The sequence below is a fragment of the Dermacentor variabilis genome, chromosome 8 (genome assembly GCF_050947875.1).
Source record: "Dermacentor variabilis isolate Ectoservices chromosome 8, ASM5094787v1, whole genome shotgun sequence".
Taxonomy (NCBI): domain Eukaryota; kingdom Metazoa; phylum Arthropoda; class Arachnida; order Ixodida; family Ixodidae; genus Dermacentor; species Dermacentor variabilis.
In genome coordinates this window covers 81,419,881-81,491,969 of record NC_134575.1, presented here as the reverse complement: position 1 = coordinate 81,491,969, position 72,089 = coordinate 81,419,881, and the positions used below count along the sequence as shown (strand labels likewise).

Below are 72,089 nucleotides of genomic sequence, written 5' to 3'. Positions count from 1 at the left end.
TGCCACTATTATTTATTTATTTATTTTGATTACTGCTCATCTCAGCTGAGTGCATAGCAGGAGGGCAATACAATATGTGAAACGTTTACAAAATAATCAAGTATGTAAGCAAATGTAGCAAATGAGAGGTTACAGAAATGCATTACACCAACACATACTGGTTGCATGAATACAGACAGTGAAGATTCCTCTAGTGTTACTAAAGTTTACCAATATTGATACCATAAAGCCAAATTTCAAAAAAAAAGTAAAATGTATGTAAACAAATGTAGGAAATAAGAGGTTACAGTAATGCATTATAACACATACTGGTGGCATGAATGCTGACAGTGAACATCACTCTAGTGTTACTAAAGTTTAACAACATTTATACCATAAAGTAACAATTTAACAAAGAACTTTTTATTGCCTTCAATTTTATTAGTGCATTCCGAAAAGGATTTGGTTTTTGTGATAGATGGGTGCAGTTGGTTCCGTACTCTTATGTTTAAATGCTTCATTACTCTAGGAATATTCAAATATTTTCTTTGCATAGCTTTAACGTGTAGGTTGAGTGTCCGAAGAGTAAGTGTATTTGGACGCGTCTATCTTGAGAGCGTTAGGAAGTATCTGGAATAAAAATGTGAGCTGGGCTTCTTTCGCTCTATCTGCTAGCAATTTTAGATTAGATGCGGTAAGAAGGTTAAAGGATGAATTTGTGCACCTATATTTGTTATGTATAAATCTTATGGCTTTTCTTTGCACTGCTTCCAGTTTTCTTAAGTTAGTTATTGCATGCGACAACTGAACCACGTTGGTATGTTCTAAAATCGGCCTAATGAATGTCTTATAGGCGAGCAGTTTACCTGGAGTAGGTGCTAGTTTTAGGCACATTTTAAGAAAAAATCACTTACTTAGTGCTGTTGCGGTGATGTTATCGATGTGCGGGGCCACTTAAGGTCTGTGGTAAGTGTCACAACTAAACATTTATGTTTCGTAACTTTAGTCACCACGGCGTCATGACCGCATCAGCGAAGTTAGAAGGATCTTTTTTTGTAGTGATAGTAATTACGGCGGATTTTATTTGATAGCTTAGATATCAGTGAGTGTCCTCTCTGAGGGTCCTCTCTGAAGGGGGTAGGGGATATGATTGTCCCTTGTGGCGTCGCCCGAGGCGTCCCCTGAGACTCCGGCTTCATCTTGCCTGAAATCAGGTCCCCAACCTTAAGGGTCACTTCTTTGTCTGACAGGAACATTCACGAGTGGGAATTATAACTGCTTACCCAGGTCAATGTTCGAGATCGTGCCTAAACAAAACAAGTTAGGAATATTGTCAAATGCGTTTTCCAGGTCTAGACCTAGTATGGTGCTGGTGTCCCGCATATTACGGTCAATATTGCGATGCTTGATGAGCGTCATCGCTTCCTGTTTCGAAGGTCGGGCCCTTAAGCCGGCTATGTAGTGTGGATAAACGTCCTGGTCCTCCAGGTAGCGAAGAAGTCTGTTTAGGATTGAGTGGTCAGCAAGCTTTCCCGCGTGCGATGTCATCGAAACTGGGCGGAAGTTGTCGAGGCTGGGCGGCTTACCTTGCTTGGGGATAAGGATGGTGTTGGCCGATTTCCACATTTCTGGTACTTAACCACTACTATAGGCTTGGTTAATGATGTCTGTCAGGTATTCGATGGGCTTATTGTGCAGGTTCCGTAGGGATTTGTTTATGACCTTGTCGGGACCCGGAGCCGATCTGCCATTGAGGTAGTGGAGCGCCTGCCTGATCTCCTCAATCCCGAAGAATTCTGTGTCGAATACTCAGGGTTCCCAGAGCCTTCATAGTCAGGTGAAGGTGGTGTAACGCCCGATGCTACTGAAAGGTGCGCCTTCACGAGTCGGGATAAAATTTACTCGGTGGGAGACTCGGGCGTTGCTGCGTGTAGGGTGCGTGCCGTGTGTTGCATTGGTTGGATTTAGTGTGCGCCTCACGGAGGAGATGGTTTAGGAGATTCTAGGTTCTCCCGTTGCGCATGGGCTCATCGATCGAGTGGCACACCCCATCCCACTGCTATTTAGAGAGGGCTCGGCAGTGTTTCTCCATAGTTCTGTTGATTTCCGAGATCATTTTTCTGAGCCTGCGGTTGAGGCGTTGTCCGCTCCACCTAAAGAGGAAGTACTGCTTAGACTCCACTAGGTCACCTGTTAGGTGGTACGTTTGATATCCTACCCAACCTGTACCAGCTATTGATGAAAGCTAGGCTTTTCCGATTCTCCGTTTGGTTTTCCTTAATCTGGCGAAACTTGTCCCAGTTTGTGACACTGGAGCATGCGCTGTCTCTTCTCCGCGAAATGGAGGTGCGTGGCCAGAACACAATGGTCGCTACCAAAGTCGAAGCCGAGGTACATCCACTTGATTTCTGCGATCCTCCTGACAGCGATGACATTCGTTGTCGTGTCAGGGCTCGACGATATCCGGCATCAGGTGGGGTATGCCGGGTCCGTGATTAGCATCAAGTTTAGCTTCATAGCCTCGCGCTAGAGGTCCTCCCCCTTGTTGATGTTATATATTATTATGATTACCGCCAAAACCAGTGGGTGTCACTCGTTGACAATGCTGCGTTCCAGGTCCGATGGACAGTCTTTGATGTCGATGTTCCTGATAACCGCTTCGCACGTGTCGTGGGGAGCGGCCTCATAGGCAGTGGCTTCAAATAATATTTCAGCTACATGTAACGTCCTGATTCTCGTGTATCTTGCAGGATTGCCTCGGTGGGGCGTGCTGGCCACCACAATGTTACCTGTATATTAGGACAAATTATGTCCGAGCTCTTCTGCATGCGCGTAAGACCCGCTACTTCCACGGTCGCCATATGGATCAAGGCGGATCCTTTATTGGCAATATTCAGCGCTGCGCGGGGGGCGTACGATGGTTTTGGCATTTTGCTAGGCATGGGAGTTGTCCAACATGCCCTGGTGATTCTGCTCTTGAGCTTGTCTCCATATTGCCAAGTTCTCAGTGAGGCGGCGGTGTCAGGCCTATCCTCCCATATGCCGCCGACAGCGCGGTTTTCAGAGACCGCCATGGCGGACATACGCTTCGAAACTAACGACTTCCATCCAAATTCTGCCGAAAGTTCTTCCGGGCAAAGGCCTCCCCTTAATATATCATCTTCATATTCACTGAAATCTCGGAATCATTCCGTCAGCAGCACTTAGTGGCACCGATTGGCGCTACGCCGTGCTAGGTCTAGTTGTTTTAAGGTCCAGCAAGGTGGCGTCGTGCGAACACAAAAAACGTTAATAAAATGGAAAACATGCCACCCTCCAGAGAAAGTCCGACACCGCTGTAATCCTCTTCCACTTAGATGTGCGTTGGTATCAACACTTTGGAGATTAGAGGTGAAAATCTTGCCGAAATTATTCAAGACAGGAGGAGCCGAGATGGCATCCTGGCGCTTAGGTTCTTCTTTGTCTTGTCCCCGAGCCATACAGTTGTGTGCGAGAAAGCGAATGCTAAGTGTGTGGAAGGTCATTTATGTAGATCACGAAAATATGGGATACGTTCGTCCCCTAACGTGTACTCAAGGTAGCACAGAAGAGTGACAATTATCAAGAATAATTTTTTGGTTGTGTGCTTCCTCAAGCTAACCGCTTTATTTTAACGGTTGCCCGCTCTCGCCGCATGCACTGCCCGTCATTAGCGCAAGCGACTTATGCTTTTAATACTATTGTAAACCAATGCAAATACTCATTGCGCAGAGTCTCAAATCGGCGAAAAAAGGAACTGCTGGTGACGTACTCTTCCTCTAGATAATTGTTTCTAAAAATGCAGCTGAGAGGGCGAACACATATTCCGTTGCTCTTAAAAACGTTGAACGGGCTTGCGTGACTTTGTGAATCATCGAATAGGTAGTGGGGTTGCATTGTCTGCTACAGATATCATGGGTGTTGGTACCACGACCGGAGCTTCGTCGTCCATGTCTGCAAACACTTGGTTACGTACAGGTTCCTCGGTTTAATCAGCGCCAGAGCCTGGTAGCGAGCAGAGTTGTCGTGCGCTCCCCTCTGTGTTGGTGTCATTACTGAATGTATCTGGATCTATCTATGGTGACTCGGCGTGCGGAGATTCCGGTCAAGCACGCACTTCATCTCTGCGAAGGAGCGTGGTTGCTTCAGTTTTCACTTTGGAGATCCAATTTCCCGACGCCGTTGTTATCCGCCTAGATTTAAATTTACCACTTGGCCCGTTGTTACAAATATGTACATTAGAGTCTACTGACGGCAACGAATCTTCGTTTCCGTCTTTCTTCGAATTCAAGGCGTGGCCATTTCTGGTACCGCAGCTCTATCTCTGAAGGAGCCTTTTCGGTCTTGCCGGAGTTCTGCTGTAGTTGAGCAGGGGCGCTATAACATAAAGATGTTCCAAACTTTTCTATTCCAATTCTCCCATCGGCCTTCCGCGATTTATCAAAAACTTTTTTGCATCACCCCACTTCACCTGTCTGCCACGCGATGTGATGAAAACTGTGATAGATCCCCATCTGATATGACACGTAAGCACTAGTTAGGCATGATTTGACCGAACAAAAGAAAAGTAGTTATTTCTGATTTGATGGCGTTTCGCCATTAGCCTTCAGCTATTGCTCAAAAATTTTTGGGCTGCGCCCTCTTCACCTGCCGGTCATGCAACGTCACAAAACCGGAAGAACTCACCGCGTCAAGGTTACGTGTACGCGTTAAAGATTAATTAATTATCCGAGCAAAACTGAATTTTCTTCTTAATAGCCGCAGGCTGCCCCGTTCCGAAAGAAATAAAATATGGCTGCTGCCGATCGCTCAAGCACTGGCTACTCACACCTGCCGAAGAGCATGGGTTTATTTGTGTATAATAAAATGTTTGCGTGGCCGTGTAGCGTATTCAAGCACTTTCCGCACCACCTCGCTGTGCCAACTCTTCTTTGCTGAGAATCCGTTTTAGCGTCCTTCTTAAGCTTCCGTTGCATGCCGCCAGCATTTTCGACCAGCCAGCGCAAGCTAAGTAAGGGAAAGAGGACCAATCGCAGAAGCCGGCACCACCCTCTTCATCCGCTTATGGATTTTCGGTGCAGTCGCTCGTCCCCATTGAATGTCTCTACACTTGAGCGTTCTCCTCGCTTCTTGTCAGCCACCTAAATAAGTCAAGCCGCTCACTGTAGGCAATGTTATTTGTTCTTAAAGCAAGCGAAAGGGACCCCCTATAGATGAGGGGAACGTTTCACTGATCTGTTCAGACAACCCTGCGGGTTAGCACCCTATACTTGCGCCGGTGGTTACGCACATTTGACGTCGGAAGACTGGAATAAAAACATATTGTAATAGTTTTACGATATAAGACCCCAGCAAACGTATAAGGTTGTGCTCTACCTTCTCCCTTTTCAACTTCTGGAGGCCAACCTTGCTAGTTCTGACAGCCCTATGAGCCGCTCCGTTTTATTATGGGACAAACGGTGTGGTTCTCAGATGCATAATGTTCCTTTAAGTCGAAGTTGCACATTCGTGGGTCGTGTACTGCGCTTGATTATCAGATACTAGTGTCTTTAGTACTTCAAAATGCATGAATATGTTGCACATGCTCTTAGTTGCAGTTTGCGAAGTGGCATACTTCAATGGCCCCACTCAACTATTTAGTTTGGGAATCCACTACAAGAACCATTTTAACTTCTATCGGCGCAGCGATGTCGACAGGAATGTAGACCATCTCTACTGCGTATGTGGCTAATTTGGCGGCGGAACATCTCATGGCATGGGCAAAACGTGAATGCTATTGTTTCAGTGCGTTGATGTTACTTCACCATCGCGATATATACGTGGCCAGAAAAATGACGACTGTGAAACGGTTTTCACTGCCGTAAACCCATGTAGCCGAGACAAGCGCAAAGTTAGAACAATACAAAGGCGTTTATTGCATGTATATACATCTACAGTGGAAAGGAGCTTGTAAGACCAAAATCTACAGCCACGGCATACTTGGTGCATGCACACTAACAAAGATTCCATGAAGCAGCGGGTCGATACCACGTTTTGCTACAGAAGGTACATCAACTTGGTAGATCATGAAAACTGGGCATAGAATTATCTCTTGTGGTACGCCTGAAAAAGAAAACTGGAGACAGCGCAGATGAATATTTATCATGAGGAACAAGTTTTTGTTTGCCTACTGCCTGATATAAAAAATCTATTGTAACGGTTGTCCGGTAAAGCAGCCCACGCTGCCCTCCATTAGTAATGGCGAATGCTGCTTTTTAGCATCATGATAAAACAATGAAACTATACTAAGAGCACAGCCTAAAGTTAGTGAAAAAGATACTTCTAATTGTGTAGTTGTCCTCTAGATAACTGTTGTGATTATTGCATTTGATCACGCGCTATAATATTCGTCTTCGTTGTCCGAGTATAAGAACAGGTGCAACGGTCGTAGAACTTCGCGAGCCTACCACTCCAGTGCTATAAATCTTGCTGGAGCGGAAGACGTTCTGCGCTGTACGGTTACATTCACGCTTGGCCAACAAGCGAGCAAAAGTAGTAAAAACCTAAAAATTGGTGGCACTCGTCTCATGACTTCTGTCAGCAATCATGCGTTTTCATTGAATCGATATCATTATCACCATCAGACTGGCTACGCCCACTGCAGGGCAAAGGTCTCTCCCATACTTCTCCAAATTATCCAGGTCATGTGGTAATTGTGGTCATGTTGTCCATGCAAACGTCTTAATATCATCCGTCCACCTAACTTTCTCACACCCCCTGATATACTTCCCTTGTCTTGGAATCCAGCCCGTAACTCTTAATGATCTTAGGTTATTTTCCCTCCTCATTACATGCCCTGCACATGCCCATTTCTTTTTCTTGATGTCAACTAAGATGTCATGAACTCGCGTATGTTCCTTCACCCAATCTTCCAACTTCTTATCCCACAACGTTACACCCATCATTATTCTTTCCATAGCTCGTTACGTCGTCTTCAATTTAGTAGAAGCCTTTGCTGAACCCTCCAGGTTTCTGCACCGTAGGTGAGTACTGGTAAGATACAGATGTTATACACGTTACTCTTGAGGGACAAAGGCAATATGCTGTACATGATCTCAGAATAGCTGCCAAACGTATCCCAGCCCATTCTTATTCTTCTGATTATTTCAGTCTCAGGATCCGGATCCGCGGTCACTACCTGCCCTAAGTTGATCTATTCCCTTACCACTTCCAGTGTCTCGATAACCATGGTAAACTGCGGTTCTCTTCCGAGAGTGTTAAATATTACTTTTGATTTCTGCAGATTAATTTTTAGACCCAGGCTTCTGCTTTGCCTGTACAGGTGAGTGACCATGCATTGCAATTGATCCCCTGAGTTACTAAGCAAGGCAATATGATCAGCGAATCGCAAGTTACTAAGGTATTCTCCATTAACACTTATCCCCAGTTGTTCGCAATCCAGGTCTCTGAATACCTCCTATAAATGCGATATGAATAGCATTGTAGAGATCGTATCTCCCTGCCTGACGCCTTTTTTATTGAGTATTTGTTGCTTTCTGTATGCAGGAATACGGTGGCTGTGTGGCCGCTATAGTTGTTTTTTCAGTATTTTTATATATCGCTCGTCTAGACCCTGATTCCGTCATGCTTCCATGACTGCTACGGTTTCGACTGAATCAAACGTTTTCTCGTAATCAATGAAAGCTGTATATAAGGGTTGGTCATATTCCGCACATTTCTCTATCACCAGATTGACAGTGTGAATACGGTCTATTGTTGAGTAGACTTTACGAAATCCTGCCTCGTCCTTTGGTTGACCGAAGTCTAAGGTTTTCCTGATTATATTTGCGATTAGCTTTGTAAATACTTCGTAGGCAATGGGCAGCAAGCTAATCGGTTTGTAATTTTTCAAGTCTGTGGCGTCCCCTTTCTTATAGATTAAGATTGTGTTGGCGTACTTTCCAGATTCCGGTATGCTCGAGGTCATGAGGCATTGCGTATACAGGGTGGCCAGGTTTTGTAGAACAATCTGCCCACTATCCTTCAACAAATGTTCTGTTATGTGATCCTCCCCCACTGTCTACTGCTTTTGCATAGCTCCCAAGGCTTTCTTTACTGATTCCGGCGTTACTTGTGGGATGTCAAATTCCTCTAGACAATTCCCTCTTCCATTATCGTCGTGGGTGCCTCTGTTACCGTATAAATCTCTATAGAACTCCTCAGCCACTTCAACTTTCTTATATTTATTAGTAATAACATTGCCAGCTTTGTCTCCTAACGCATACATCTCATTATTGCCTATTCCTAGTTTCTTCTTCACTGCGTTTAGGCTTCGGCAGTTCCTGAGAGCGTGCGCAATTCTATCCATACTATACTTTATTATGTCAGCTATCTTACGCTTGTTGATGAACCTGGAAAGTTCTGGCACTCCTATTCTAGCTGTAGGGTTAGATGGTATCATGCACTGGCGTTTCTTCTTCCGTTAAAGGCGAATACCTGTTCTGTAGCTTGATCTGGAATCCCTCTATTATCCATCTTTCCGCAAACTCATTGATCGGCTTCTTATGTACCAGTTTCTTACGTTGCCTCCTCAAGTCTAGGCTAATTTGTGATCTTACCATCCTATGGTCACTATCGATATAGCGACGCAATTTATTGCCGCCAGCGAAACGATTTATGTATAAGGCGTGTATTGCAGTGGGATCCCTCTTTCGTGCTTCTCTTAAGAAGACTGGGCCCCAGAGAGCACCGCTACCGCCAAGGCCACTCGTGACCTCCGAAATGCATGGCCCGCCGTTGCATGATAACGCTGAGGAAGGCTTCATGTGGCGACAAAGCAGCTCTCTCCCATTTCTTTCTGGGCACTGCGCCATCTAGTGGCTCTGCCGAGATGTCTGCACGTATCCTCCGAGACGAGAACCGCGGAGAGCCGGTGCCTTCGAATGCTGAGAATTCCTCCCTCACTTGCTGCACACTCCGTGGAACATACTCAGTGTCTCTGTTGGTCTAGCGTGCTCGCCGACAAAATCGGAGCTTCTCGTCATCCGTGATAAATCAACCAAACACGCCACCGAAAGGGACGCCACCTTCCCTATACGAGTCAGTATGGAAGACGGCCCAGTTCCGCCCGTACTGACTATAAGAGTCCTGGGCATGTTAATTCAACATAACACCCATAATTCTGAGGCGATTGTCCGATTACGGACGACAGCCCGCCAAATATGTGGCCTAATCAGACGAGTAGCCACACGACACCGCGGTATGAAGGAGGCTGATATCTGCCATTTGACGCAGGCTTTCCTGATCAGTCGCGTCTTGTATTCCTTCCCTTACTACCACCTACGCCTTTCTGACAAGGAAAAGGTTAACAGCGTCATTCGCACAGCTCATAAAGCTGCCCTTGGTCTCCCGAGGTATGCGAACACTGAACGATTACTTGAGCTAGGTATATACAATACCCTAGACGAACTCGTGGGGGCCCATAAAACAGCCCAACGTGAACGACTCTCCCGCACCGCAACTGGCAGAGTTATTCTAAGTAAACTCGGGCTGAATCCGGTTATGAATTCAGCAGGAAGAACAACATTACTCGGTGCGGTCAAAAGACGTTTGGTTATAAAACCATTACCCAAGAACATGCTCTCTGGGAGACACGACAAGAGGCGGTCTGCCAGAGCCAAAGCCCTTCAGGAAAGGTACCAAAACAACCAGCACACCGCTTATGTCGATGCAGCAAAGCAAAATCACCAAACTTACGTAGTGAGCGTCGTGACCGGAGAGGGAAGTATCCTCAACGCCGCGACCATAAAAACAGCGTCCACCGTGGAAGCGGAAGAGACTGCCATTGCTTTGGCCATCATGAATCCCTCCGTGCAAACTATCATAAGCGACTCCAAAAGGGCAATAGTCAACTTTTCGAGAGGCAGCATAGGCGTATGTGCAGCGCGAGTCCTACGGGACTTTAATAATGAAAACACTGTTGAACTCGTATGGGTCCCTGCCCATTCGGGGAATCAAGGGAATGAGGAGGCGCACTGGGTAGCCCGAGGTCTAATCAACCGGGAGATGTGCCCCTCAGACTCGGATCCCATGGAAGAGGCACCGACGACATACCAGGAAATAACAAACTATTACAAGCAAAAAAGGCGAATTTACCCGCTTCCAAACGCAAGCCTCAGGCGAGCGCAAGCCTCGATCCTGCGTCGAATACAAACTAAATCGTTCCCCAACCCACATTGGCTATCCATAATTACCAACGGGCAATGGAACCCAATATGTCAAAATTGCACAAATCAAACATTGGCTACCCAAAATCACACTCTTTGGGGGTGCGAGGGCTTACCCCCTCCCAGGTCGCTCCTGCCAGCTCCCTCACAACAGACGTGGGAAGAGCTGCTCAGAACGCCGGAAGAAAAAGTACAAAAAGCCCTCGTTGCCTGGGCCGAAAGGGTCGCTCCTCGTGAGGGGCCATTCTAGGACTCGGGCCCGCCAGGTCATAACTGAGCAGAGTGTCAATAAAGTTGTTAACACCACCACCTAGTTGGCGAGAGATATCCACTGCATTCGTGATGCAGCTCGCTGTAGAGTTGGCGTTAAAGGCGCTCATTGAAAGGGTCACATTACCAGTGCATATGCGGTGCAGCCAGCTCATGCGGCCATTTCCTTTTCGTGATGTGCCCTTGTGACCTGGGTTAAATTCCGCTCTACGTCCGATAAAGTTGATTTTTTTTCATTTCAGGTCGTCAGATTCCGTGTGGCACGTACCTAGTTCCCATGCTGGTGGCACAGACGTTAATTTAGTAGCGGCAGACACCTACTGGCACATAAGCTGCCTTACAAGTCAAAGAGTTTCTTTGAAGCGAAGTGTTGGAGGGGCTTTGCCCTGCAATGGGCGTAGCCAGGCAGATGGTGATGATGATGACGACGATGAGCCTGCCTAGTATCGCATTTACAATATGCACCCATGTCGGCGTCAAAGATGCTCGCTAGGGAGCAGCACGTATGTTCAGATTGCCACACACTTGGTGGCCAAAGTCGGTTTGATGGTACGTGTCAAATCATTTTACCTCAACATTGCAACCCGATGGGGTAGTCATTCGATCAAGCACCACCCAGTGATCTTGGTAGGCGAGATAACGATTATATGCAAATATAGAAAGGTGAAAAGGTAGCCTTAGAAGGGGTGTGAAGTACTAAAAGAATGCTAACAAATTAAAATTTCTTTGTTATTCGCTTTAAGTGCACAAAAACCTGGCGGCGAGACCGACTTTGCCGCCAAGAGAGAGTGAAAAGATGTTCCGCTTTACCGGAAGCTGCACCATAACCAAATATCCGGTCGTAAATTTGGGATTGCGGCCAAAGTGGCAGCGGCGATTCTCACCGAAGGAATAAGAAATTACACTGTGCTTTACGATAAAAGCCACAAACTTTAGACGGACACAACTCACAAGAGTGAGATTAGCCTGTATATTACTAAGGAGTTCAGCAATATGAGAAGGCGCGCTAGCAATGCCTCGCCATGTCCTCAATTCTCACGTTTTCACAGAATCGGGCGAATGTACCACTGCCGTTTCAGGGTGTCTGCTTCTTGAGGTTCTCTTGGTCCACATCGATAAAAAATGGATACAATTGTTTATTTGGTTGCATACTGCCTTTGCATCTGTAATGGCTCAAAGTATCAAAGCTACTTCTTTTTCGTGTTCAACATCCATGGTTAAATTTGGCGCTGAAGAGAGGCGCAGACGAAAGGCAAAGTGATAAGCATTCACTGTTTTCATTGATGGGCGGATAATAATTACCTCTTCAAAAATGCTGTGATAGACGTCACCACGTGAGCAAGTTTTATACGCGGCGTAAGGCCCTATGCTGGTGACAAAACACAGGTGAACCTCTCTGACATCTGCAGCAAAAAATCTACGCCTGCTAGGATATTTTCGCTTTCTCTCCGCTTTGCAAGTGTGAACATAGCCTAGGATAGTGGACGCTTCTATATTAGCCGGGATCATTTTTTTACGCTGGCATCCAGCTACGGGAATTCCAGCATATCATCCGCATCCCATGGCTCTCCACCCGCGCCTTCACATTACACAGATAAACATGCGAAACCTTCGGAGGGACGGATTTTAAATTCCACTGTTCTTAATCATGATAAATGCTAAATCCAGGCTTTAACGCCAGCGTGGCTTGTCCGTGTCAATTATGAAGAGAGACAAAAATGGAATGGATGTTTGTAGCTGCAACATTTAGTCCCAGGTCGCATGAACGCCCTTGACTTTTCATGTGCAGCAATTTATCGCGGCCAAGGCTAGCATGTCCCAAAGCATCTTTTCTCTACGTACTGCCAGCGATGTAGACATATTTATTGCAGAGCATTTCACGTTGAATGCAGTCCTTCTTCATGTGATCATCTATGAAAGAAATATTGTACTTTGTATTTGAATGCAGTCTTCCCACTACTTCTACCCATAGCTTGAAGTCCTCACGAACGACGGTGGTTGGTGTTGTCTACTACCGCACATATCGCCATAAGGAAAATTCCCGTCAGAGCTGTTGTCTGAGAGTAATCAACCCTAGGTGGACAAATTCTGTGTGTCTCCATTTCAACTTTCTGTCACAACCGCTTGGCCATTTTGGAAAGTTCATCGCATCAACCAGTCAGTGAGGACGTCAAGAAGGAACGCACCCTAGTATACTTGGTCACAGTTATGCCCTTGCTCGGCACTGTAGGGCAACTTTCAGTGTGACAGGAAAGTGTAGAAGTGCATTGCGAGACAGCGCTTACATGACGCAATGGAAATATAAATATTTGGCGGCGACCTCTTTCCAATAAGTCACCCCCCCATGTTCCCCCATACCCCTACAAACGCCTTCTAAAGCTTTCTCTTAAAGTCACGGGACCGATGTAGTCACAACTTCAATTACGCCCGCACACATGTCAAGAAATGGAGCAAACATACATGACAACACTTTTAAATATTAAAAAATAAACTGCATTAGCAATCTACAATTTAGCTGTACGCCGATAATAGGAAGGAAACACCGATCAAGGAAAGGTAAACTTATTTTATTCATAACACAAACCCGTCTCCGCTGACCTACGTTTACTGCTGCTACACTAATATAGATATTTGCGCCATCGTTGGCGTTCATGGCACTTGAACTCGTTATATCTGGCTCCAGTATCCGTGAAATCCCATTATGATACTGTGTTGCACTTATCGCAGCAATAAGGGTATCCTCGGTGTGCTCCAGTGACTGGAGGTGTTCCGGGGTGTGGGTGTCGTCCACCTTCAAGTGGGCACCTGCATTTGATCACAAAGCCTGCTATTTATAAAGACAGCCAATGTATCGAACGACTACAACGATGCCATGGTGCTACATTAATACATATCATTAAAAAAGCGTTAACCCCACCAAATCAAAGGCTAACTGGAAAAAGTGTCACAGAGACAATATTTATCTTTGGATATATAAAACCAATCTATGCTGCATTCTTTCAGGAGGAGCATACCAAAAGGTAGTGTCGCTACTTTACCTTAGTTTTATGTTGATATCTTCCCGTCTTTTATTTTGCAGTCAACAGCACGATTTTACGTTTTAATGTACGAACGTTTACACAAGCACGGTACGAACTTGGAGAAATTTTGACTACTGGCTAGCCTTTCGGCGAAGAGCAAAACTAAAAGCCTAATGAAAGAGTTAACGCAGTAGTCTAGAAATTTTTTATTTTATTCTACAGTGGTTCCTGCATAGCGCCTAGAAGCCCCCGCAAGTGCATGTTAGTATTTACGGCTTCTAGGATGAAAGGAACGTATACATGATGCGAAGAACAAATTCTGATCACTGAGGCTTAAACCGGCGCAAAATGAGATTACAAAACCTTCTATTGGAAGTTTGGAAGCGTTGTATGAATCAAATACAAAGTTTCCAAGTTGTGCGGAGAGACGTGAAAGAAGTGGCAATGTTACCTTACTCTGGAGCAATGAATGGGCTAGTTGATCTTCAGACGTCAACGAACACTAAACACAGGAACTGCAGCGCAAATATGGGTACTGACTTGCATCTCAGCGCTCGTGTGTTTTAGTGTTCGTCTATTTACCAAAACCGCGCTGTATTTAAAATGATGAATGTATTTGATATTTACCCCATTTTATTGGTAGTCTGTACCGCAAGTGTCACATGCATACGTGTATGATGCGCTTAGAAAGGGAACACAGAATATCTGTTTCTGCTTTTCTTTCATACGCTCGCTGAGGCGCCTTTAAGCTTTTTCCGGTCTCTGAGATATTGAAACAACGCACATTCTTTATATTTCGTAACACGAAGATATGTTGCTGACGATGATATAGAAGTGTGAAACTTTTGGAATAAAAGCGGAATTTGCAAGAAGTTACTTCTGCAGACGTCCCGAAGCTTTATGAACGCATTTTGCAAATCGCGTTGAAGGTTTCTTGATTAGTTTCGAAAAACTGAGCATATCTTTAAGTTGTCATTTCTAGGGAAAAAAGGCCATAAAGCGTTTTGATGTGTAGGCAGAGCTTCAAGACCGCCGGTTGTTAAACCCTTAACAAAACTCTTTAGACTCTCATAAGCATTGTCCGGCCGTTTACCTATGTTTACTTCTGTCGAAAAAGAACTACACGTCATTCGGAGCTTGCTATTCATGGAAGTGGGAGCGATATTTATTGTATTGACAGGTGAAACTTTAACTTTTAGGACTTAAATGTCGGTGTTGGTACTAAAACAGAACCCTCTCGTTCTATCTTATTTTCATGTCATAGGCACGAGGTTCGCAATCTGTTAGCCCCGTGTTGTCGGTAAAATAAACGAAGCAACTTGCTTCAATTAAACGTGGATGCAGTGATTACAGCATATCGCTTATACGAGCACTCTGACACGTCAAAAATTTGTGTTGCGATGTTGCACGTAATTTTCGCCGCCATCTTCAAAAAACTATAACCACCAGTAAGGCTGTAGGGGAAGAAACGAAGTTATTTATGTAGGCAGAAGCTAAAGTTAAAATTATTTAACCATTCCCGGACCTCTTATACTGCCATTAGATGCTGAATTTCCCAGTGTCTGCAAAACCACATCTGACACCAAGTTCACATTCAATGCAAAGAGTGGGAATTTTCGGGGGTGATTTGTGCGAAAAGTTTTACGTTACTGGCTTTGTTACGTTTCTTTTTTCAAGACATTACGAGATTTCTTGCTTTACATCTACATTTAGGTCTTTTGTGAGGCGCGTAAGCATTACCTCGAATGCTCGTGTTACTAAACAACGCACTGTGCGCATGAAGGGCTTTGTGTAGAAAAGGTTCCGAGTATCTTGCTCAAATATAGCCTGCGCAGTAAATTGAAGTAATGAAGCCTTATAAATACATTTTAAACATGGTGCCATATTCCGCTCGACGTCCTCTATGAGCAACAACTTTTACCAAATTAAAATTTTATGGAAATTATTGAAACAATAGGGACGCTGTGCATCTGACGTTCAATTATTGTCGATAAATTGCGGCCCCTGTAAAACCTTGCTTCTTCAAGAGTGTGAAAGGATCATGTAGATCGTCATGTATCGTGATCGTCATGACCTTCTCCTATCACCCATATTTTGCGAGGTAACTCTCTGCAATGGCGAATTACATGTGTTCAGAACAATGAAGAAGTTCAGTGTAATGTGTAGTGAAAATTCAGCCCATTGCGGAGTCGACCATAAATAGGTTCACTTGCCGCAAACGAGGAAGGACAGGAGCGAAGAAGGAGAGTTCCCTCCCATCATTTCTTGTTTGCGCCAAGCGATCCTATTTATGGGCTGCACAGTAATATGAACCGACTACCCCAGTAGCATGTACTTCTGAATTCAGCCCATTGTGTGTCAAAGCTGGTGAATAGCTGGGAGTATACAAATCTGGAAGCCGTGGGAGGTCATTTTCGTTCCAAAAAATACCCGTAGAGTCAATTACCTCGGCATATGTTTAGAAATATTGCCAACTGATGGCACTAGGCGTTCCCTTTATGGTATAGATTTTCTTTACTGGTAATGAATCTTGGCAGCATGCTCACTGGTGCGTTGTCAAACTAGTGCGGCCTGAAACATGGGGATAGACGTATCTTTCCCGGCATATTTCCTCGAAGCCTGGCAAACTTATTCTATCACTATAGGAAAATGGCTGATGTGTCGACAGCAACAGCATAAGAGAGTTTGTAATGTTGAGCGGTGTGCTCAACATGCATAAGCATTTCATATTTTAAGAATTTGTAGAGCACTGAGAATCTGTGAATGAGAAGTTTTGTTGTGAACTAACAAGAATTTCATTCATTTTGTAAACAAATCTTATTTGTTTCATTTCTGTCTGTCTGTCTTTCCTTCTTTCCTTCTTCCTCCTTTCCTTCGTCCTCCCTCTCTTTCTTCCTTCCTCTCCTTCGTCCTCCCTCTCTTTCTTCCTTCCTTTCCTACGTCCTCCCTCTCTTTCTTCCTTCCTCTCTTTCTTTCTTCCTTCCTCTCTTTCTTCCTTCCTTCCTCTCTTTCTTCCTTCCTTCCTCTCTTTCTTCCTTCCTTCCTCTCTTTCTTCCTTCCTTCCTCTCTTTCTTCCTTCCTTCCTCTCTTTCTTCCTTCCTTCCTCTCTTTCTTCCTCTCTTCCTTCCTTGCTTCCTCTCTTCCTTCCTTGCTTCCTCTCTTCCTTTCTTCCTTCCTCTCTTCCTTTCTTCCTTCCTCTCTTCCTTTCTTCCTTCCTTCCTCTCTTCCTTCCTTCCTTCCTTCCTTCCTTTCTTCCTTCCTCTCTTTCTTTCTTTACAGTACAATATCAGGAAGGCGGCCAGCGCAAACTAGCCTACGGTGGGCACTGAGAAAAACATAAACGAACACGGGGCGACTAAGTGAGTGTAATGTTTGCTAGTCAATGGGCTGATATTCGTGGCATGATTAGGAGCATTAGCAATAATTATAGTACTCTCGTTGTCTCCGTTTTTTTGTATTACTTATTGAATAATGTGCTTTCGAAGAACTAGTGTCCCATAGTATACTTGCAACTCGAAGTTAAGAAGGGTCACAGAAAAAAACCGACACCCGGCAAGTGCTAAGTTCAAACGAATATGCATATAATACGACACAATTGTGCAAGGGGAAAAATAATATAGAAAAATTGCGCATATCCTACGCACTGTAGGAATAGACGTAACCGAAGATTTCCGGGCTGGATTTTTTCATTTACGATAGTTAGCGCCAATGTTTAATATATGAGGTTTTACGTTCCAAAACCACTTTCTGATTATGAGGCACGCCGTAGTGGAGGACTCCGGAAATTTCGTCCACCTGGGGTTCTTTAACGTGCACCTAAATCTAAGTGCATGGGTGTTTTCGCATTTCGCCCCCACCGAAATGCAGCCGGCATGGCCGGGATTCGATCCCGCGACGTCGTGCTCAGCAGCCAAACACCATAGGACGGATAAACCCTAATTTCTTTAACGTTTAGCCTAACACAAGAGTGGTGAGTTGATGTGAAACGTTAACTTGCGTGCATCATTGCTCTTTGTCTGCGTAGTACACAGAACACACACGGCGAGGTGTTTGCTTGAGGCGCTGTTTGCGCCATATTTCATAAACTCCAAGAGGGTAGACCGTTGTTATTGCCTCACATGGCATATCCCACCGTGGCAGAAGTATTAAACTTGAATTGGATTATGGGGCTGCACTTGCCAAAACCACAATCAGTTAATGAGGCAAGCCGTAGATGCTGACTCCGGGTTAATTTTGACACTGGTATTATTTAACCTGTCCCAAAATCAGAGTGCGCGTGCGTTTTCTATTTCGTTCCCGTCGAAACGCGGCTGCCTTGGTTGGAATACAATCCGTGACCTCTAGCAATGCCATAGCCGCAAAGCTACCGAGGCGGGCACAGAAGCGTTAATTCGACGGTCGACCGTTGCTGCAGTGTTGCCTGTATCCTGCGGTGCGCTTTCATTAATGTGACTCTGCTTCTGCAGCCCTGCGTAGTTTGTCCGCTTGACATATTGGCATGGTATTCATTTTCAGAAATAGCAGCAACGTGCAGTTAGCTGCAGAGGGCATGGTGCACATCGACGCACTGGGGTGAAAACGAGTTTCTGGCGTCGCCTTTCTCTCCCCTGTCATATATACACACGCTCTTAACCACCCCTCGCCGCGATGGGCCGGACAGCAGCAGCCACAGCATCCACAGCCGCAGCAGCACTGGGAAAGTCGAAGAAAGCTTCCCTTTAGGGTGGAAAGACAAGAAGAGCGACAAAAACAGCATGGACACGACCGCACTACCGCGCGACACACAGGCATAAGACGCACAAGCCATAAGTTCATATCAAACATTAATCAACGCCATGTCGATCATGGTGACCTTGAGATAGTGAAACATTCCCTATCTGCCCCTTCCTTTAAAATTTGATTACGAGAGTTCACTTGTGGAATGTATCTTTGAATGCACAACTGCGACAGTGGGCGCCAAGTTGTGCCGACACTGTCCCGGTCGACACGACATCGTTCGCCTGCTCTGGAAAGTGGATTTTCAAGCGTTGACCAGTGTTGCCAATATACATGCCAATTGATAATGTAATTTATTATTGAACACCCATTACACTTGGCATATATCGATTACGATGTTTAAATTTTTATTATGCGATCATTCCGTCGATCTCGTTTGTAAGTGCCGTAATATGTTGTTTTGAAATCTACAAGTAGTGAATAGAGAGTAGGCTGTTCTTGCACTTTGTGAACTAAACGTGCGAACCTGTCTATATCGAGGTATTGGGCAGGTCATGCGTGCCTGTGTAGCCTATTCTTGAATTGCGTGTGTAATTAACATATTTGTAGTAATTTGGGAAAGTACCTACTTCTCTGCGTTGATATTCTGCTTTGCGAATGGCACAGAAGTTTCACCCCACGGTTCTGGGAGAATCACAAATGATATCGCGTCCTGAATTTCATACTGTGGGAAGAATACGGCTGATACGAATGAAGGCTGAACATGTATGAATGACGCGTAGGGTTTGCGAACAATTTTTAAGCATGTGCCTGAAAGTCTTCACCTACGAAACTGCATATGAGTTAGCTGAGGCCAATGTTTAAAAGTGGGTAGTTTAATACAGGCAACTCAGATTCCTAAGGCCACTGCTAAGTGGTTTCGCTTAACGGTCAGTTAAGTATTCGCCTTGCGGGCGTAGTTGTGCAGGATTATATACTCTAATCTAATACAGTAAAAAAAGAATGCCGTATGTGGTCGTTCTAAGCGGCGGCAATAAGTAGCAGTGTTATCGTGAGCGACATTAACCACAACCGTAGTGATCAGCTCGGTGGTGGCGTTTGTGACCTAGGTGGCCGTAGACGAAGGCACTCCTGATTATGAGCATGGCACTCGTGAGTATGAGCTGTTTCTCTATTTTGCGTTTGTGTCAAAGTTAAAGTGTGGTTTGTTTCCGGCTGAGTGTGAGTCGTTGCATAGATGTCACTAACTAGTCGTAACGTGCGTAACTAGAGCGAGTAAAGCTATGTTCACACTACGGTCGTAACGCGCGTAACAGCTCTTTCGCCGTATCGAATGTAACGGCTGTAAAAAACGTTACGACCGTTAAGCCGGCACCTTTGTTCACATTTACTGCTGTGTAAATTACGGCTTTTTCAACAGGCCAATCAAATTTGGAGCTGTGGAATAGACGTCACCAGCTCTCCAATATGGCTCCTGTCAACATGCGAGCGCTGGCCGAGATCGAAGAAATTCACGCTCAAAACAAACTTATAGTCATGTATTCAATCGCCCAAAGACGACAAAGGCGACGCAGAAGGGTTTGGGTGCGGCAAGTATTTCTCGACAGAGACGTGGACGGCGATTTTCAGAACCTTTTCGCCAAGCTCCGAGTTGGTGACGCTGCGATGTTTCATAACTTCATGCGCATGTCGCCCCAGCAGTTACGCTTCCTTGAAAACCTGGTGAGACCACTCAGCACGCATCTGCGGCCATCGATTTCCTCGGCAGATAAACCACATGAACTGAAAACAGTCTCGCAAGGCGCACTGCAGAAATTTTCACGAACACAGCCAACCTAATCGTCCGCACGGAATGGCGGAATGACACTTCCCGCGCCGGGAGCTGTCTGCAGACGGGGGGACGGAAGTGTCGTCGCCGGTTGTTGAAAACCGAAAGCTTATCGGTCCTTGGCTGTGTCACAACGGTCGTAATATCACAGTCGTAAATGTTGCCGACCCTTTAACACTCTCACCCATGATTTTCGCGTGAATTGCGCTCGTTGGTACCTTTACGTTTGCAGTCTGAACTAGACGCATACGCTTGTTGCGCTTCCGCTTACGCATGTTACGAAAAATCGGCGCTTTACGAACGTAGGCTGAACATAGCATAATGCGTATAAGTAAATATCACTTGCATTACACGTTATTTCACATAAGAGCTTACGTATGCGCAACGAGCAAAGATTGCTTACCCGATAACTGTCATGTTTCTACCGTCCGGTGAGCACGTGACGTGAACGCAGGGCTTCTCCAGACTTGCAGAGTTACCCTGCGGAATATTATTGTTACCAAGCTTGCAACCCCCTGGAAAAAAATAACCAGGATTACAGTTTTGTTCTCGCTCAAGCCACGTTAACAAGATAATAAAAATATTTCATACACATGTAAAATAATTATTTATTTTTCAGTGAGCGTAACATAAGCTTCTCTAACAGTGCTTGAATTCTTTTTTGGATTTTCCTCTCTCGCGCAGGGGAATCTGGGAAGCGGTTATAAATGACTGACAGGTCATATTACTACCTGGTTACGAACGAAACAAGAGCAGAGCAGCTTCTTCAGATAGCAACTTTTATAGCAAATTCTTCTCGCGGAATTTGCAACATTTTTGTTCGGGTTTCACACAACATTATGTCATACTTCTGCTCCTATAGTACAATACTTCTATCCTACATGCGATTCAAAATAGAGTTCGGTGGTCTACCGGCAATGAGAAACCGGACATATAAACTGCAAAACTTTCTAAGTTTTACATGAAAGCGTTCTTAATTGATGCCGTGCTCGGAACCACACAACCACGTTAGGTTGCCATACAAAGATTATCATCAGGAATGGTACTTCTTTGTTGGCAGAGAACATTTGTGCACCGCACCCTGCGCTCAAAAAAAAAAGAAATACCAGCCTGCTAGCACTGCCATCGATTACAAGGATGCGATAAAAGGTAAATAGTTTGTACGCCATATCGTGCAAGTTCAAGTGCGACCTAAAAGAGCTATAAACTACTAAACAGCGATGAAACGGGTCTTTCCTCATTTATAAGACTATGCAACATTACGAGACATTGGTGGCAATTTCATTATTGCGAGTCTTTTAAATTATACATAATTTTTGCTGCTCCTGTTACAGAACTTATTTTTTCTATTGGTTCTTGTTGCTCGTGTACAATAAATTACGTATTACGTCAATTTTCTGCATTGTCATCCTCTAAGTGTGTGCGCGATGAAATGAATTTTGCAGCTTATCCTGATTTGAGTAATCGTGTGTGATCGTTGCGGCAACTTTCCGGATACTTAATTCTCATCGTTTCAATATTGGTTGTGCACTCATATGGAAACCTTTCTTAAATTTATTATTTCATTTCTTATTTACAAATTTCGTTTTTAGTCCATTTTATGATTTATAAACTACCCTCTTTTGTCTTAAATACTTGGAAATTTGCTTTAGCCAAGTACAAATTATATGCGTATATACCTCCCTTCAAATGTAAGCACATTATCTCCAAGTCGCAGCGCCAGTGTGGAACCCGCAAGAGTTGGAACGCTCAGCCTCCAGTCTAACTCTTTAGTTCGCAGAATTGTCCTCTTAAAGTAAGACTTAAAGAGCAATAATATTGGGGGGCGCAGCCGCTAGACGTCGAAAAGTGGTGTGCAGTTAATTTGCCTGGGTACAGTAGTTCTCCGGTGTAAATCAGTAATCGAAAACAAAAAATAAAGAAAAATGTGCGCTTGCAAATATCTTGAGGCCTACCTATTTAAAACCATTATCCTTAGTTTTATTTACGCAGCAATGAAGAAATTTTCGTAATTGCATACACCAAAAGCAACGTTACAGTGTCCTCAAAACTTTCACCGCAGCTATGAGTTCATTTTTCAGAGCGATCTTCAGTTTTAATTTCTTCTAAAAGTTATTCCAACAAGACATTATGGAGCCCTTTAAGGTAAATGTACTCCAATATGCTTTTATTCCGATCTCCTGATGTCGAATTTACGTGACCACCAACGAAAGCGTCGGGCGGTTAGCAGCAGAGTTGTTTGGGAAGCCCAAACAAACGCGCTCCTTGTTTAGAGGAGGTCCCTTTTGTTTGCTCTCAAAGCTAATAGAATTACCTTCATTGCACGTTTTTTCTTATCTAATTGGCTAACATGAGGCGAGGAGCACACTGAAGTGGAAAGATATTCAATGGGGGTGAGCAAGCACGATGAAAATAATTGACTGGATAAGGAGGGTGCTGCTGGCCTCTGCAATTGGTTCGTTTTCACTTACTTAGCGTCCGGTGGTAAGTCGCGATGGCATTAAACTCGATGGCGGGAAACGGCAGACTAGAAATGCGGCTAAAACGGATCCTCAGCAAAGAAGAGTTAAAGAGCGATGTGGTACCCAAACGGCTCAATATCGTTATACTGCCACGGAAAAAAAATATTAGCACGCAAATAAATAGGTGCTTATCATTAATCAAAGGACTAGCGCATATAACAGGGACACAGACACAGAAGACGACAGGACGAGCGCTAAACATCAACTGAGGTTTCACTGCGAAAGAAGGTACATATATACATTTCCGTGGTGCAAGCGCACACAGGGTTAAAACAGTACAAGCACAATCTAATCAAAATGTGGCAAACAATTTGTAAGTACATTTTTTTTTCTTTTTTGGACAAGGCAAGTGATGTCGTACTGACACAGTTATCACCTTTCCTGTCAAAGTGATATGCCTCACAAATCTCGCGCCCCCACCTTGTGCCTCCCCTACCCATCACACACGTGGTATCAAACGCAGGCACGCACCCGCACCGCTTACAATGCTTGGCCAAATTACCGCCCCCCCCCCATTACCGTCAATGAATCTACCAGTGTTCGGTGCTCTCGTAGCCGTTCATTTAGGCAGCGGCCAGACTGCCCCGCGTATCATCCACCGCAGGAGAGAGGTATGCGGTATACTACCCCAACAGTGCAGGGTACAAACTTGCATTCGTGTTTTATGGCGCAGACCGGTTTTTTTATTTTCGTTTACGGCTTTGCACATGCGCACCAGCTTTTTGGGGGCAGTGAAAATCACGTCCAGGCCGCACTTCTCTCCAACTTTTCTCAGGCAGTGCGATAGCTGGTGCACGTACGGTATAGCTGTACGCTTCATCTTCTTGCAGCTTTTTTCGGCGGCCTCGCCAGGGTGTCCACCTGCCCAGATTTCTTTCAGGAGGCATTCCGCCACAGCCGTCACGATATCTTTTGGGAAACCGGCGTTCTGCAACCGGAGCACTTGCATCTGCAAACTAACCTTCATTTTATGGTGGAAAGACTTTTCGAGAGCACCACGCAGGCAATTTCTTTCAATGCCCCGCTTAACCAATTCTGATTGAGCCAAATTATATGCTAAAGTTTCCTTTTTTTGTGTGTGTGGTTGGTATGACCAGCAGATGTGCCCTGTGCTAACGTAAAAACACAGCTCGAGGAATTGGAGACACCCGTTCATCGGAACTTCATGCGTGAACCTTTGTTTGCCAGAACAATCACCGAAAATCTCTAAAACACTTTTTACAACCTATGGTTTGTCGCTCTTGTTGTCAACATTCACAAACACAGTATCTAAAACATCCAAAACACATCACAACACGTTTTTTCTCTTTCATGCACGTTGCCACGCGCTTGTCAAATGGGCCTAAAGATATTTCGCTAAGTATTGGAGCTATGCAGGAGCCTATGCAAATACCATCTTTTTGCACGAACAACTTGTTAAAACAAATGCAGATGGAAGAGAGGTAGCACCCAACTAATCCTACAAAGTCATTTACGGAAACCCCGTTACTATTTTGGAACTGGACAGCCCCCCAGCTTTCAATCCGCTCATTTTTTTGCGTCTGGCAATTCTCTTTGGGGAATGGAATAAAAGAGCTCCTCAATATCGACTGAAAAAGCAAAATTGGCTCTTGAGGCACCATCTTGCTCACCCAAAAATTCAATCACATCCTTTGAGTTACTCACTCGAAAAGGATCTTCTACGTCTAGTTGGCTAAGATGCTTTTGTAGGTATTTTGATACCAGACCTTGCCAGGCTTCTTTCTCGGATGCAATTGCTCTGAGAGGCATGCCTTCTTTGTGGCTTTTTGCAGAAAAAAATACATTCAGCCCCGGCATATTCGCTGGTTTTACAGAATTGTATAGCCCGGTCAAATTGATCTGTTCACACACATTTAATGCCTCTGCTTTTACTTTCCTGCCAGATATTTCGATGGGAGCAAAATTATGTTCAATAGGCTGCTTAGCCTTTTCATGATACATCGTTTTGGACAACATGACGAAACTACGCTCCTTATCAGCAGTCAGCAAAGAGATTATTCTTCCCGAGGTAATGAATTGTTTTGCTCATAGCTAGTGTTGCCCCAAGTGAACACGGCTTTCTACTTGACAGGCAATCGACACCTTCGGAAATACATCTAGCTTTCTCTTCCGCCTCTGAACATTGCCCAACTTGCCTAACCATGGTAAGGAGTCCGAGTGGCGTCTCGTTAACCTCATTACAAAATTTAAGCCCGCGGCTCAAAAGCCTTTGAACTTTATCTGGGAGACCACATTCCGCGAAACACAACACTTTTTTCTTCTTATGAACATTCCCCAACTAGCCCAGCTTTCTGCCTTGAAAATAGGTGCTCCTCGGGAGATATGAGTAGCCAGAGCCCGACCACTCGGCATGCAGCCATACTCTATTCCTTTCGGAGCGGGGCAATCTCTGGATATTCAGAAAAATTTCAGTTTTGTCGGCGTATTAATGCATATTTAACGCGTACACGTCACTTTGACGCGGCGTGTTTTTGCGGTTTTGTGACACCGCGAGAAAGAAAGGCGAAGTGGGGGTGGCAGTGCCTGGCAGTACTAAAGATACATGTATCTTAGATACTGTCTTACATACTGTTTAGATTTCTTGTATCCATATCATGATACGTCTGCCAAGACCTCTATCCGTATCAGTAGATCCGATCTTCTATCTCAATATGACCGTGCGAAACTGTAAACGTTAGCTGAATTCCGCTTCTCAAGCTGATACTGCTGCCACTAAGCCACTCGAGTGAAACAAAGGCAGCGATATTTTTTAATCCTTCCACCAGAACCGTCCGGCGAGGGAAGAAGATAAGGTCTGCGCGTCCCTATTGGTAGATCATAGTCACGTGGCGGCGGTCGTGGTGACTCGGAAAAAACTAGCACGCGAAATTGTGCGGGCTGCCGACCTTTTCCTTTCTTTATTTGGTTTTCATTTTATTTGCGCCCGTTCTGTCATTACGTTTCATACAATAATTACTAGAAAGAACTCTGGCGCTAGTGTCTAGGGAGCTCTCATTGCCGCATTTCAGCAGGCATGGGAATTATGAGAGGTACATGTGATTTGCCTAAGCTTTGCCAATCTGATTTCGAAAAGCTTCGTGACCCCGTAAGCTCGTAGTTTTCAAAGATCTACTGTGTAATAACATAAATAAATAAATAAATACTATTAAAACTGCCCGTCTCCTGGATTCGAATACAACACTTCTAGCACAGAGGCGTGATATTTAAACCATTATGCCTGGGGCACATGCACCGAAATGAGTTAAAGAACGCCCTTATGAATTTCTCGCTGGCAAATCAACGCATCGAGACACTTGATGCGTTTTGGTTGGCCACCTAGACAGGCTGAACTGCGGCAATTAGTATTCGGTGTATGTGTTGGCAGGTCTTCGGCACTTTAAGAAGTATTGATAGCTCTAAAATGTAGGACAATGAAGGCATCTGAAGCATAATAAACGAAGCCGCAAAAATGACTTAAGCCGCAAGCACGAAAATTCGACAATTATATGTACTTGCAATCATTCCCAAGATGGCTGAACAGCCTCGGCGCCATTGTTCTCTCCAGTAATTAACGTAAGAAACTCTATGGTTGCCATGCATGGAGGTAGGAAAATGATAGAAGGGAGCATACCACGACACGATTTAAGCCAAATTGGTGGCCCACCACATAATCGCATGCCAAAGTTCGCGGTTGGTTCCCGCTCTGCAGGCAGAGCCACGGCTGAGAATCTGAACAAGCGCGCACCGAATAAAAGCTACTGGCATACCTACCCGGAAGCAAACATTTCAGCAAATCTAGATTCTTCCTCCGTGATCTCGACGCAAGAGGTCACGTGTTGGGCCACCAGTGTGGGTTCACGGAGCGTTCGCTTGCTAAGGCTAGCTGCGTGACGTAATGCTCCCTCCTATGTTTTTCCTTCCTCCATGGTGCCATTAGACTAGCTCGTAGTCGCCGTACTGTTCTACGTATTTAAATGCATGCGGTGTCATTCGCACAAATTCTGATGCCGCTATTGGGGGTGAGGTCCACCACTGGAAAGGTGGCACCGCCGTCAGCGTGACGTGGTATGAGGAATCACGTCAACACAGCGGTCGGCTGCATCAGAAGCGCCGAAGCGAGCTGAAAAGGGAAGTTTAAAGTACCACTTGTGCGGCCGTTCTGATTAAGTGGGGAGGTTTAACCCACTTCGGGTGTGTGCTTGGCAACGCTTGAAATCCATATAACAGGTAGTGGCTGCCTTTGAAGAAGTCCAACATGGTAGGCTATGCTGCTAGGTGCTGCAGTGCAGGGCGTACGCAACGGAGCCCGGTGTCACCCTCCACACGTGCCCGCAGGGCAAGAAGCTGCGTCAAGTTTGGATCGCCAAACTTAGAACCGGCATACAGCCGTCGACTGCACCTCACGTACGCAGCAAGCACTTCCGCCAGGAAGATTTGTGCAACAGCATCGTGGCTGCGGTGCTGTTGCACAAAGCGGCCACTTAGACTCTCACCCTCGCCCGCTAGCCGGCTAATGTCATCAAGCTGTCATCTATGAACTTGCTGATGCTAGAAAGTTCCGTCGAAAGGAAAGGTAATGGTAAGAAGCCCTTTAAAGGAATGTTTGCGTCAGCACCAAATGATTAATGTATCGGATTGCGAAAGAGAAGCAGCGGAAATTTAGCTGCTGAGAAGACCGATGAGCATTTAGTGCGAAGCAGCTTGTGAAATAATGATATTGAAAAGTACAAGTGTTTATAGGAAAGCAAAAAAAAATGATTGAATCTTCGCGACGGCACATCACAAGTCGCCGTAGGCATCGAAGTCCCTAGTTAGAACGAATTTGTTTTTCAATAGCTTGGACAGCGTCCACGGAACGATGTTAGCTTGTGTACTGTCAAACATTCATATGCGACCGCCTAAAGCTCACAGCACGGTGCGAAAGCGCACCGGCAGCGAAGGCGAGGCATTGTTCGCGGACATGCGTGCCGGCGGCCAGTCGGTCACTGCGAACACGTGTTCACTGCGTTGAGGCTGCATTCTGTTATGCTTTATTTGGTTGTAGAGGCAGCCCACTATAATAACATATTTCAGATACTTCGGTCTCAATTACTACCCTCCTTTCACGCAAGAAACCGCTTCGGGCAAATCCATCGCGGCGACAACGCGTAGTGGGCGTTCACTGGGTGTATTCAGTAATGAGGTGGCACCTGTAAACCATACTGTGCTTCCTCTTTGCCCATGATTATTATTTTCACAGTAAAAATCTTCTGTGGTTTCGAGAGTACTCACAGAAGTGTCAAGGCGGGCTCGCGCATGGTATTTTTATGAGCGCCGACAGCCAAACATATGAGGAGCGCGCCGCGTTACCCCTGATACTATGCAAGCGAAGCGCTTCCGACACATGGCGACTGCGTAAGTAATAGCTGCCATAGTGTCATTATCAAAGTTTACCTTGCTTGGTACTTTGTTAAAAAGTCTGAAGAATTCAAGCAAGGGGTTGTCTCGCATCCAGTGGCTCTCAGACATCTTCTATTTGAAGGATCTCGTGCATGTCATTTTAGCTGTTGTGAACCAAACCGTTTATGTCGCTGCTTGCGGGGTAGATGTGCATATGGCGCCACTCCGTGTACGTTATTAGCGCTTGCAAGCACCAAAACCTGTTTTTTTCCACTATATCACAGCAAACGTTTTTGAGCTGTACAAGTTTTCTCGTGGACGAAAAATCGAAAAAGGATTGCACGGAAGTGAATATATCGCTAACGAACCGTTTACGCCAGCACGTGAGTACAAAAAGTCATTGCAGCTTTATATGCTTTCTGTATACACGATGCGTCACAAAAAAAATGTAGCTACCAGCGTTGCTGCTGCTGTACACCTGTCCTGTGAACTAGCATTGCGTCAAGCGTAATACGTTAACGGACAAGGGAAAACTGCACAGTGGTATCTGCATCATCGTGAAGAGGATTCTTATTGACGTGCTTGTAGTTAGGGCTCGCCCGTCGGCAAGCAGAGCAGTAACTCCCATCGATTACAAAACAGATAAGCAAAAACAGATCACACCGTAGCGTATAAAGAGCTTTCATGTTAATCAGCAAAAGCAACTCCATTAAATTATTTCGGAGCGAAAATGTTTATACTTTGTGCAAAAAAGACAAAAATTGCGATACTTTAACAGAGATTTCATTCAAATGAAAAAAGGCTTATCGGAGTTAAGAAATTTCCAAGCAAACATTCTCGTGCGTCCGAGTTAGCTGCTACATTATTTAGATCTATAATAAGAAGTTTGCGATCGTGTCCTAGTATCTTAAAATACCAATGAATAATATCGTGTCGGATACAACAATTGCAGTAGTATCTTGCATCTGCATCTCAAATACTTGTTGCCCGAGCATATTGCAGGTTATCATGCTACAATTTCAAAGTTCATTTCCAGCCCTGGGCGTTGGCCCGAAAATGTTTGATCCAACCGTGGATGGCTGATTGCTGAATGGGAGTAGAAAGGTTTTGAATAGCTTTACGTTGTAGCACCCGTGGACTTCAAAAATTTCATGAGAAACGTGCTTCACTGTCCGTACAGAACATGAATTTTACATCTTTGCATGTATTAAAAAAACTGTAAGCAATAAATAGTCATGTTATGGTTCATTTAAGCCATTGAACCCGCTATTTCATAATCAATTTATAAAGTTTCTTTCATTCGTTCTAACAGTAGCAGTAGCCAATATTTCTAAGCCATGCACATTTCAAGGCGAGTTTTTAAGCGCACCTAATGACAGAATGTCTTTTCTAAAACGTCCCTTCTATTCAACCTAAAAACTCTATTGTAAACAGGGAGCAGCAGTGTACGAGTGGTAATGTAAAATAATCACATTGTGGTACCAGTCGTGAATGCACTTTACGCTGCAGGGTACAGAAGTGAACACGTGAATTGCGCATATCAGAATGCTTTCTTATGAAGGGCTTCACTCAATTGTTTGCCAAATCGGTTCATACTGGTGTGTTTATTTACAAATTTATTTCACGAACAGATGCATTCTGAATTAAATCGAATCAATAGATGTCTTCTGCATTAAATTTAAACAATAGAATTTTAGTATATTATTGTGTTTACTTCATTTCAATTCGTCCCACAATACACGGATGCTAATTTACACTGTACACTGTCCACCATAAGAGCGACACCAGCTTAACAACGCTTTAATTGGCTGATATGAGCAAACCAGCTTGTGGTACGACGTTGCTACCATATACTCTGCAAAGCTACTTAATTCAGATGGCTATCTTTACTCTCCATGTTATTTTTTTCACTTGCAGAAGAAAATATTTCGTGTTTACAGGGTATCTGAAGCTGGCATCTTTTAGCAGCCTTTTCCCAGTGTTTTCGAGTTTGCGCCTTTAGAACATAAATTTGCAAGTTCTATTTACCAATGTTTACACGAAATCTCCTAGTATTACTGTTTACACTTCCAGCTTTTCTGTCAAATAAGCTCCATGGAACCTCGAAAGTGAGAGAAAATTTCCTGGAAGGGAAACAAATTTTAATCCACCCGGCTCAAGCAATTAGCTGCAAATTTAACCTACACGGGTGTCTCAGAAACAAAGCTTCGGTGCTGAATAGAAATTGTTTCAAGAAAGAGGAAAAATTTTTCTTGACCTGCGAAGCTTTGTTTCACAAAAACATTAATATGTTTCTTTGTAGATTCGTGCTGCATTAGTGTAAACCACACTTTTTTTCTCTTTCATTGCCACTTACGTCCTTCGTCATTCCTTGCGATGCAGTCCTCAGGATTAGGTGCAACAAGTGCGACCTCCATGATTAGCACAATCACCAAAGCTGAGGTCTTCAGTGTAAAGAAGCACATCTCGATGGGTTGAGCACCTGTTGAGAAGCCAGTCACGCATTTTGTGCATTGTGCAGCGTCATACCAAAAAAGAAAGTCAAGTATGTATAGATTCGTGAACATTACGTGTAACTATGCTCAACAAAAACATTGTTAACACTCTACATAAGGATACTCGTTTGATTATACATACTCTCTCGAATGATGTGGCATCAGGTCAGCAAGAGCACAGATTGCCAGCCAGACGAAATGCGTGAAGACATGGGCTGTTAATTCATTTAACTTTTCTGATTGACTATTAGGTGAGTATGTATGTGTGCATGTGCATGGGCGTACAGCTATTAGTATAGCCAATTGGAGCCACAAATTATGTTCTCTCGCTAAATTGACGGCGTGCCGGGGGAGAAGCTAACCAGAAGATGCTTTTTCTGAAAGTTGTCGTACTTATTTATTTATTTATTGAACACTGCTGACACGTGGTCCAAGCAGGGAGGGCGACATATGGTACATACAAAGAAAATCAGATTGACAAAACAAACAAAACAAGAAAAAAACAAGATTAGGAAGTAGATTCAATTTATACAATTCCATTCGGTTACAGTTCGAGGAAAAAAAAGAAACTTATATGTGTTTGTTCTTGCAAAGTAAGGGGTTAATGCGTCATGTCTGCGGTGGCGTGTAGTTCTGGTCGATAACTGCGACAAATATTCAGATGGGTCAAGAGATAAATTGTTAGTGTGAAGTAGTTTAAGGAATGCAAGTCTCTGTTTTTTTCTTCTAAGTTCGAGTGGTTCAAGGTTGTTAATTTTCATACGTTCGGTTGGAGAATCACATCTGGAAAACTTGTTAAATATAAATCTGACCGCTTTTCTCTGAATTCTCGCAAGACTATTGATATTAGTTTTTGCGTATGGATCCCAAACTATGCAAGCATATTCGAGCTTAGGTCTAATTAGGGAGATGTAGCATAGCATTTTACCGTTAGGTGGGGCTTTCTTAAGTTTGTGTTTCCGCAGGCACAGTTTTACGAAGGCTGAAGCGCAAGTGTTATGTGATCATTCCATGATAGTGAATTGTTAAGGGTCACTCCTAGGTATCTATAGCTAGTGACTTCACGAAGAGGTGATGGACCTAACTTATATGTATAAAGCAGGGGTGATTTCTTATGTGTTATTCGCAGTAGTACGCTTTTACCTGTGTTTAGTGTCATTCCCCAGCACCTGCACCATGCAAGAATATTATTTAAACTACAACATACACTGGTTTGATCATGGAGAGAAACAATATCTTTAAAGAGCACACAGTCATCGCCAAATAATCGAATCTGTACACCACCTTCAACCGTGCTAACAATATCATTAATATATAGAACAAAAGGAAGAGGACCGAGCACACTGCCCTGGGGAACACCCGATGTGACCGGAAGGCAGCCCGCTTTTCACCATTTATCTCAAAGAATTGTTTCCGGTTAGGCAAATAAGCAGAAATCCAAGAGATAAACATTTGAGGGATTCCTGCATTTTCAAGCTTTAGGATTAATTTATCATGAGGGACCGTATCGAACGCCTTACGGAAGTCAAGGAAAATTATGTCTGTTTGTCCGTTCTTGTCAAGGGCTGATGCAAACGAATGAACTACAGTTACCAGCTGTGTGACAGTCGAATACCCTCTTCTGAACCCGTGCTGGAAATTAGTTAAAATTGAATGCTTTTCTAGATATGCGGTTATGCTTTTTGCTATGATATGTTCGATGAGTTTGCAGCGTGATGACGTTAAACAAATAGGACGGTAATTATCTACAAATAGACGATCTCCATTTTTGTGAATTGGTGCTATTCGGGCTGTTCTCCAGTCATTCGGTAACTCAGACGACAATAATGAAGCACGGGATATTATAACAAAAAACTTTGATAAGGTTAAAGCATATCTACGGAGGAACAAATTAGGGATATTATCAGGCCCACTTGAACATTTCGGTTTTAGGTTCAGCACCATAGACAGTACACCAGCATACGATATAAAATTCACATCAAAAGGTTGGTACGCTGGGCAGTTACGTGAACAATTGCTGGGAGTTGAGAAGACACTGAAAAAAACACATTAAAGTGATGAGCAAGTTCAACGTTCTCCGTAACCATCTGTCCATTTATTGTCATTTGGGATATTGGTTTCTTCTTCTCGGCAATGTAATTCTAAAATTTACTTGGATCGTTTGTAATAAACTTAGGCAGAGATGAGTTAAAATAATAATCATTTCATTTACGCACGGCAAGTGCAAGCTTGTCTTGTAGTTCAGATATCAAGTTTGGCTGCGTACGGGCCTTCTTTAATCTCTTAATTTTACGTTTCGTGTGAATGATGTTGCGATTGATCCATGGTGTTTGCTTGTGAACTTGTTTTTTCTTATTTGGTATGAATTTATCAAGGCAAAAATGACACATGTCCTTAAAGCGAGTCCAAAGTAAGTTAACATTATTTTCGTCAAAATCGCGTCGTTCGCGCGAGAATAATCTTTGACAAAATGGACAGATGATTTTTTTTAGTTTTAGCACAGGAAACAAGCTGTAAGCCAACACAAACAAGACAGTGGTCCGGTAGCCCCTGCTCGATCACCACAGTGAATTCATCGAATTTCCGAGCTAAGAAAACAAGGTCCAAAACTGAAGATGAAGAACCTTGCACACGTGTTGGTTCAAGAACAACTTGTCTGAGATCATGTGTTAACATGATATCAAAGAATACATTAATATTCTGACTGTGATGTGGCCCAGGCTGAAGGCGCATCCAGTCTACACCGGGCAAATAAAAATCGCCTAATAGGATAATCTTACTGTGTAAATAGTTATTCATACGAGACCATAATTCATGCAAAAATTCAGGAGGGGAGTCAGGAGGTCTGTAGATTGCGAGTATAACGAGGGTGTAACTCCCAAGAGATACATTTATGCATATACATTCCAACGTAGGTATTATGTCCAGAACGACAGCCTCTATCGGATATTTAATTAGGACCGCCACACCTCCTCCCATAGAAGAGCTATCCACGCGATAAACACTATAGCAGGGAGGAAAGATGTCTTGGTCGTTTATGTCTTCGCGAAGCCATGTTTCGGTAATAACAGTAACGTGAGGGTCGTGTTGAAGTAACAGTATTTCTAAGCAATCTGCTTTCTTTACAATACTCTAGCATTATTATTTAATAATCGCACTTGCTTATTCCTTGAGGGTTCATTGTTTCACGACTGCGTTTGCCGAGAGCGACTATCTGCAACCTGTACCCGTTTGTTCTGCGATTCGTCCCAAAAGAAAACATGCCTGTCTACTTTGAGCTTGTCGTGTATAAGTGACACCTTCTTTCCTTGAAGTTTACCCAGAGAAGCTTGCGCTTCTTTAAGGTAGATTGCGAGTAGTCGCTCGGGATGAAAATACTCGTTCCCTTCAGTTTTTTGCATTTTCAGTATTTCTTTCTTTTCATTAAAATTCTGAAGATACAGAATTACCGGTCGCTTGTCACCTTGCTTTCCTAATCTGTTAATCCGACCGACAGAATCACACTGTACATTCACTTATTCTTTAAATACACCCTTAACAACTTTATCTTTGAGTGCATTTTCTGTCTCATTTGGAATTTCAGGTATCCCATGAATTATCAGATTTGATCGTCGGCTTCGATCCTCAAGATCTGTAAGCTTTTTAGCCTGGAAGCTGATGAAGTGCTCAATAGACTTTAAACTATGGGTGTTTGTTACTGGAGCATCAATTGTTTGCATGATTTGCATCTGCATTTTGTTAAGCGTGCTGTAAAGTTCGAAAACCAGTTTCTCAGTTTTCAAGAAATGCGTTTTCAGTTCTTGTATACCGTTACGAAGAGTATCCTGCCCCTCTAATAACTGCTTAAGCATCTCGGTCTGTGTAGGGCCGGGATTTACTTCAAAATCTCTGCAAAGTAGCAATTTATACACAACGAGACACTCATAAGCCATAACAATGCATCGCCGTGGGCACTGCAAGACCATAACACTACGATAATCGCTACGCAAGGAGCTTGTATCGGAACCAACCTGCACAACGAAGAACAAAGCTCCCGTCAATGTCATGGCATTTCCTGGTCCGCCGTGTCCACAGAAGGAAAATTCCTGCGGCGCTTCTTTTATGCGGGTGACCACCGATGACGTCACAACGCTGCGCTCAAGAGGGGCCGCTAGGAGCAGGGTTGTGTCTAGAGATGACGATGAGATTTGAGGCGCGATATCACCGCCGGTGGTGGTGCATATGCCCACATCGCAGAAAGGATGTTCGCCGAGACGTTCATGAACAGAAGTTGATACCACGGCGAATCCAAGAAAGCCCTGCACAACGAAGAACAAGGCTCCCGTCAATGTCATGGCAGTTCCTGGTCCGCCGTGCCCACAGAAGTAAAATTCCTGCGGCGCTTCTTTTATACGGGTGACCACCGATGACGCCACAGCGCTGTGCTGAAGAGGGGCCGCTAGGAGCAGGGTTGCGTCTGGACATGACGATGAGATTTGAGGCACGATATCACCGCCGGTGGTGCATATGCGCACATCGCAGAAAGGATGTTCGCCGAGACGTTCATGAACAGAAGTTGATACCACGGCGACTGCAAGAAAGCCCTGCACAACGAAGAACAAGGCTCCCGTCAATGTCGTGGCAGTTCCTGGTCCGCCGTGCCCACCAGGCCAAATGATGACAAAATGATGACGAAATTAGCTTTAGCGCGAAGACGATTGCTTGTGTGAGCAACAAAACATTCAACGTCCTGGTGCTGTAAGACATGGACGGTGCCAGCAATGATACCTGCCCGGATATGTAGCTCGGTGTGAGCGTCCTGATCGAGTTGAGCAAGGGCGGGTAACTTATGCAAGTGCTGCCGCTAACTCGGTGAGAGCTGCCTCGTGCGCGTCAGTGCAGCTCAAAAGCGCATCACTTTTTGGCAGTGATTCGGCGATTGGGGATCAATGAGAAATGAAGCAGCGACCGCATGCACACAGGCCGAGCAAGCTTTGTATTGCTTTCTTGGCACGAGGAATAGAAAAAGCAGCGATCGCTGAACCTAATTTTCGGGGTTATCCCGAAAGCCGTCCGCCCGCACGATAAACCCGCGAAATTGTAACATTTAGCTACCAAAGTGAAACATTACTGTATTGAGCAAGGGGCTAGATGAGCTGAGCGTTTCAAGCGCCGTGTGTAGACGATAAATGTGTTGTCAACACACCAAGAGTACCACGACATCCTCTAGATAGATAGACTAGGCGATTGAGCCACTTCAGTGCAGTGATAGGAATCTGCACATTTTTTTGTGGAAGCCTGTTGAAAACACAAACAAAGAAGGAGTGCTATGCGTTAGTATAATTCATCTAAGGGGACAAAGGCAGTTTTCTAGTAATCCGGTACGTAAACCTCAACCTCACAACATGCGCTCCCCAAGCCTATATATGACAAAATACGTCGCTCATAGCATTCGTGATAATTATTTATATGTACGTGGTAGTGTATAAACGAATGCTTTTTTATGACGTTAATCAGCTTCTGAGGCACACAACAAACGTCTTCGGAAAGTTTATATGAAGTTATCCTCAAGTTGTTGATGCGGGTGTATCTTAATTAGGCTGCCACGATGTGGTGAAATACTCCAGCATTGTGATGTCAAAATAAATGGCCCAGTGACGCGTATTCGTTGTTCTCTGCTACGAATATTGCGCCAGTGCCAAGGTCCGCAACGGAGTGGGTTCTATCGAAAGCAATACGACGAAATTGGGCCTCTATTTTCTGGTTAAATTCGATATAACATACTCAGAACTTCCACTGCGTATTCTGACCAGACTGCAAGCAGTATAAACACCTCGAGTAAGCGAGAATGATAAATCGCACTATTGAACTATTTTATCGTCTCAGAGCTCTTAACACTTCCAATCTATCTTTCGCATAGGTGAGAGCGCGCTCTTGGAGGTCTTCAACAGCAGCCCAGTCGTGCTGAATGTTGACACCCAGGATGAATTCTGAGAATAATCAGTAAGCACAAAGCAGCCCGCCAATAACGTAAAAACGCAATCAGGATCTGACTAGACCCAGTAGTTATGTACCGCCTTTGGCTGGTATGAATTTACGTTCCAGAACAAGGTGCGACTTTTCTGAAAGGCATCGCAACCTTCAGGATCGAGTAGCAAACGATAGTGTCAAATCAATCAGTAACGTGGTGACCTTCCAGCGCCAAAGGTGGGTGTAAGGTGAGCATACCACTGATTTAGTTACTGTGTTCGTCGAATCTCTAGCAATCCGTGCATGTCTCTATGGCAGGCAATCAGAAAGTCGATTTGCAGCGGCCTTGGCTACTAAACTTCCTGTGCTTTTATTTCCTGGCGAGAGCTGGACAGACTTGGTTCTTCTCAGAATGAAGACATTTTCTCTGCTCGTTTCTTTCCTCTAGAAAAACTATAACTTCGCCCAACACGACTCATTTATCGTGCTCGGTAACAGTACAGATACCACTGTCTACCATATACATTTGATCAGCCGAATATGTCGGCATTCCTGAGAGTTAACATGCTACAATAAAGATTGATCTAACCGGGATGCCCTGACTCCTCATTCATAACGCCTTTGCGCTGTAAAATATAAATTTTTTTGTAATTTAAGGTAACCCAGACAAATATTGGAAAGTGCGCAAAAGTGCCATGCCATCAACCGGGTAGTGCAGCAGAATATCGGTAGATACTGTGGCTTCCCCTTTTTACGACACCGCTCTTTAGCTTCCTTCGATGCTGGCCTCAGAGCATTCGCATTGGTTTGTTACCCACATAATGCATGCATTTTTCTAGCCGAATGTTCCCGCAAAAATAAAACGCGGCTGTCGCACTCCATCTCGTACATTTGGCTGCGGAGGAGCACATCTTTATGATAGTTCCTAACCGTGCAAATGACATACCACAAAATTTCAATTTTCTCTGTAATCATTTACTCTAATCCCTATACATGATGAATTTCAGCGCTTGCCGCGGCACGAAATACCATCAGTTGCTGAGACGTGCTTGGTGGCACTGAAGTGAACACCAATTTTTAAAATTGCTTTCGCAAGCACTTGTTCGGTTGTATGAGTGTGGTTACAAGTTCATTAGAAAAAAGTACATGAGAGTGCAGCTGCTCGGTGCTGTCAGTGTCTGCTGCCCACTGAGGCTGTTTCATTTTCGTACTTGTGGTAGTAAGAGAATTGTGCTCTTCATTTGGGAGCACCGTGGCAAAATTGTGCCGATGGGCATTGACTGGGGATAATGCCCCAATAATAATTTGACACATAACGCTTACAGTGACATTGAAATTATTGCTGGCGCACGATACAACAAATGACAAAAACTTCCCCCAATAGCATAGCGCACATCAAGCTGATCCGTGGTAGGTGCTGAAACTACGGTGACCGCATCAGCACCGTTCCATTGCGCTTACTGAAAGAACGAGTGAGCAAAGGCTCAAGCACCATCTTCGATCATTACGATAGAGTCAGCTATAAAGGGATATCACATTGTGATTATGACATACGCAAGATATTGATGCTGTATGAGCAACATAAGGTCAATACTATGCACCGACGATTGCGATGCTCCCTAGTGTCAAATTACGGCACAACTCTATGCGTGTTTTCATTTTGCAATATACTGGCTCGTGGGGACAATCTGTCTCATGCGGCACGGCATGTCTCATGGAGCAATGTTTTGCGTTACTGCCTCGTTAATAGGAATATCACGAAGCGTAGCACATGGGTGACGCGTGGGTACCAATGAAAGCAGCCACTGCAGACAGAACACCGCTCACGCAGCGGTTTCTTTCTGCTCAGATTTGATGTTAAGCCGCGTGATGCACTTTACCGTACACATAAGACACAGTTCACTGGAGTTTTTGCGTGTCGCACACAACAAAATGCGACTGCCACAGTTGCGACTTCATTCCGTGCCCTCCGGTTAACAGCGCAAGGCTAATCCTACTTTTATTTATTTATTTTTTTATTTATTTATTTATTTATTTATTTATACATACTGCAGCCTCCATGTGGCTATTGCATGAGTGAGATGGACAATAAATACACGAGTATTTATAAACAAGCTTGCGCGAATAGCTTCAGTGGTACTGAACGGATGTTACCCGGTAATGAATTCCAAACTTAAGTTGTTCACGGAAAAAAACTGTGTTTAACGGAATAAGTGCGTATAAAAAAGGTTGATATATTTAGAGCATGGTGACTCCTCATGCATGAGTGTTTGGAAAAGGTCAAATAGTTCACTAGGGAGGAGAAGCGAGGAGAATTGATCAACATGTGAAGGAATTTCAGGCATTCAAGTTCGCGACGCTGTGCAAGATCAGCGAGACCAAGTAGGAGAAGTGAGTTAGACGGCGAAATTCCTTGTCATATTTTCTACAAACAAAACGCACTGCCTTCTTTTGCACTTATTCTAGTCTTTGAGGTCACAGTGTTTATATGGATTCTATACAACGCAGCCATACTCGACGATGGGGCGAATGACGGTTTGATATGTAAGAAGTTTAGTTTCTTGAGGAGCAATACGATGTAAGTAACCCAGTCTTTTATGGGCATTATTAAAGGTGACATCAATGTGTTTCGACCATTCACCTCTGCTTCACCACCACGGCGGCTAATTTTCTTTCGTGTCGCAAGAACTAAATCATTTTGACCAATAGTTGATACCAAATACATTCTGAAACGGTTCTTCCTTCTTTGTAACTTACAGCATAGTGAGCAGAGGTCGACTTTACCTCGAAAGTTAGAATAAATGAATGCCGCGCATTCAATTAACAACATTCGCAGAAATAGAGTCTGTGCTCGAAATAAATAAAAAGACGTGTAATTGGCTTCTGCTAAAAATGCATATTATAACAAATGCTTCTTATAGGGGCGGGTTGGTCGAGCTGGTTTGCCGGGCAACAAGATTACTCCCTCAACTCCACAGCACCTTGTGGCACGTTTGGGAACCTCTTGCTCCCCAGTTCATTGGGTCGCCACTTGTCTAGTAAATGAAACTGGCGTAAGCAGGCATCGCCTATTATTTTGGTGTGACATGTGTTGTAAAGAAATAGCAATTTTTATGGAGTACCAAGGGCTCGTTTTTTTTTCTTGTAATCCAGAAGCATTATAGACAGGCGAGGACGCGAGAAAAGGCATGGGGAGAAAAGCAGGCGACACTTGCTACGTGATACCTGCTGGTATAGAGCGTAAGTTAGGGCGTGTTCGTATTCCATAACAGAGGTATTTTAGCGCGCGAAAAGGGACGCGAGACAGTTGCAAGAAGCGGACAAAGCGCTAACTTCCAACAATTGTTTTATTCCACCAAGCGGTACATATACATATATAGGTAACATATACCCTCATACGCATGCGCATATGTACTGATTTCTAATCAAATGAGAACAACGAGACATGTGTAATGGAAAGTTAAGATGATATCGAAGATAAAAAAACGGCCATGCATAGCCCAATAAATTATTTGTAAATGCAAGATTAAAACGTCATCTCCATCAGGCCACCCTCTGTGTCACGTTTAAAAAATCGGATTCTTTTCTTGAAACATCGATTGAAGGCACTTAACACAAGCCCTCCAAAAACTAGCGATCTACGCCGCTTGTACACTCTCACGTGTTGTTTGCGTTGGGCTTCTTCCTATCACCGTGCACTGTTTATAAATGGGACTGCACCCATGCTTTCTGTAGTGAAAAGCCAGATGCCCCACTTTTCGTCATCTTTTCATCGCGTCATTTTTTCAGCGCCAATCAAGCTGTCCAACTTGTGCAAGGCCAGCTACTGTGGTTCTGAGAAGCCCAGTTGCCGGACAAATCACAAGGAATGCTACGTTCTTTTTGAGAACAACATCATGTATGAACTGCCCCTGTCGTGCGGCAAAATATACATCGGCAAAACCGGAAGGTGCGTAAATGATAGGTTGCGTGAACACGCAAATAATGAGCGAACTGGAGGAGGGGGGCACGGTGCACGATGGTAGGAAGAAGCTCAACGCAAACAACACATGAGATTATTGAAGCGGCGTAGATCGCTAGTTTGGGGAGCGCTTGTGTCAGCGCCCGCCTTCAATTGATCTTTCAAAAAAAGAATTACATTTTTTAAACAAGACACAGAGGGTGGCCTGATGGAGATGACATTTTATTCTTGCCATTACAAAAAGTTTTTTGGGCTATGCATAGCCGTTATTCCATCTTCGATATCATCTTAACTTTCCATTAGACATGCCTCGTTGCTGTCTCATTTGATTAGAAATCAGTACATATGCGCATGCGTACGGTAGTGTGTGTTACCTATATGTATGTGTACCGCTTCGTGGAATAAAATAATTGTTGGAAGTTAGCGCTGTGTCCGCGTCTTGCCACTGTCTCGCGTCCCTTTTCGTGCGCTAAAAAACCTCAGTTCTGCTGGTATAATTACATTTCATGTTCCCGGCTTTGGTCAAAAGTGGCATAGACTAACACTCCCAAACCTAATCTTCTAGAAATACAGCCAGAAAGGCTGCTCATACGATGCCTGTCATGGTGGCCTAACTGCTGAAACGCCGGACGAGTAATGGGAAAGATGTGGGTTCGGTGCCGACTTCCGGCAAGATCTTATGGTCCGCTTTTATTTCCCTTTGCCTTATTATTTCCACATTTAAAATACGAATCACATTTATTTTCACCTGCGCTTTCTTTGGCGTAATTGTCTTTCTTTGACATAGCATATACACTTAAAACATGCAGGAAAAGCAGGAACAAAAAGCTTTAAATAAAATGCAGGAGATAGTATTGTCATCATATCTAGCGAGCATTGATGTAACGCTCTTCACAAAAATTGCAACAGAATTCTTTAAAAACAACCTCTCTTGCTGGCAATCCAAACGCGCGATTAGTGCTGGCTATGAAAGTTAAGGCACGGCTTACCTTTAGGATCAAGTACGTAGCACGTGAGGAGAAAGTGGTGAGTGCAGTGGAGATCGTGAGCTTGGTGCGGGCTTTTATATTGTCGGAGAGATGTTTAACAAAGCTGACTGCTACACCTAAAATATTTCTCATAATGACACCGATCAGTCTTTGCTACTAATGACGTCAGTGCTACCGCATTTTGTCAGACACAAGGGAACGAATAGCTTTTGTTTCTGTATTTACCATTTCCAAGAAGAACGCTAGGACTGCGTTTCGTTTGTTATTGTACTTTTTAAACGATTTCGTAACTTTTTTATATACATAGTGGTTGTTTTACTGTCAAATAAAAAAAGAATACAGACACGGCGTATGAGCTTTCGAGGGTGTTCCACGTGTCTTATACCAACACAATGAATTATTCAAGTGCCACGCAGCTCGACAGAACCAAGCCGTCACCTAGGGTGTTATACTATGTTTAATATTTTGCCAAATTACGTTATTATTATTATTATTATTATTATTAGTATTCTTATTATTATTATTATTATTATTATTATTATTATTATTATTATTATTATTATTATTATTATTATTATTATTATTATTATTATTATTATTATTACATCATTTCTTTTTTCAAATTGGCAGCCGCCACCGGAATAGAACGCCCCCCCCCCCCTCCCGCAGTCTGGCGCTTTGCATGTTATGGAAGACGGCGCACTTCCACCCAGCCTTCCTCGCTCGAGCACGCGAGATCGCGCTAACATTATCGGCTCACACTCGCATGCTTTTACTCGCACCCGCAGCGTACTGCGTGCGGCCACGATGTTATCGCACTTGGACGTTTTACGGAACAGTATGGCGACGTCGACGGCAACAGCAGAAATGCATGTGGAGTTGTTGTTAGTGTTATTGCAATCATATTATAATTAGGGCAGAGTCGACAGCCTAAAAATTGTAAGCCATCATGAAATATTGGCAAGTTTTTCTTTCTCATGCTCAATGCGTGCTGCGTGAAAGTTTTTGAAAAAAAATTGCAATGAAAACATTTCAGAGCAATAGCGATCATAAGGGCACTGCGAGAAAATTTTCTCCGTCGGGATTGGCGTGGGCGTCATCACGAGAGTCCGTATAAAGTGTAAGTATGATGCGATCGCAGTCACGCGCCATGTTCTCTAGGTGCAGTGGACATAATTCAAAGGTCAGCCGAGAAAGATGGTGGAACGGGCGACGGCATCTTGCCACGCGCGCTGGAGGGCCGCTTCCCGCGAACTTTTCGCCCGCAGAATTTGGGAAGCGGGGACATATGGCTCCCGCTAAGAGGTGGCAGGGGGGGGGGGGGGGTTGCTTGGTAGCGCGCCTCGCCGCTTATACGGCGGCCGCGGCTGCGCGTGGCTCAGCTGAGGCGCGGGAAGCGTCTTCCCTTGGAGGTGACGTGTGTTGGGTTAGAAGTCCAGTCGAGCCAAGATAGATAATTCCTGCGTTTGCACTGTGTTCACGCGTGCCTAGTACGCTTTGAAGCGAGAGAGAGCACGAAGGAGCATAGTCTCGCGTTTGCTGCCATTCTTCATCACACCAGCGTTCTGATAGCGAGCATCCCCGGTCGCCTACTGATACTCGCATGTGTTCCTCTTTGCTGGAGTGCGCGTGACAGAGGGAACCGGTGTCACCGCACCTCTGTCGGTTACTGCTTTTAGTTTTAAGGATAAGTGTTAGCAGTCTGGATACAAGCTGGGCCTTTGTGCGGTCAGCGCTGCGGTGAGAGAGCGTTCTGGCGACGGCGAACGAGAAGGGACCACGGGGAACATAAGCGCAGCCGTGATCACCGCACCTGAATGCATCTTCCACAATCGCATAAATATATATATATATATATATATATATATATATATATATATATATATATATATATATATATATTTATATATATTCATTTTCATTTCTATTCATTATTTCAATTATATTCATTTATTTTCATTATATTATATATTCATATTCATTTTGAAGTGGTAGGCCCATGTGTGCGAGGTCCATTGCGGCCTCTCTTCCTGTCCGCCCTATACATGTTTATTGACGACTCTGTTTATGGCGAGGTTTGTAGTACCTCTGGAGTGCTTCTCATTAAGTAGGCTCTTCAATACATTTAATTTGCCTCCTCTGCGCAATCTGCCGTCTGTTTCTGAGCAAGTTTCGTCCCATTGTTGGCATGAAAGTTGAGCCGCGTATGTTTCAATATGACGATTAACTTGGGCGATCTTGGCTCTAAGTCTTCTATTAAGTCTGTGAATCTTCCATCTGGTTAGAAGGGAATTTTTCGGTTTCAGCATGTGAGCTGGCTTGTGGTCCATTTTTGGGACTTCGATTTTTGTTGAGACTGCTTTAGTAGCTTTCTTAATCGTTGCCTTTAGTTGATCTAAAAGCTCCTCATAAGATTCGTCATCTGTGCTGGTTTCCTGACGCAACTTACAAAAGAGATCACAGTCCACGTACTCATATTTCCTTAGTGGTGGTTGCGTCTGTAAGATGACTTCAATTATCTAATGATCACTTCCTAAATTCTCCTGCAGATCGTCCCATGAGCCTTCAATTCCCCGAAATAATGTTAGTTCCAGGGTTGTGGCTGCGGTAGTGGAGGTACCAGTTCTCGTGGGGAAGTTAGCACCTGTAATAAGAGCAAATGTTCATTCACTTGCCGTAGTTGCTAAATTAGTGCCCTTGGCGCTCTGATGACCATAGCCCCATTATTTGTTGGGAGCGTTGAAGTCTCCAGCCACTACTAGTGGTGCTGTATCTGCCTTACTGGAAATGCGGCCCAAGAGGGTCTTAAAATCCATTATCCTATCTTGCGGAGAGCTATAAACGTTAGCTATATACACGTTAGCTGCTTTTTTTCTTCAGGATGAGTTCGATCATTTGTGCTTCTATACCGACCTTGTACTTGCAAAACTCGCGAGTTTCATAGGAGGTACCCTGTCGAACCAAAGTCGGTATTGCCCGACCCCAAGGAATGGTCAAGGTTTTGGAGTTGTAACCCGGCAGAGAGATATCCTCCTTAGCTTGTGTTTCCTGTAAGAGAATAACGTGCGGCTTAACTTTGGCCGATCTAATGAGCTGCTGCAGGGGAACCTTGCGCCTTCGCAAACTCGCACAATTCCACTGCCAGATTTTAATGTTATTGTTGTCGTTTGAAGCCATTATGATACCATTGGTTGACTACCCGAATTCTTAGAGCCCGCGTTCGGGCTACGTTTGTGCCTCCATGGACTGCCGATGCAGCCGCTTCGCTTGCCTTTGCCTTAACTTTGGGCCCTTCTAGCTGACCCACTCGAGCAAGCACACATGACGACTACGAGCCAAAGACAAGGCTCTGTACATTTATTCTTTGCCATTACCGACTACATCGCACCAAGATTGAAAAATGTAAAAGTCATGCCGCTTTTGCTGTATAACCGTTAAGGAAATCTTTAATTCAAAGTGATATAACTTTAAGGGGACAGCTCTTCTAGGTAAAACCTGAGATAGCTCTTGCTGGCGAAATCACAATATGTCAGACATTTGCGCACGTCCCCTACACTTGTTGATAGGTCGAGACCTTTCTTACGGCGAATATAAGGTGGCCGAATCAAGTGCTACTTAAGAATGAAGCTGTAACCAATCAATAGCTTCGGCATTTCATGAATTTAAATGTGATAAACGATGGATGGACATTTTTTTCCTGCGGCGAAATTATTTTGGAGCTTTATTGTGAAGTATTTTGCTATCGCTTGGGTTTGTTCGACGCCAAAATAAACAAGTTTTTGAGCGTACCAAATATTGTTGTGCAAGCTGAATTAAAACACCAAAATCGTCCTAGAAACGATAGGCCGGTTCGTAAATCCCACTTAGTTTCCCACCACAAGCATGCGTAAAGGAACATTGTGTCGTAAATGTGAATAGGAAAAATAAATTGTTCCATACAGAACCATTCTTAAGTCCTTATGTGGCATCCTGCGAGAACGCGTTGGCTTGATGCTTATTCAGTTGTTCGTAGTTAACATTCCAATATATTCATTGTTCCTAAAGATTAGAAACAATCTATTCATTTTAACAGGTGCCTGTCTATAGGCAGGTCGATTTTGTACATCAGCAAATTGACGTCACTGAATTCTTTCACTGCTGCTTCTCTGCTTTGTACTTTGTTTCTGGTTCTCTCACGTATGATAATGACGCTGGCGCTTCTTGACTGTACCACAACCACTCGTGAATGCAGTGTAGTGGGCTTGATAAAGCGCACAATTGTTCTGCCGTGTGAGCACCACAGCTGCGTATTCATGTATAGTGGCTTTGAAATATTTAGCGCTTGTGGATTAGCGGAGAATGGTTGTGACAAATAAGAAGTTTAGTATTTGTGACTACGCGTATTCTTTTTTAAATTTTCGCCCTCTGCTATTCCTTAAGTGCGTTTAGATGAAGCGTGCTGTCGCGGTTATGGGAGCAGTCCAACAGGAGCTCTGCACAATGCCTAATTTATTTGTTTGTTTAATGAATGAAACCTCGCCATCATACGATATTGCTTTGTTAGCTCACAGGTAGGTTGTTATTTTCATGCATGTCGAACGTACTTGGCAGCAGAATTCGTTTGACAATGATTTCAATAAATTAACACCCCTCATTGGAAGCTTACTAGAACGTACAGGGTGGCCGTGCGCTTGCGCAAGTCGTGAAGAGACTATCTAAGATGCGTCAGACGAGAATTCAAAAGAGAAGGAGACGTTAGGAATACAGTGCCCTAGAAACGCCACGATAAATCGTAAATTAGGCAACGTTGCTCCTTGAAATCTGCAAAGAAGCGACGGGCAGTATGGTAATAAGAAAGATGGGCAAGAAATACCCTCCCCTACAGATGTCTCGCTCTGTAGTGTTCTTCTGTTGAGCATGATGTCATTGATTGCTTTCTTTAACCACGCCGACCACATTTTGATATGGTCGATAGGGGCAACATATTAGTTTAGTTTCTTGTATGTGGCATCGGCATGTGGCGCGAACAACCTTCGTAGAAAGTTGTCTTCCTGCGTCCGACGTGCTATCTTTGTCGCAAAATAAGCTGCAAACAACAGCTTACTTTATGTAGCGGTCAGTTTATTGCCAGGCGCGAAATTAGGATAATGTACACTAGCGCTAAGCTCAACGCTTTGCTAAAGTAGCATATCTCTAACCGAGGTTGATCCTTGTGATATACCAATTGTAAATGAAACCAGATACCAGTGGTCTTTTTACGGAGTTTACTCGATTCAAAACTAAGCGTCCTTCCCTTCCCATGCAAATTTCATACGTCAATAGCGTTCCTAGTTTCATGCAACAAGATTACCTGCTCTACACCTAAAGTAATGACGCAGTTTACAAGAGCGCCCTCCCTTGTCATGCTTTAAAATTTCCACATCGGTATGTCGCCTACGCAAAAGTGCTGAATGAAAAAAACATTTGGTCGCTCAGTGAAAGAACTCTCCGCCTGGTGGTCTGGGTGGCCATGTTTCGAAATGCGGGATATAACAAGTATTTTTTCCCTTCTTCTCAGCCAGTCAGACGACAGCGGCCACAAGTCAGGCCACGCATTGGTCAACAAAACAAGCTTCGCTTTCCAGTTAGATGCACTGCTGTCCTCCGGTTTGTTCCATATTTAGTTCGGCATGGTAATTTAACAGGTATTTTACTTCCTAAAAAAATTGCCGGGAAATAACGGTGTACTTTGAGAGGAGGAATTACAAGCATTGCTTTTAGAAAGCACATATGAAGACTACCGGCCATGAGCGAAGAGTTTTGGTTAAGCTCTCCATATTTGTTTTGGGTTATTACCTACTGCATCGCGCAAGATAGAAAAAATATAATGTCAGGCTGCAATTGCTGCATGACCGGTAATGATATGATTAAGCCTGAATGAAAATATGTCTCAGCAGACAGCTTCTTGAGCTAAAATTTGAGATAGCTGGTGTTGCCTAAACGACAGCGCCTCAGCCCTTTCTGCACGTCATAAACATATTTGATGTATGGTGTGCGTATAAAACAGTAGCCTTGCAGGAAAGTCGTTCGCGAAGTGAATTTAACATAAGTAACTTCTTAGAAGCATACGCAGATAAGCGATAAGATCAACTTCAAGGTGGGATTTTTTCAGCTGGGAATCACAAGCTGCGATATTATAAGCGCGCGTGAAACAAGTGATGCATCATCATACTGCTGTATTATTCTCTCTTCAAACAGAAGCATCGTTCTTCCTCTGCGAATTTCATAAGTTAATACCCTTTCTACTTCCACGAAAGATTAGTTGATGTGAGAGCTGCTCTACCAGAAAGCTTCTCATCAGTAACACCGTGGGCTTTAGTATTTCACATTCTTTGGACGACCATACATCATGATGACCAGGCGCGACCGGCGCGCAGTGAGGGCTTTCATGTTAACGTTCTCGCTGTATCGTTTTCCTTCCTGCAGGTAATCCATAGGATTAGACACCTCCTCGGTCGAGAAGTAGTGGTCATGCAAGACCAGCCTGGTGAACACCACGTTTGGAAATTTCTTTATTTGATGAGTCATAAATTACTGAAAGTCCTTGTTGTCTGTGTCAAATATGATCTTGCCAGGTTTAGTGTTACACCGTGCATAGCATATTGTCAGCTTCAGCGAAATATATAAAACGCGCTTATAAACACCTTTCATTACTTCAAAATATTTTTCACTGGCGCTTTGAATTTAGGCGGACATTATTTTTCAAATATTATAGTAATTGAATGAGATGTCAAATAGACTTTTTAAAGGACTCGTTCGTGGTAATAATAATTTATTGTATCGATTTGCAAATATTCAGTGCACCAATATATGCATACATTTGTCACTAAATATTTTGGCAACCAATGTAGAATAAATATATGTGCATGAATGATTAAAATGCTTTTCATAAACAATTTCCAAGTTTTATTTGCTGCCTATTAATGGCACCCGCCTTTGTATTTCTGTGATAAATTCGCCGAGTGAACCTCACACTCTGTAGTCGTGCAGAGACAGAAGCTGGCCTTTTCGCTTGTTGTTAATATTTGGAACAATTATGTTTTTTTGTCTACCAAATCTAGAAAAGTTTAGATAAAGGGATCGACAAGCGACTCATTCGTGAAGACAGTGTGTATGGAAGAGATTTTAAGATTTATAAATTTGGTTTTGGGCTATATAGGTGTGCAATTGGGTTATTTGGCTGTGCTCGCTAATTTTGCACAGTCAGACGTACCATTTCAACAATATCGTTACACACGTGAGAGCAAGCCTGTCACAAAAATTTAAAATGCCTATTAATGGAAAATTAATACGATTTGCTCCTCCTTAAAACGTGAGCAGATATAATTCTTGTTTTTCTACAGCAACCTAACTAATTGTTTCCTGATCTATATACTGCGGGCCTAAAGGACATCCTTTAATATTTTATTATAAAGAAGCTTAGGTGATTTAAAATTAGATCATCCTCTAAAGACACAGCCAGTGCTTGACCTGGCAATGAGGAAAGCATCCTTCTTGGCAACCATTGCACGGAACGGGATGAGGTTTCTTAAGTGCATAGAAATGGTGAAAATGTTGTGATGGGAACAAGTGGCCTTTCATTTTAGCTCGCAATCGTTTTTGAGTGCTTGCGATTCCATAATTTCAAGAACTTAACTAACAACTTTACAACTCTTTAGAAACAGAGCAAAGAGAAACAATGGGACAATTATATAACCTGCACATCCAAAGGGAACGTACTTGGCGTGTTATACAGGGTGTTTTGAGCTAACGTGAGCTAAGGTGATAAAATGAAAGTGTACAACATAACAGGACGCAACCAGAGATATTTTATCAGCAGTGATGCACCGCACCAGAAGGAGTTGAATGCATAATTGAGACTAAACGACTATCTTTTCAAATAATGAATTAAGGGTGCTAATTTTGTCGGGAAAGCAAAAACTGCTTCTTCAAAAGCCGGATTTAGTTGTTTTTAGACTGCAATGTTTTGCTTAATTAGTTTTTCTGTCTTACAGAGTAAAAAAAAGACGCCCGAGATACCGAAACACTCACATGTTTACCCGGCGACGCCCCGCGACACCAGGCGTTTTTCGAAAGCATTAACGCTTCTCAAAGCCTGACACGGCGGTCACTTGAAGATTGCGACGCATCGGTATTGGTGTTGCGCATAGTGAACTGCAAGTTTCCTTTCCGCGTGAAAGCTACGAATGCAATGAAGTGATAGACGAGGAGGGTAAATGCATTGAGCAGAGTTAATTCTACAGAGTAAGCGCTATACCAAAGAACACGGAAGTGTAATCAAGCGGCTATATTCATATTTCGCGTGTATTATTTATAGCGCTGAAAAAAATACGCGAGAGATACACTCACAACAAGAGATCAGGGTGTTTTAAAGCAGAAATATAACTTTTCTATCATTCTCCCGGTCTGAATTCAATAATGAGAGAGTTAGTTAATTATTGTAGCATATAACTGATATTCCAATAAGGAAGAAAAATCTGCCTGCTGCGGTTCTTCTCTACTGACCGAATACCGTTCACTGCCCTCCATATATTCCATATTTTAAGAATTTGGCGAGTGCTATCTGGGACACCCGGTATACCGCTTGTATACCACACATTTGTGGACTGTTTGAAAAACATCATAAAGATTGCAACACTTTAACGTAAGCTGTAAATTTATACATCCAATTTGTTCGCTTTAGAGGGTCTAATGGAAACACCATGTGTAACTGGGAAATCTAATTTTGGCAAAAATTAGCAGACTGCGCGCTTCCTTTTTTAAAGTGCAAGCCTGAAGTCAGTCGTTGAAATGACTCATGCCCCGTAAGCAAGCAAGAAATGCAATGGCTCTCATCCCATTAAGGCAAACGCTACAAGCGCTCAGAATAGTAAAGCGAATAGTGTATACATTCATTGATATCTCCCATACAAGCCACAGCACCACCTACGTTTCAGTAAAGGACAAGCTCAAATCAACCATCCGAACCATGAATAAAGCATTGAATAGCCGCCTAACAAGTACGCTACGGCCGACGGTAATCGATCAGCGAGAAACCAGGGACGACGTGGGAAGCGGCGGGAGCAAGGCGCTCAACCGCGATTGCTGCTATTCCCTGCCGAGAGTATACAACGTAAATTCGAAGAGAAACGTCGCTGCCTCGAGAATAGTGATGCGAATAGCATAAACGTTCAGTGAAATCACCAATACAATCCACAGCAGGAGTTACGTTTCAAAAGCGAACAAGATCAAATCACGCATCCGAACCAACAATAAAGCATGGAATAGCGTCTTTTCAAGTGCGCTACGGCCGACGGTGAACTACAAGTGAGAAACCAGGTACGACATGCGTATCGCCGTGAGCAAGGCTTTCAACAGCGAGTGCTCCTTTCCCCAGCTGAGAGGATGTAACGTAAAGTCGTGAGAAACGTCGCTGGCGCGAGTCAGACAAAGGTAAAGGCTGCAAGCGCTCAGAATAGTGAAGCGAATAGCGTATACGTTCAGTGAAATTACCAAAACAATCCAGTGCACAAGGTACGTTTCAAAAACAAACAAGATCACGCATCCGAACCATCAATAAAGCATTGAATACCGTCTTCTCAAGTGCGCTACGACCGACGGTGATTTACAAGAGAGAAACCAGGTACGACATGCGTATCGCCGTGAGCAAAGCTTTCAACAGCGAGTGCTGCTTTCCCCAGCTGAGAGGATGCAACGTAAAGTCGAAGAGAAACATCGCTCGTGCGAATCAGACCCCGCCATACGAGGGCGCGAAGCCACAGCTAAGCGTCTAAAACGAGTCGAAGAAGCCGAAGCGCGAACTCAGCAACGCGACGATGCGAGACGGCAACGTAGAGAAAAGGCCGAAGCTCGCATACAACTGTTTTCCGCACATTTAATTCAAACTGCGGCTCGTTCTGCCTCGCAATAAGTCTGACCCGTCCGATAGTATAACTTAATGCATTATCATGTTTGCATCAGGAGGATTTTGCCTTCACGTGATACGGGTTGCGGGCTAACTTCGTTTTCATATTTCGCAATTGTCGTTATGTTACAGCGAAAGCTGTATATGACTAATCTTGTGTAGTTTATTCAGAGTCCGTTAACATAAATAAATCATCATGTGGGCCGATCCTGGTGATAATGCAGAAAGAGTCCAAGGTCAACTGCACACACCATTGTGGGCTCGAAGACCTGTAACGCGCCCTTGAACTACCCTTGTCTCACGTGGGACCCTGAGAGTTCCGAGGCAAAATGGTAAGAACGTAGTTTTTTCGGCATCGGGCAACAGAAAGGGAGTTCGCGATTTCTTACCTACCCATGTGGGGGCTCTGCGGTGGCCCAGATGTCAAAATGCGAAATAGATTGCAACGCTCGCCGTGAACATTATCTTGACGTTATCCCAGTATATAAGCATCAGAGGTATCGGAGCTAAGAACCACTCTGTTATTGATGGGGTGGACACGTGTAGTTCGTACACCCGAAGAACATGCGTGCGAGGATCTCCCGAGGTTACAGAAGCGAGCACGTAAACGGCGCTGGTTCGAAACAATCACTGGCGAAGAACGTTCAAGCGATGCTGAACGAAAAGAACAATCACAAACCAGGGCACCTCCGAGTGAGCAATGAGATCAGTCAAGCAAGGCAAGAAAATGACAACCATTCCACTCTGTGAAGAGAGAATGGCAGCGAAAGCATTGTGCTTTTCATTTGAGAGCTTTGACTATCGTCAGATTTCGCTGTAATTTCATCTTCCAAGAGTGGAGGCTGCCATTCTTTTATTTTGTAAAAATGTCATACCCTTTACAAAAATACTGCCTATGATGATCATGACAACGTTCATTTTTTCCTCCCATGCAGTCACTTGTATCGCAAGAAATCAGGCGTCTTAGCCTAACAGCATTGCTACACTGCATAGGAAAACCAAAGTGGGCTCCAGGGTAAAGCTTCACCTGAATGAAATAGGTTGCAGCGTTTCTACACCGGGGTGCAATAAATCTATCGTCAGGTCAACGCCATCACCATCCTCGTCATCATGCTGTCTCCGTAGCGGTTGCAGTCTCATACACTCTTCCACCTTGCTCATGCTGCGCAATTTATTAATGGTTTGTAGAACACCAAGCGATGCGAGATAGAAAACTATCTGAAGGCCAGACAACAGGACGTCAATGAAACATGGCCTCTAAGAACCCGCTGGCCTTGGGAGCCACACGAATCAAGAGCACGGGCACCGTGGTTGTGGTCTTCGACGGCTACAAGGTGCCAAACTACGTATTACGGTGGCACACTTGTCAGGTGTGCATTATATAGGAAGCAAGTGGAGGTGTGTTACGCCTGTGGCCGCCTGGGGCATTGAGACGACGTCTGCCCCTCACCGGACGAAACCATGTGCAGGGGATGCGGTATCGCCAACCCGGACGAACAACACAAGTGCGACCCCAAATGCAGGCTGTGCGGAGGCCGACACTTCACCGCTGCCAAGGACTGCAAGCAGAGGTACCAGACACCGTACCTGGTCAGACGCAGGCGCGGGGACCGATCCCGAGCCAATAGACGCAAGTCTCCGGCCCTCGCCATGGGCGAGCGACAACTCCCGGCCGCCGCCGGTCGCTCCGCGGCTCGCGGGAGCTCTATATCCAGGAGTCCCTCTCCGCCTTCCGGACGCCGTTCCAGGTCCAGGGGAAGATCCGGGTCCAGGGGCAGATCTATGTCCAGGGACAGATCCGGAAGCCGCTCCAGGAACCGCTCTGTCTCAAGGGCCCGGTATGGGTCCAGTGCCGGCCAGCAGAAGAAGAGAAAGTCGACGCTATCGTGGGCAGATATGGTTGCTAGCGGCGCCCACGCGAGATCCTCCTGGGGCCCACGCGACCCGCTTCCAGAGAAAGCCAGGGACGCCGAGGTAGCGCGCCTTATGAAGGAAAACGCGGACTTAAAAAAAATGATCAGAAAGATGGCTAGCGAAATGATAGAGATTAAGAAATTGGTAATCAGTCATAGTGCTAAATCCAACGCGTCGGCGCCGACGGCCACAGAAGCACCAGTTCTGGCCTGCGACTCGGCCGGGGCCGCCAAGCGTAGGGCATTTTCGAGTAAGGTCGATTCAGATTCGCAAACTTATGAGATCAAAGGCATGCTGGCCACGCTCACTAAGAGCGTGCAGCAGTTACAACAAGGCTTATCACAGGTGCAACTCGCCCTAGGAGACCCGAGGAGAGGTGTAGGCGCGCTGGCCGATCGCATGGACGCCCTCGAGCGTCAGGTGATTACAAATAATACGTCCGCAACTCCGATGCAGGTCGTTGTTACGAACGCGTCGGGGACTCAAATCAGGGCTACGAGCACATCGGCACGTCAGAGTGGGGGGAACTTCTTGCGTGCACCTGTGCTTACAGCGGGTGCCCCGGACAATTTATCTAATCATGGATAGTTCCAAAGAGGAGTTCAAAATTTGGCAGTGGAACTGCAGGGGGTACTCCAATAAGAGGGCTCCGTTGCAGCAATATTTAAGATCGCTACCTAACAAACCACAAGTAATAGCATTACAGGAAACCCTCGTCTCCGCCGCATCCCTCTCTGGTTATCGTGCCGTCTCCGTGCAGGCCGAAAGTCGGCGAGTGTGTACGTTAGTTGACAGGAGGCTTACACACTTGTCTCACGACCTGAAGCTGGCAAGTTGCAAGGTCGAGTACGTCATGGCGGAGGTTCTGCTCAACACGAGACAACGCAACCAGCGGAGAAACAGCGTGTTTATACTCAGCATCTACAGCAATCCTAGGGACTCGCCACAGCAGTTCAAAACGATACTCAAGAAGTCCGTCGACCCGGCCCGTACCCATCCCCTGGTCGTCGTCGGAGATTTCAACGCACCCTATGGCATGTGGGCGTACGTCTACGACACGAGCAAGGGCCGGGGTTTGTGGCAGAACGCCAACGAAATGGACCTAACGCTCATCACGGACAAGGCGTTCCCCACCCGAATCGGCAACTTGGTGAGCCGGGACACCACCCCCGATCTGGCGTTCCTGAAGAACGTCGAGGGAGCCGAGTGAAGTAAAACCGCAATAAATTTTGGTAGCGGCCATTATGTGCTCGTGGCCCGCTTCGAAGTCACCTGAAGTAAATCCAGAGAATTCACTGTCACGGCCTGGGACCTTTTTCGCAAGCTCCGCGGCAACGACAGCGCACCCGTCCCCAAAGACCTGGAAGATTGGTGCGAGTGAATCAAGAGTGACGCCGAGTCATCCACTGAGAAGATCGTCAGCGGCCTGGAGGTAGAAAAGATGGACAGTAGGCTGCCCATCTGATCGAGGCCAAGCAGGCGCTGCTTCTAAGATAGAAGGGACAAAGGTTTAACCGAAGATTGAGGCAAAAGATCTCCGAGCGTAACAGGGCCATCAAAGATCACTGTCGGACCCTCGGCAGGCAGCAATGGGACGAGGTCTGTGACTCGATCGACGGGCAGATGCGTAACGGCAAGTCCTGGGGCATGCTAAAACATCTCCTCGGCAAGGGCAGCACCAGATCCCGTCAAAGACACACGCTCGCCAGAGCCCTTCCCCGGAGCAGGATGTGGTCATCCTGTTCCGGGGACGAGCTGGTTGCCAAGCTCATCGAGAAATACCTTCCCATAAAGCACGGAGACGAGGAAGACCGGTTTCTCGACTACCTCGGCCCAGCCCGTCTGGAATTGGACGAAGACTTCACCGTGGGGGAATTAGGCAAGCCATTTTCGCGCTCAAGGGGCAGTGTGCGCCAGGCGCCGACAGAATCACCAATAAGATGCTGCGGAACCTTGACGACGGTTTGATCACATACCTCACTGAGAAGATCAACGAGACGTGCAAAAACGACAGCGTCCCAAAGCAATGGAAGACTACCAACGTCGTCCCGATCCCCAAACCCGGCAAGGCTCCGAACGTGGACAAACTCCGACCGATCTCCCTCACTTCCTGCGTCGGGAGTGTGGCGGAGCACGTCGTCCTCAACAGACTAAACAGATATCTCGAAGAGAACAACATCTATACTCACAACCTGACTGGCTTTCGTGCCGGCCTCTCGTCGCAGGACGCCATGAAGATTATCAAACATCAAATCATTGACGGCAGTACCAGAGACACCAGGGCCCTGTTCGGACTCGACCTCGAGAAAGCGTTTGACAAAGTTCTCCAGGAATAAATTCTGGCCTCCGTGGCAGACCTCGAGCTGTGCCCCAGACTATACAACTGCGTCCGTTCGTTCCTGACGGGGAGGAAAGCGAAGCTGCGGATCGGCGACTTTGTCTCCGACGAGGTGCTCCTGGGCCCACGGGGCACGCCGCAAGGCTCAGTCATTTCGCCTGCTCTCTTCAACATCTGCATGATCGGCCTCTCGAGGAATCTGGCCCAAGTTGAAGCTATCAAACACACCATCTACGCAGACGACATCACCTTCTGCTGCACCGGCGGTAGCGAAGGGCAAGTGGAAAGCGCCATGCAAGAGGCGGTAGACGTCACGGAGCAGTATCTGCTACACACCGGACTCAGATGCTCCCCAACAAAATCTGAGCTTCTGCTTTATAGAAAAGAAAAAGGCCGCGGACCCCAGGGCTGTAAACCGGTGTCGGAAAGTGATATTCACCTGTTCACTCGGAGCGGTGACCCGATACCCAGGGTCGACACCATCAGAGTCCTGGGTATGTTCATAGAATCACGCGGCTGCAACTGCACTGTGTTACGCAAGATAATTGCGAAAACCGGCAATGCTTTTCGCCTCGTCCAAAGGGTCACGAACAGACATCGTGGCCTGAAGGAGGACAACCTGCTTCGGCTCATCAACGCCTTTGTGCTGTGTCACTTCACCTACACGGTGGCCATGCGCAACTGGCTCAGAGCCGAGCTGGACAAGCTTAATGCCCTCATTAGAAAATTCTTCAAGAGAGCCCTCGGGCTGCCCGTCAGAACGCATACAGAGGATCTCCTTCGGCTCGGTATACACAACACCATGGAGGAGATAGCCGAGGCTCAGTAACGGGCCCAGCTAACTCGGCTGGCCACCACGCCGGCCGGCAGGCGTATCCTCGAGGAGATCGGAGTCGCACCCACCAAGAACTTGGCTGAAGACACCCAAAACCCCAGAGAAATAGGGGAGAAGATCGTGGTCGCCCCTTTGCCCCGCAACGTTCATCCCGTTCACAACGCAGGTCGTCGCAAGGCAAGAGCATTGAATATACTAAAGCAAATAAACAAGGACAACATCGCAACAAGCTTCGTGGACGCAGCTGCGTACCGAGACGGCAAGGCTTTTGCGGTTTCCGCCGTTGACACGCTGGGCAAAGTCATCAACTGTGCTTCCATCCGGACGATGAACCCAGAGGTGGCCGAGCAACTGGCCATTGCACTCGCCATGCAAGACGGTCGGAGAGACAGGGTGTATAGCGATTTGAGAGCCGCCATCAGGGCATTCCAGAAAGGCCGGGTAGCCCGGCAGGTAGTTCAAATTCTGAAAGGCACCAAACACGGCAACACCTTCATGCACTCGATGCTTTGGTTCCCTGCACATGTCGAGGCGATTGAGGGGGTTCCTCTGAACCACAACGAGTCTGCCCACGAGGCTGCGCGTGGCTTTACCGACAGCGCTGCCCTCGGATCGGGCGACTCTCTCCCCGGACACAGAGATGCTCCTCTCACACACAATGAAATCACTAAATTCCTTTACTTAGAGAGAAGGGTTTTCCCCCCGCCTCACTCCAAGCTAAGCAGGCCGCAGGCGGTCACACTGAGACTTCTGCAAACGAACTCCTACCCAAATCCGGCGTCCCTTAATGGCATATATCCCGATATTTATCCGAATTATTCTTGCGTGGCCGGTGGTGAGGTAGCTACGTTGCCTCATATGCTGTGGGAGTGCGGGTCGCTGGGCCCGAAGTTCACCAAGGAAGAGTGAGACGCGCTCCTGCGAAGTCCCATCTTTTAGGACCAAATCCTGGCCGTCCAGCGCGTCCGCGATCGGGCCGGCAGACTAGATCTCTCAGTCCCGTCGTGGGATTACCCGGGTGCGTGTTTTATCGCACTTTGCTGGACCAAATAAAAGTTTATTCACTCACTCACTCACTCTAAGGTATGTGAAAAATACAATACTTTCAGGCCTTCAACAAAAGCTGCGGCCAGTAGATTCCAGTTAGTTATTATTGCAAAGAAAAGATAACATATATATCGTCGAGGGGAAACCGTCGAGGGGACCACTGGTACTGTTTAAATATCTATAGAATTCTTCAGCCACTTGAACGATCTCATCCATATTAGTAATGATATTGCCGGCTTTGTCTCTTAACTCATACATCTGATTCCTGCCTATTCCTATTTTCTTCTTCAGTGCTTTTAGGCTTCCTACATCCCTGAGAGCATGTTCAATTCTATCCATATTATACATCCTTATGTCAGCTGTCTTACGCTTTTTGATTAACTTGGACAGTGCGGCCAGTTCTATTCTAGCTGTAGGGTTGGAGGCTTTCATGCATTGGTGTTTCTTAATCAGATCTTTCGTCTCCTGCGATAGCTTACTGGCATCATGTCTCACGGAGTTACGACTGACTTCTACTGCACATTCCTAATGATGTCTATGAGATTGTCGTTCATATCTTCAGCACTGTCCTCTTCCGTAGTTAAGGCCGAATACCGGTTCTGCAGCTTGATCCGGAATTCCTCTATTGTTCCTCTTACGGCTAACTCATTGATCGGCTTCCTATGTACCCGTTTCTTCTGTTCTTTCCTCAAGTCTAGGCTAATTCGAGTTCTTACCCTCCTATGGTCACTGCAGTGCAGCTTGCCGAGCACGTCCAAATCTTGTGTGATGCCAGGCTTAGCGCAGAATATAAAGTTTATTTCAGTTCTACTGTCGCCGTTCGGGCTCCCGCACGTCCGCTTTCGGCTATCCCGCTTGCGGAAGAAGGTATTCATTATCCGCATATAATTTTGTTCCGCAAACTCTACTAATAAAGCTCCCCTGCTATTCGTAGAGCCTATCTTATATTCCCCCACTGACTTGTCTCGAGGTGGCTTCATGGTTACCCTGGCATTGAAGCCGCCCATCATTATAGTGTATTTTGTTTTGACTTTACCTATCACGTCTTCATAGAAGCTTGCGACTTCCTGTTCATCATGACTGGATGTACGGGCATCCACCTGTACGACCTTCAAGTTGTGCCTCGTATTAAGGCCCTCAACAACACCTGCCACCCTCTCATTAATGCTATAGAATTTCTGTATGTTACCAGCTATTTCGTTATTATTCTGGAATCCGACTCCTAGATCTCGTCTCTCCGCTAAACCCCGGTAGCACAGGACGTGCCCGCTTTTTCGCACTGTCTATGCTTCTTTCGTCCTCCTAATTTCACTGAGCCCCATCATATCCAATTTACTGCCCTCCAAGTCCTCCAATAACATTGGTGGAGACACCTCAATAGATAACGTTCTAGCATTAAACGTTGACAGGTTGAGATTCCAATGGCGGCCTGTCCGGAACCATAGAATCTTATCATCCTCTGCTGCGGCGCAGACGGTGTTATTTATCCTATTACAGCTGTGCGATTACCCAAGTTGTCTATCATCTTTGGCTACTGAGAACGAGTTCACGGTCGTGACGCCGTCAGGGTCGTTATACTGTCGTCATTCTTGACGTAACATCCGACTTGTTCTATGACGTCGTAGTCGTGCGTTGTACGCCAACACAGCCTACCGATTAGCCTAATAGTTTGTATCAATAGGCATTAATCAGTGGTAGTCATGCCAGTGTGGTCATTATACGCTTGAAGTTACACTTTCCTCAATCACCTCACGTACTGCCATTGTCGCCGCCTCCTCATCGTTACCGAATCATTGCCATACATGCTTCCTGTTTCACTCGTTGTACGCTACTTTCGTCATACACTGGTATATTGTCATGGATTGATTGTCAGTGTGTAAGCGTCATAGAGTCGCCGTCATGCATTCGCAATCCTAACATCGACTTGATGTCGTTGCGATCGCTCTATCGTTGCCCTTCCAACACCGAAATTTGACTATAGCCATGAAGCCGCCATCTCGCAATCACCATGCCACAGTAGTCGTCAATAAATTTTGATATCGCGGTCGTCATGCTGGTATTTTACCATCGTAACCAGTTCGAAAACATCATCCCATTGGCGCCATTCCGTCGTCGTCATAAGATCTTCGTCGATCCATTGATCTCGCTCCTTCTCCCTTATCCTATCGTATTTATATCTTAATTTATTCGTTATTTCTCACGCATTCTCCTGCCATCGTTGTAATCGCGTCGACGTCAGGACAGCTGTCGTGCATCTCTCGTCCTTCCGTCACCGCCACGACATAGTAGTAATGTGATTACCTTTAGAGCAATGGGCCAACCTACGGTATTCCTGAAATCAAGCGTATTTGAGATCTGTAGTTCTCTGATTCCATTCCTCCATCAATCGCAAATATTGTGATATCGCCTGTTTTACTATTTTATTAGCTTTCCAAGGTCGCACATTGCCATGGCGGCATAACGACGACCCTCTGACGTCGGCGTACAAACGGCAACTCAGTGACGAAGCAATGACGTCGAAGTAATGACAAAGGGTATTTAAATAAAATGGCACGACGACAATGGACGACAATAAGACAACAACTCCTAAACTATGATATGGCGACAAGGACGAAATTGTAACATTAGTATGACGACGTCTGTATGACGACGTTGCCGCAGCAACGATGGTATGGCGACAACCAGCTATAGAAGCTGGAAAGGCGACAATGATATGACCACGATGGCATGACGACGATGGTGGGACGGTGGATGCATGCTACTGACTCTCTGATCACGAGACAATGACGACAATGGCATGGCAACGGTGGCGCAATCTCAATTGCTTGAAGAAATATTATGATATGATGACGATGAAAACAAACCTACGAGGTGGATCGATCTACGAAGGTGGTGTTACGATAACGACGTTGTGAGGACAATAGGAGGACGTTATTGAACTGACCATGATTGTGAAACGAGTGCGTGAGTAGGAAGACATTAAATTGCTATGACGACTACTGTGTAACGACGCCTGCCTGAAGACGACTGCAGCACGAGAGTCAGATGTTGAAGCTTCAGTGATGACGGTGCAATCCTCACGATGGCATCACGGCAACCATGCGAGAAGAACATGACAACCACTTATGACCCCGATGCTATGACGATGATGTCACGTAAATGGTATAAGGCCAATGGGATGACGATGCCTGGCTGAGGTGACCGCGACATGACAAATACTCCATCACGAAGCTTCTGTGACAAGCATGGCGTGAACATGGCACCAACACCATATTCAGATAATAAAGCTGAAATAATGATAATTGCACGACGACAGCTCTACGATGGCGACGGCATGACAACGAATGCATGACTGTCGACTGCGACTGTGTCATGAGTGTGCCATATCCACAGTAGCATAAACAAGGATGAGTGGCGACTGACGAATTACGATAGAATGACGAAGAATGCTTGAAGTAAAAAGAAAGGAAAAGCCCGTATGGCGACTACGGCATAACGAAAATGCGATGACTAACTGAAGAGATAACAACGACAAAACAACAGAGTGACGATGGCTGTGTACCCACGATGGCATGGTGACGACGGCACGATGAGAAAATGATGACGAAGTTAGAATGACAACGATGCAACGATCGCGACGGCACCACGACGAAGGAATGAGAGCGGATGTATGAAGATGAATCTCCGAAAACGACATGCCGAAGACGATGACATAATAACAGTATAACAGTTGGAGGACGACGAGAATATAACAATGGCGTAGACCATGAAGTTTGTATGCCGACTATGGCCTCCTCGCGACGATGCCATGATGAGGAGCGACTTACGAAGTTGCAATTAGAAGGATGCAACAGATATGATGGCATATTGACTACGAGCACATACCTTGGGCGCACAGCTATTCGGCCAGGATAGATAGATAGATAGATAGATAGATAGATAGATAGATAGATAGATAGACAGACAGACAGACAGACAGACAGACAGACAGACAGACAGACAGACAGACAGACAGACACACAGACAGATAGATAGATAGATAGATAGATAGATAGATAGATAGATAGATAGATAGATAGATAGATAGATAGATAGATAGATAGATAGATAGACTGACAACGCCAGAAATTTGGAAAGAATGCAGATCTCATTAGAAAATCTCCGTAAAAGGTATCTGTTATTAGGTTTACCTGACAAATCAGGCGGGCTATGGCTTTTGGGTCAAACGAGAGAGATGGCGATGCATCACCTGTACATTTCGCGCAGCGCAAACGGTCAAAAAAGTTGATTCACCAAGACAGAATTGTCGCCAAGATGGCATAAATACGCGGTAATTCTAGGATAGGTCGGTACGTTTCTTGTGGAGAATATAACGGGGACGTATCAAGCGCTACTTAAGAAAATTACGCTGTAGCCGAGCAGTTGCTTCTGCATTTCATGATCTCCAAATTAACAAGCGATAGACGGACATGTTCTTCAGGTGGCAGAATAATTTTGAAGCTCTAATATGGCGTTTTGCGATATCGGGGCTTTGTGTGACGGCAAATTAACCATTTTTGGCACGCAGTGATGTATATCACGCAAACTGATATAAAGCGCCGAAATAGTCCTGAAAAGGAAAGGCCAATTAGTAATTTGAGCACTGAATAAGAAGGAATTTTGTTGCATAAAGAATCATTCTAAACACCTTATGTTGTGTTCTATGTCAGGGCGTTGGCTCGATACTCACTCAGTTATTCGAAGTTAGGATTCCTAGATATTCATAGTTCCTAAATATAACCAACATTAGAATCATTTTAGCTGGTGCCTGTAGAAACACAGGATCATTTTTGACATCAGCATATTGAGGTCACTGAATGTTTTAAATGCTGCTTCTCTGATATGTACCTTATTTTTGGTCAACTCTCATAGGCGAATGACGCTGGAGCTTCATGAATATACCATAATTCGTTATTGACGCTAGAATGTAGCGAAGTGGGCTTGCAAAGCGCACAATTGTTCTGGCGTGCGAGCGCCACAGCTGCGAATTCATGTGACATGGCTCTGAAATATTTAGCGTTCGTCGGCTAGCTGAGAATGATTATGACTAAAAGTTTAACAATTGTGACTACACATTCCCTTTCTTTTCACCCTCTGGCATTTCTAAAATGCGCAGTCTAGAAGCGTGTTTTCACTCTTCTGCGTGCAATCCAATAGGGGAATGCAGTCCCTTCGTCCTTACGTTTCGTTTTGGGAAAAGTTTTGGAGATGGGCTCTTGTTTTAAACCCTTAAGGATTTCTACGAGCAAGCCAGTCTAGGTATCTGTCACGTAAAGCGAGTCGCTATAAAGAAACAAATGTACAGATGAAAATAAATTGAGAAGGGAAAACGATGTCACCCCGCTCAGAAGCCTAGTGTCTTACGCACTAGGCCAAACACTCACGCTTGCAGAAGGTAATGACAGAACCCCATTTTTGTGAAAATTTTGAAAGGAGAACCATTTCTACGAAAGCTTTGTTGAAAGACTTGGTAATGTTGAAATACAAGCCGTCTTCGCGACCACATATAGAGCCCACTAGGAGCACTTTAGGCATCAGAACAATTCTGCCATTGCGAAAATTTAATGTCCAGCACACAACATCCGCTAGGCGTTTAGGTGATCGCGGCATGCGCCTTACGTTGGGGACGCTCCTTCATCGACAGAAATGCTTCTGATCTCTGATGGCTCGTGCATTTCACGTTATAGCAACAAAGGCAGATAAGTATTCAATGAGTTTATAAAGAGCAATGAGGGCGTATGGGGTCTCATCCTGTTTAATAATGGCTCAGTCCGGATGGATAAGGGGCTAAAGAGCGATAAGAGCCTAAATGGTCGGAACAATTCTGATAAAGGACAAATAAGAATTCAGAAGCGTTGCATCGAGCCCGATAAGGTTGATACCGAACGAGAAAATCTTGATAAGGCTCGGGATATGTTTAGTAAGGTTGATAATCACTAATAATGCTTGAGAAGGGCTTGATCTAGTTGATTATAGTTCAGAACGAGTGATAAGGGTATATAGGTTGTCGGATCGCGTTTGGTAACATGGATAATGACTCCGGGCTGCGTGTAGACGAGCAACTGGCAGCTGGCTTACGCTTAATAAGACAATTCCCATACGAGTTTCTGCGTGAATTTTTTCACCAACCAGTTGGAGGCAGCTTTATTCCTCGCATTCTTGGTTATTACTGTTTCTTTGCGCGCTCATTTCTGCCTGTGCGTTGGCAGTTGCGTGGTGCGTGTTTGTGGTTCTGTGGTGTAGGGGTGGGTGTGTCCATACTGCGTAATCTGGAAGCCGCGTACGTTGTCTTATTGACTTGGTTGTTTAAAGAATCGAAATTTGCTATTATACAATATAGCCATTCTTTTTCCAATAGGATTCCATTTTCATGCACGTCTAACAAAATTAGTGCACAGACTCCTCACTGGACCTTATTTCAATAAATTCACAAGGCGTTTCGGGATCTTGCTACATCATTCACGATTGTCCGATGCTTGCACAAGTGGTGAAGAAAGAATGGAACATGTGTCAGAGGAGAATTCAAAATACATTAGTAGGTAGAGAGCACAGTGACCTAAAACACAATGTCAAATTTTACATTGGGTAAGCAAGCTGTCTGAGATACGTAATAAAGCGACGTGGTCTTCGTTTTGCTGGAATAACGAGAAAAAAAGATGTCTTACCTCTACGGCTCAGCCGCTCTACACTGTTCTGGAGTTATGAGTGATGTCATGAACAGCTTTTATTTTGGCCACTCCGACCACATATTCATGTGGGTGATAGGCGTAACATTTTATTCAAGGAACAAATTTTCGTACACGCCGAATGTTTCAGGATAGTCAAACTGATTTCTAATTTTATCTGTTAAAAATTCTTGTAAGTCTAATTCATTTTCGATAATTATCCGGATCAGTATGTTATCCTGTCTGGGCTGATCGATCAATTTTTCTGATTCCTTTCTGCAATGAAATTATGTGGCTTTATATGGCAAACAAATAAACATTCCGAGTATTCTTGAGTAGCGATGTCTTACCCTACAAATTTCAAGCACAATAAGAACAGCGTGAACAGCAGCATAAACTTTGAAGCCTTTGGATGAAAATCTCAAAAATAAATTTCAGGAATTATACGTCAGAAAGAACAAGCGCTTTATATTTACGCTCTTTTTGCGTACAATTCCGCAGTAGGCGTTCAAATTCTCAAACTAAACCACACGTCATGTAAATTATGCAAAGCGTATCGAAGATTAGTTGATGCAGCACGTCTCAAGATATGCACACTAATACACATGGTAGAATAAGCATATTTCTGCGTCGACGAAGTTGTTGCCTGCCGACAGTTTCTTTAGGGACAAGGAATAAGGATAATATTAACAGACAGTATCTCCGGCGTTGCACCTAGTGCTGGCTCAACTTCACCACGTTTGGCTCCCTCGCGCCCAGTTGCTTCTGCAAGTGGGACGCGTCCTTGATCGTTTGTTTTATCTTTTTACACCCGAGATCATTTGTGACTCCCTTGGACGAAATCCTATTGCGTTCCGGGTTCCGCTTAGCCTCTGGTGGCCTAGAGCAAGGTTGGTTTCTGCTTGCCACATCGAGATAGATGATTTAAACGAGGTCCTGCCTTGGCGATCCCGTGAGTCTGGAAGCATGGGAAAGCTGACCCCTTTGGCATGTCTTGGGATGCTGTACCGAAGAAGTCGTATGCTGTGCACCAATGTTTCAGCAATTGTGTGCACTGTATCGTCTGACTTGTTTTTCTAATGCTTTTAAGGAGACGCCCAACGTTACCATAGGTACATCTTACAAACACCGTGCTACAGCAGTATGGTATGAAGAACTTTATTTAGGTCCTGAGGGATCAGTCTGGGACTGATGCGGGCCGCTCCCACGTCGGTACAGAGAGGCCGAGCCCCTCTGCCAGCACACGGGCCCTCTGGACAGCCCTGAGTTGGTCCGCCAGCACTTCGCTGTGCAGCATTCGCTGCCACCACTGTTCACCTCGAGAACCATCACCAGCCAACGCCAAGCAGCGCCACAGCATGTGTTGTAAATCGAGCAAACCCCCACACTGACTACAATAGACTGAAACCCCGCAGTCCGGATTAATTTTATTCATGATGACCGGGTTAGGGTACGTCCGTGTCTGCAGAAGCCTTAACGTAACCGCCTGCGGCCTACTTAATTTAGGATGTGGCAACGGGAATGCCCTGCGCCCTAAGTAATAGTGCTTGGCGATTTCATTGTAGGTTAACAGTTGGTCCCTGTACTCAGGAGCGGGAGATCCAGCCCCTTCAGGGAGTACACGGTACACTAATCCTCGTGCCTCCCTGTGCGCCACCTCGTTGAGGTTACGCGGGGCTCCCTCCACTGTCCCCATGTGCGCCGGGAACCAAGTAACGGTATGCGAAGTGATATCCCTACCCTGCAGCAGTCTGTTAGCCGGTTCCGCAACAAGTCCTCTCGAGAAGGCTGTAATCGCAGATCGCGAGTCGCTAAACACCAAAACTCTTCTAGAATCAAGTAGTGCTAGAGCAATAGCCACCTGTTCAGCAACCCCCGGGTCTTTGGTATAAATGGAAGCAGCATTTCTAACGCTCCCTTTGCCGTCTACTACCACCACCGAATAAGCATTTTTACCATGAATTCATGCGGCGTCAACAAACGCAGACTCCTCCTGATCCTTTGCCTCTCGCAACAAAGCCCTAGCTCTCGCGACCCGCCTCCCTACATTGTGCACGGGGTGCACATTCCGCGGAAATGGACGAACCATGATATTTGCCCTAAGGTTCACGTTCAACTCGTGTAGGGGCGCCCTATCGTGCGACACAGCCACCGATTCTTCAATTGACTGTAATATATACCTACCCGCTGGTGTACCTAGCAACCGCTGCCTCTGTGCGGTACGTTGAGCCTCAGCAATTTCATCTAAAGTATTATGTAAACCCAGTCGTAACAACATATCGTTTGACGTAGTCATAGGCAGACCAAGCGCAGCCTTGATGGCTTTTCTGATTAATGCTTCCAATTTATTTTTCTCCCCCCTATTCCAATTTAGCATAGCTGCCACATACGAGAAATGACACATAATAAATGCGTGAACTAAGCGCATCGCACCTTCTTCTCCTAAACCCCTATGCCTATTAGAGATCCTTCTTATAAGTCTTATGGCCTCCTCCGTTTTCTTGGTAATACGCTGAATGGTTCTAATGTTCGATCCGTTCGCTTCAAGTACAAAACCCAGGACCCTGATTGCTTCAACTTTGGGTATCACCGACCCTTCCCTAGTATGAATTCTAATGCAAGGCTCAACTTCCGGTACCCAACCCCTCGGCCTACGACCTAGCTTCTTAGATTTGAAGATCAACAACTCCGACTTGTTAGTGGAGCACTTGAGCCCCATGAAACCCAGGCACTCCTCCGTAAGCGTTACCACCTGCTGCAGCCTAGCCTCAAGTTCTCCATCAATACCACCGACACTCCATATAGTAATGTCATCCGCGTAGATAGAATAGCCAATATCCTGGACAGTGTCCAGTCTATTAGCCTACTTCGACATCGCCAGATTGAATAACATAGGCGAGAGTACGGATCCCTGCGGAGTACCACAGCAACCCAATTTAACGACTTCCGATTTTATCTCCCCAAACCTGAGACATGTCTTTCTATCCTTAAGGAAAGCCTTGACAAAATTGAAAAGCCGCTGCCCCATATTCAAGTCCGACAGCACCCGTAGAATGAAAGAATGTCGGATTTTATCGAAAGCTTTTTCCACATAAAGTCCAATTAGTGCCTTAGTATCCCTTGTTCGCCGGTCAAGGATCTGATGCTTAATCCTGATCATAGCATCCTGAGTCGAGAGGCCGGGCCGAAATCCTATCATCGAATGCGGAAAGACCCCATTGCCCTCAACATAACGCGTTAGCCTATTTAAAATGGCATGCTCAGCGACTTTTCCCAAACACGACGTCAGGGAAATGGGTCTGAGATTTTCAAGCCCTATGGCCTTGCCCGGTTTGGGTATCAGAACAGTAGTTGCCAGTTTCCACTCTTCCGGGAAAGAGCCTTCCTTCCATAGGCAATTGATCTGCCGCGTAAGGAACTCAATTGACCCATCGTCTAAATTCCGTAGCATTTTATTCGTGATGCCATCCGGCCCTAATGCCGATCGACCATTAAGATTCTGCAGCGCCATCCTGATATCACTTTCAGTAAATTCCGCGTCCATAGCTGCATTTTCGTCTCCACTATATTCCAAAACCACATCAGGTGTATCGTGCCAGGTCTCCAAAGGAAGGTATCTCTGAGCCAAATCATTTAGCAACTCCTGCTCCGTGGAGTCCCGACACGCCTGATGGACCAGCTTACCTATCACAGTCCTCTGATTAGACTTAGTGTTTGTCTCATCGAGTAAATGTCTCAGCAAACTCCATGCGCCTCCCCTCTTAATGCGCCCATCAATAGAATTGCACACTTCATCCCATTGCTGCTTGCACAGTACCCGACAATGGTCTTCAATTTCCGGATTAACCACTGCTATACGCTTTCTAAGCCTTCTATTTAATCTCTGACCCTTCCATCTCGCTAACATCGACTGCTTTGCTTCCAACAAATGTGCCAGGCGACTATCCATGTGTTCCGTGTCAATATCGGTCTGAACCTCTTTAGTGGACGCCTCAACGTCACTTTTAAGCTGACTAGTCCACTGTTCCAAGGTCAACTCATTTCCTTCATCATCGATTCTCTGCGCTCTTCTTTTCCTAGATGCGTCCCAGTCAACCATCCTGAATGTGCGCTCATTTTTATTAGCCACTGCCAAAGTAATCATAAGTATGTAATGATCGCTACCAAAATCTTTATTAGAATTGGACCAGGACGAATCCACCACCCCCCGAACAAAAGTGAGATCAGGTGTCGAATCTCTACATGTCGACGTGCCACATCTGGTGGGATACGAGGGGTCTGTAATCAGAGTTAAATTCAAGTCTAGTGCCTGCTGCCATAGTCTCTCCCCCTTAATAGTGCTATAAACATACTTCCACACATGATATGGTGCATTGAAGTCCCCTCCAATAAGCAACGGTGCATCCTTAGCCAGATTGGTTGCCTTGGTCAAGAGAGATTTGAAACTCTGCTTCGTGTCCCGGGGGCTACTGTACAGGTTAAGCAAGTAAACGCTAATCTGACATGACCTTTGCCGACCTAAGATTACTTCCACCATAATATATTCAATCTTGCAATCTGCCATGTGCAGATCATGTCTAATATACGCCAACCTCCTATTAATGAGAGTAGCGAGTCCTCTGCCCTGTTCATTATCCTTAACTTCCGCTTTGAAATTCGTTAAGGTCACGTTAGACGTCAGTGTTTCCTGTAACATGATAACTTGGGGCTTGACACCATGCGTTCTAACAAACTGCTGCAGAGACGCCTTCTTATGATTGAACCCCCTACAATTCCACTGCCAAATACTAAATGAACTATTTAATAGAGCCATCTTGACCACGGAAATTTGGTGAAGTAGTTTTGAGCTCAAGTCCACTCGGCGACTTACCCTGTTGGGCTAGCGGCCGAGTGCACTCCCGCTCCATAACAGGGACCACTGTCTCGTTTAGATATATTTCAATTTTGCGTAATCTCTGATCCGTGATATCTTCCCGTTCTTCTATCCGCTCCAGTCTACTAATGATCTGATTCACACTTTCTTGCAATGTCGCCATCATTGCTTTAAGCTCGGAACCGACTTTACCATGAATCCGTACGGTCGAGGATAAGGCCCTCTTTTTCCGAGCAGGCGTCTCTTCGTCCGTCATGTTCTGTTCTGCGACCTCCACAGACCTTGGTACCTCAACCGAGTCATCATGTTTCCCAGTCTGTCTTAAGCTATCGTTGTTACTGGAAGGTAAGCCGTTCCTAAGCTCAGCTATCTCTTTGATAAGCCCGTCAATGGCTGCTTTTAAACTACGATTCTCTCTCTCCAATTGCGCAATCCTATCCCTATCCTTATTACCATCCACATGCTCCTGGCGCTGCTCGGGCGCTCGGCCGGCGCTGATGCCACGCTTGACCTTGTCAGCCCAGGTGGTCTGGCTCCCAGCTACGCCGCCGCCGCCACCAGCTGCAGGAAAGCGCACCCGCGCCTCCATAGAAACGGATCGGCTCCTGGTCGTACAAGTCCCAGAAGATGGCCGCTGCCTCGACCTGGAGCGGCTCCTAGAGCGCGAGCGTCGCTTAGAGCGTTGGCGGGCGCTCACCAGCTGCACCATCTCGGCTGCCTCTTGTTCCGCCGTTAGCTCCGCCCTGGCTCTCTCCTGTCGTCGAACACGCACGACGTAGGGAAGCTGGTATCGTTGTCTGCATTGTTTATCCGCGGTCAGGTGTCGTCCGCCACAAAGCTTGCAACAAGGCACACAGTTGTGATCCTCTTCAGGGTTCCGAGCCCCGCATCCTCGGCATTCAAAACAATCGGGGGCTGGGCAGACGTCCGCCCGATGTCCAAGCTTGCCACACACATAACATACATCCAACTGCTTTCGATACAGGAAGCACCGTACCAGAGTTGGCCCATATCTGACGAAATTGTGCACCTTTAACCCATCGAAAACAATGATGACTGATCCTGTGTTTTTGATGCGTTTGGCCGCCATAGCCAGCGGATTGCGATCGTTAACAATGTTCCGCTCAAGTGTCGCGGGGCCATCCATAATGTCTACATTGCGAATGACCCCCTTACACGTAGTGTGTGGGGCCGTCTCGTACGCACTGACTTCAAAATCCTTGTCTGCCACTCTGATTGACCTGAGTCTCACATATCGTTCAGGGTTGCTCCTTTCTGGCGTACTAGCAACCAAGATATTTTGCATAAAGTTCGGGCAAATAACATCTTCCCGAATCTGTTCAATACCGAGGCCTGCCGCCTCTACGATTGCCTTGCCCACCGCTGTAGAGCTAACTTTCTCCAAATTCAGTCCACCCCGTGGGCGAATGACTATTTTGATGTGTTCTTGTGGCATCGGTGGCATGCGCGACGCCTTCACAATGCGATTCTTGGTCGCCGAGCCTCCGCGCCGTTCACCTGCGCCCCGTCGTTCAGGCATCTCACTTGGCGAACCGCCATCACCTAATCCATGCCTCGTCGTAGTTCTAGATTTTCGGTGGGACACTGTCCGCCATCCCAGGTCTTCAGTAAAGTCCTCCGCCGGGAGCACTACCCCTTCAACGTGCATTGCTGCCATGCCGCGCTAGGTCTACCAGACGCTAGCTCTCGGCCAGAGTGGCGTGAGCACAAAAGTTCCAAAGAAGTCCAAAAAAGGGGTGGCCCACCTCAAAATCAGGTATCCGCTGAATCTTGTCTTCTTCACGGATCCGATGATATCAAATTTACACCACTAGGTGACCAAAAAAGGCTCCGAAGCTTCGAAAAAGACGGACCCATAAAAGCCCACAAGCCTCCTTCGAACTTCGTCCTCACAAATAGTAGTGCAGCAGTGCGCTGCACTACTTTTTCTCACCATCTATTCTCTATTCGTGCGAAACTGCCGGATAATCCTTCAGTGGCGTAGTAAGCAGATCCATGGTGGCTGTAGTGTTCCATGAGCGTTCCTTTACTTGTCTTTTCTTTCGAGGCTCGAGAAGGCCAAGAATAAACTAAAGTTCTCGAGAGAACTTGGCCTAGCATTTGTCATTCCTGTACCTATGTGAACCGCGGTGCGTCGCACAGGAACCTCGCTAGTCCACACTGTATAGTCCAAGTGCTCTCCCTCAGGAGTGGTCCCACTTTCGCAGGGTAGCGTTGTGCGGGTTGTTCGTTGCGATATTGAACTGCGCTTGAGTTAATTGCATGTACGTCATTTCAAGGGCTATTTATCGCTATAAATAATAGTTCTTCTTTTGTCGTGGATGATTTTACGTAGTTTGGCGAACGTAGCGATGAAGCTCGGAAGTATAAAAATTTCTAATACCGATGTTGTTTGGGTGCCATTAAAACTCCCACTCCCTTTCTGTGAGCGTTCACAATGACTTGGTAGCCTTGCCTGTGTAGCTGCCCAGGTTGGAATGAACCCAGGTTGGAATGAAAATTTGGGTGGGCTGTTCTGCGTTGATTGATGTTCTCGGTACGGTTGGGCAGATGTTTCGATCATCTAATCCTTGACCACCACATGCAGCTTCTTGCGCATTTCTTCATGGCTACCATGCATCCATGACCTGCATGCAGCAGTGCCAGAATTTGAGGCCGCGCTACGCTAGGTATAATTAATTGAGGTCCAAGCGTGAGCCAGTGACGATGAAATGCCAGTGCAGTTTCTGTTTCTGGATAAAGAAACAAGTCATCGGGGGTTATTTCCTCTATTGTTGCATACTTCTCTGCCGTGGATGACTTCTCCAGAAAATTGTCTTGCTGTTTCAAGCATGCTATATTTTTGCAATAAACGTGTCTTGAAAATGTTTCAAACAGTTACGCACCACATGGAGGCCATGGCTCATCGTTGTGTTCTTGTAATGAAAATCTGCCCAGCTTCTGCGGTTTGTCCGATTGGAAACAATTCCCAATACATCGGGGATTACATATGGCTAGTGGCACCTGTAGATACTGTTAGACTGGTGTAACATGTGCCACCTGGCCATTCCTACAACGTGTGTCTCCTGGTACGACCTGTAACATGTTCATGTACCACCTGGTTA

The 72,089-nt window shown here is 45.3% G+C and overlaps 1 protein-coding gene across 2 annotated transcripts; it reads right to left on the bottom strand.

The window, feature by feature from the left end:
* Window positions 1-13,018: 13,018 nt before the first annotated feature.
* LOC142590372 (uncharacterized) lies at window positions 13,019-41,437 on the bottom strand. Of its 2 annotated transcripts, none has more exons than XM_075702445.1 (4): window positions 41,332-41,437; window positions 30,294-30,419; window positions 20,440-20,551; window positions 13,019-13,277 (listed from the first exon to the last, which is right to left on the bottom strand). In XM_075702445.1, exons 2-4 carry the CDS (start codon window positions 30,400-30,402, stop codon window positions 13,172-13,174), a joined length of 327 nt encoding a protein of 108 aa, XP_075558560.1. In that variant the 5' UTR covers window positions 30,403-30,419; window positions 41,332-41,437; the 3' UTR covers window positions 13,019-13,171. The 2 variants fall into 2 exon arrangements, with proteins under 2 accessions (XP_075558560.1, XP_075558559.1); XM_075702444.1 differs by lacking the exon at window positions 41,332-41,437 and adding an exon at window positions 31,576-31,598.
* Window positions 41,438-72,089: the final 30,652 nt, after the last annotated feature.

Bases quoted from the DNA above. Each gene is read 5' to 3' on its own strand.
- LOC142590372 (XM_075702444.1), bottom strand. The intron at 20,552-30,293 runs GTAAGTGGCAAT...ATTTTTTTCCAG, and splicing joins CGCAAGGAATGACGAAGGAC to GGGGTTGCAAGCTTGGTAAC. The intron at 13,278-20,439 runs GTAAGCAATCTT...GATCAAATGCAG, and splicing joins AGAAACATGACAGTTATCGG to GTGCCCACTTGAAGGTGGAC.